We start from the raw sequence: 72,089 nt of genomic DNA, 5'->3' as shown, positions 1-72,089 counted from the left end.
GAGGCGGTTCGAGCTGTAGATGGAACCAATCTGTCATCGGGGCCGATCACACATGAAACGGAGAGAGTTCTACTGACAGGATTAAATGGTCACACCGAACAGATAGCATTCAATCTTATAGACACACCTCAATTTCAGTTAATTCTTGGTCTTCCTTGGTTAACTGAACATAATCCACGCATTGATTGGAGCAAAAGGACTGTAGTTATGGATTCATCATTTTGTAAAGACCATTGCTTTGGCGGGCATCAAGGGCCCAGTGAGGAGTCACCAGTTCAGGGATTGATTCAATTTCCCGCTCAAATTTGTGCCATGGAGACCAAGGAAATTCCAGTGGAGTATCAGGATTTATCAACAGTGTTTGATAAGAAGGAAGCAGAAAAACTCCCTCCCCATCGCCCATATGACTGTAAGATCGAGATTGAACCTGGGGCGGTGTTACCTTGCAGTCGTATATATGCCCTCACAGAGACGGAAAATGCCTTTTTAAAGACCTATTTGGATCAACATCTGGCCAATGGATTTATTCGCCCCTCTCAGTCCCCAGTATCCTCCCCCCTCTTTTTCATCCCAAAAAAGAATGGAGATCTTCGCGCCTGCATTGATTATAGGGCACTGAACCAAGTAACAATAAAGAATCGTTATCCTCTTCCTTTGATCTCAGTATTGTTGGATCAAGTTAAGAATGCCAAAGTGTTTACTAAACTGGATTTGCGAGGGGCATATCATTTGATTCGGGTAGCCCCAGGGGATGAGTGGAAAACGGCTTTTCGAACCCGTTACGGTTTATTTGAATATCAAGTAATGCCCTACGGATTGTGCAACGCCCCTGCCGCTTTCCAGCATTTTGTAAATGACATTTTGGGAGAATATTTGGATCGAGTGGCTGTTGTCTATATTGATGACATCTTAATTTTCTCTGAGAACACGGAAGATCATGTTACTCATGTGAGATCCATTTTAACCAGATTACTTGAAAACCATTTATATGTAAAACTGGAGAAATGTGCCTTCCATGTCAAGAAGATTGAATTTTTAGGATTTGTGCTGTCCCCGGAGGGAGTCAGCATGGATGCGGCAAAAGTCAAGGCAGTGCAAGAATGGCCCCCCCCAAAAAATGTCAAAGAGATCCAAAGTTTCCTTGGATTTTCAAATTTTTACAGAAGATTCATTCCCGACTTTTCCCACAAAGTAACCCCGATCACTAAATTGCTGAAGAAAGGTGTGAAATTCATTTGGAGTGAAGAAGCCGAAGAATCCTTTCAATGTCTAAAGAAATTATTTACTCAGGCTCCAATCTTATTACATCCAAGAACAGAAGATCCATTTTATGTTGAAGCAGATGCATCCGATGTAGCCATTGGGGGAATACTGTCTCAGCGACATCAACATACTGGCCAGTTGCATCCAGTGGCTTATTACTCAAGGAAGTTAACTCCCCCAGAATGTAACTATTCCATCGCTGACAAAGAGTTGCTTGCAGTTAAAGTTGCATTTCTTGAGTGGCGACATTACCTTATGGGGGCAAAACATAAGGTCACAGTGTTCACAGACCATAGAAATTTACAATTTCTCAAGTCCGCTCGCACTTTGTCTGCTCGACAATTGCGTTGGTCTCTGTTTTTTGCGGATTTTGATTTTGTGCTTACCTTTCGGCCAGGTGCCAGCAATGCAAAGGCTGACGCACTATCCAGAATTAATTCGGATTCCCAAGAATCTGAGATGATCCCACAGACAATCATACCAAAGGAGAAGATCATTTCCACCACCAGTAATTCGGATTTTTCAACAGAAATCAAGAAGGTTATGACGAAAGGTGAAATGACTCAATGGGCCCAAGAGCAAGGTGGCAGGGAGATTAGAAATGACCTTCCATATCAAGAAGATCGGCTGTTTCTTCCTACTGAAGAGCTTCGAGAAAAGGCCTTGAAGTCTTGTCATGATGGACTGTTGGCGGGGCATAAAGGAGTTCAAAAGACCATTGACTTAGTGGAGAGAAATTTTTGGTGGCCCAGGATGAAGCCGCAGATACGACAGTTTGTAGCCACTTGTGAGAGATGTTTGAGAGGGAAGACAGACCGAATGGCTCCACAGGGGTTGTTGTTGCCTATGCCTACCCCACCATATCCATGGCATACAGTTTCAATGGATTTAATTGTGGATCTTCCCCCCAGTCAAGGTTATAATACTATCTTAGTAATGGTAGACACCTTCTCCAAAATGGCCCATTTTGTTCCCTTAAAAAAGGTGCCTTCAGCAAGCCAATTGGCTCAGTTATTCTCCCAACACATAGTGAGATTGCATGGAATTCCGAGAGTTCTGGTGACAGACCGTGGCTCTCAGTTTGTTTCGCACTTTTGGAGGGCCTTTACGAAGAGGTTGGGAATTGATGCTCGTTATTCCACCAGTTTCCATCCGGAAACTGATGGCCAAACTGAGAGAGTCAACCAAGAATTAGAACAATACCTTCGACTCTATTTATTAGATCAAAAGGCTGAGTGGTCAGAGTTAGTTTGGGCAGCAGAATTTGCGTACAACAATGCGAAACACTCTTCTACTGGGAATTCCCCTTTCTATTTAAATTATGGCAGACACCCAAGTTTGATAGTGGATAAAGAAGAAGGCCCAGTCCCGGCAGTGGAAGAGTTTGTAAAAGAAGTACAAAATTCCTTGATGCGAGCCAAAGAAAATTTAATCAAGGCAAAGGTTTCTTATAAAAAACAAGCAGACAAAAAGAGGAGAACATGTCCAAAATTCTGTCCTGGCGATAAAGTATGGTTATCCACAAAAAACCTTAGAATCAAAGAAAATCGCAAGTTTCAGCCTAGATTTATTGGCCCCTTTAAAGTAGCCAAGATGCTAAACCCAGTCACAGTTAAGATACACTTACCTTCTTACCTGAAAATACACCCCACATTTCATGTCTCTCTACTAAAAAAGAGTCCACCTAATGTAAGACTTCAATCATCACCCAAGCCAATTTTAGTAGATGCTGTAGAGGAGTTTGAGGTACACAAGATATTAGATTCAATTGTCAGGAAGGGTAAATTGTATTATCTGATTGACTGGAAGAACTTTGGCCCGGAAGAGAGATCTTGGGAGCCATGTGCTAATGTCCATGCCCCAAGACTGATAAGAGAATTCCACAGAAAAAAACCAACAAAACCAAGGTTGGGAGGACGTTTTTTGGTGGGGGGTACTGTCAGAAACCTCTCTACTTGCTGCATCATCAAGTCAAAAAGACATTCTCTTACCCCTTTTCAATTGCTTGTGAGACGATACCCACATTGGAAAAGATTGACTCCTTCCTGGAGAGCCTCTCTTCGCTGTATGATGCGTCAATTGTGTCATGCGGCAATTACGGGATCAGACTTGACCGCTCCCGCTTCCTGTAGAGGTGCGCGGTCTAGTTGTTCTCGCCCAAGACGTTTTTGAATCGATAATGCGCCTGCGCGCTGCTCGCGCGGCGCACTTCAACTGAAGAGAAAATTCGGACAGCAACGTTTTCTTGAAGCGCGTTTCAATTCTGAGGAGAATTGAAAAGAACTTTAGTCGTAGTGGAGAGTTTAACTAGGAAAGTGAGAATAGCTTTTCTTTTGAGTTCCATGTACAAATAATTCTAACCTGAGGAATTTCTTTCACAGAAAAGATTCTAGTCAGGAACTGCAGGTTCATTTTCAGTCACAGAATTTTGGCAGTGAGAGCTGAATACGCCTGGTCCAGGGAACGTCTTCTGTGAAGAGAAGCGTTCCAACTTTCAAGTAAGCGTATGCAGTTCATTTCCTAATTGTGAGCAGGACTGTGTTACTATTTTGGAATGAAAAAACTATTTAAAGACTGAACGTCAAGAAAGACTCTTTCAAGAAAGAAAAAGGATAAAGTCCTATTCTGGAAAAGTGTGCACTCAGGAATTTTAACAGCATTCAGCGAAGGAAATATTTATAGTTTGTTGTTGTCCTAGAGGCTATCTCTCAAGAACATCTTAAGCACTGTGTTCAATTGAGATAAAAGAAGTAATTACCTCTAAGTAGACAGCAACAGTAAACTCCGAATTCTTCCAGTAAGTCAGATGATATAAGTATAAGACAAGAAGCACCTAAAAAATACAATTCAGGCAAAACAGTATAGGGAGGAGCAGTTTTCAGGACTAGCACAGGTAATAAGGCAAAAAGATACATGACAATATTTCCCGCCTAAGGAGTTAGGAGGGTTAACGTATTGTGCTTGCCATTACAGGTTTCCCATTCCAGACGAATAGAAGAGGAACCAGAGTCCTGAAGCAGTCTCTCTTGTTTTGTCTTCCACTTCCCCTTTCCCCCGAGTTGAAGTTATTGGCAGTTGCTCTCACCTGTCATTGGCTTCGGCAGGAGGGAATTGAGGAACGGTCATCTGTTCCTGAGAAGATCGATTTAGTATCTAAGGAATCTGACAGTCTATGCCAGATGTCTCTTGCTGAGACAATGACACACTTCAAAAGAAAATGTGAGGAAGAAAAGGATTTGTACGTGCCCTAGTGCAATCTGGAACCAGCTTACACCAATCCGATGGACCCATTGGGAATCTGTTCCACAAGCGTGCACCAGCATGCAAAACATTACCAAAAGCAACAAAATGTATGACAAACACCTACCAGAGGTGTTCCTTGCAGATATTAAACATATTTCTGAGTTACTCCAAGGTGATGTAAAGATCTCTGTTACCACTGAGGAAACTCCAGAGATGTATGGCGACCCAGCAGTGGCAGTGCTAATCACATTTTGTGATACAAAAAATGGATGGTACAGATGTACCATCACCGCAGATCTAGATGTACTGAAAACATGCAAAGCAGTGTCACTTGGAATGCTGCTGCAGAAATTTCTTACCAAGTTTAACAAAGATTGGAGTGATATTGTTTGTATTTGCAGCAACTCAGGTACGTATATGAAAACGTTATGTGATGACCTGTCAAAAGCAATACCTGAGCTGAAGTGTTTTCCTGTAAGAGATCCTTGCCATTTGCTAGATGGTATGCAGAAAGCATCTTTGCAATCTTCAAGTTAATGAAGAATGATATTGATTTTGTAGTCCATTCTGGTTCACTGTTTCGTTATGTGCGGGAACTAAAACACAAATATTTCTAATTTTGTGTTTTGTGTGGCAACAAAGAAAGAGTCATCCCAACTGTGTCATTTAGTCGGTGGTTCTCAGTCCTAGAGGCCGTGAATGCAATATTATCTATGTGGCGACCGTTTACAGAATTTTTGCTTAGTGATGACGCCAAAGGCAAGAAATGTGAGGATCTTCGGGTGCATATGGATAGTGATGTGATAAAAAGTACACTCTACTGCATTCTTAGATTTTTACAGGAAAACATGACTGCATAGTGGACATAATCAAACAACTAGAGTCTTAAAACACCCTTGTCTACCAGGTGTTCAGCATAATTGGTGTAGATGTGAAACATCTCCTTGAGAGTAGGCTGGGTGACACTTTTAGTGACTATGGCACTGTACATGTTCCCCGTTAGAATGCTTGCCACTTGGTAAGCCAAGAAGTGTTGAAGACCAATTCAGGAAATTTTATTTTACAATGCGTGAGAAATGGCTAGCAAGGATGCATAGAAATGTCCCTTCACTAACAATGCCGTTTGAAGTCAATGAAGCCTCACTGTGGTACTCTGCACAAGTTATAGATCCTTTCCGTAAAGGGGAATTTTCTCCAGACTTTGAAAAGTACAGCTTCATTTTTGACCGCTTTAATACCTCTATGGGCATATGCACCCAGTTCAACGCATATGTTGCAGAACCTGTCCCAGAGAATCTCAACCTTCAGGTGCACCAGTATTGGCGTGGAAAGCTACGTCAGTGGCCAGAGTTGGCAAATTGTGTACTGGCTGTTTTGGCATTGCCAGTCTCAAGTGCCAATGTCGAGAGAGCCTTTTCACAAATAAAAGTTTACATGGGAAGGAAAGAGAGCGCGCATGACCAAAGACTCACTGAAGAAATATTGTATGGTGTACTACAATAAGTTTGACTTGACTAAAAATGTATTTGGACCTCATACACTGTACGTACACTGTCTATATACCATGCCTCAGTGAAGAAAGCAAGCAATAATAAAAGCAAAACATTCCATAAACACTGGCAAAACACAGTTTCTGCTGTTTTTTAATGCCACAAAAATGAGTAACCACTAAAAAGCACTATTTTTTAAGGTATTGAAATCACTGGAAAACACTGAAAAAACACCACCAGAATTTGCTCCCGAAGCTGTTCTGTTTGTTTCAGGGAAATGACGATCAGCGCGCACGTCGCGCTGAAGTCATTTCTTTAAACCAAAACTGAATTGAGCCGGTAGGCTCATTTCAGTTTCACTTTCTATGTGTTCAGGGGGCTATCTCAGCCCTCTGTGCACGTAGAAATTCAGGAGAGGTATTGTTGAGAAGGGGAGAATCTCCAGGAGGGTGCTCCACAGCAGGGATTCACCCACTGGACACCAAGGAGGGTCAACGGCTTTTGCTCCCCCAAATTATTTCTGCCATATTCAGTCTTTCTGTGCCCCCTGGGAGGCAGATAGGGGCAATAGCTTCCAATCTGCCCCCCCTGGGGCAGGGGGGGGGCAGAAAGCACACTAGCCTCAAGGGATTCTCTTTTTTTTGAAAATTTTGGGGTGGGGCTGCCTGGGATGGGCATGTCAATGCCCCCACCACCCCGCCTAATTCCACAGTCTTTCTGCCCTCCTGGGGGGCAGATAGGGGCAATAGCCCACTATCTGGCCCCCAGGGGGCAGAAAGTGCACTAGCCACCAGGGATTTTATTTTTAGCACATTTTGGGGTAGGAGTTGCCTAAGATGGGCATGGCAATGACCCTACAACCCAAAATTCAACAGTCTTTCTGCTCCCCACAGGAGGGAGATGGAGGAAATAGCCCCTGATCTGCCCCCCCGGGAGGGGGGGGGCAGAAAGCACATTAGGCACCAGGGATTGTTTTTGTTTTATAAGTAGAGGTGGGGGCTTCCCAAAATGAGCATGCCAATCAGTGGTGTAACAAGGTCAGGTGGTACCCGGTGCGGAAAATTTCTCGTCACCTCCCCACATTGAAAAAGTGTTGTGAGCCCCCCTCAAATTTTTATTTTAAAAACATATTTTTGCCATTTTGTGACCCCCCTCAGTGATGACACCCAGGGCCGCCCGGATCCACTGCACCACCCTTCCTACACCGCTGATGCCAATGCCCCCACCCCCACCCCCAAAACAATTGTCACAGCACTTCTGCCTCCCCGGGAGGCAGATGGGGGCAATAGCCCCTGATCTGCCCCACCCCCTCCCTGCGTGGTGGCAGAAAGCCCACTAGGCACCAGGGATATGTTTACAGGCATGCCAGTGAGAAGCCACATAAGCAAGGAGCGATCCCTTTTTTTAGGCACACATTTTGACTGTTTCTGTGATACTTTTATTCTAATCTGCACCCAAGCGGGGGCAGAAAACCACTAGAAACCATAGGGAGTTTGTGTGTGTCTGCGTGTACTGACCCTTGGCTGGCATTTTGCTGGCAGTGTGTGTGGACCTGCACTTGGCTAATGGTGTGGGTGAACTTGAGCTTGGTGATGTTGTGTGTAGATTGGTGCTTGCCTAGTGGTGTGCATGGAGGGGAGCTTGGCTGGTGGTGTACGTGGACTGGTACTTGGTTGGCTGTGTGCATGGATGGTGCTTGGCTGCAGGGCTGGACAGGCCATAGTGGGCACCGGGCGTTTCCCCGGTGTGCCGGTAGGGCTGGGGCAGGTATTCTGGCCGTGGTGGGCAGTTTTGTCACTGGGGGCCAATTTTGCAGCAATATCAGGCCCCAGTAACAAAAGCGGGAGCAGAGCTTTTTACCAGCATGCCCACCCCCCCAGGGCCTGTCGAGCAGCAATCTATCAGGGCTGGTTGCTGTTCCCAGTCCGGCCCTACTTGACTGGCGGTGTGTGGGGATGGCGCTTGGCTGGCGGAGTGTGTGGCTGGCACTTGGCTGGCGGTGTGTGTGGATATTGCTTAGCTGACTGTGTGCATGGATAACATTTGGCTGGCGGTGTACGTGGATGGCACTTGGCTGGCAGTGTGCATGGATAGCGCTTGGCTGGTGGTGTGCGTGGATTGTGGTGTGCGTGTACTGACTCTTGGATGGCTGTGTGGCTTGCATGGATCCTGCAGCGTTTTCTTACCCAGAATCCCCTGCAACCCTCAAATTTACTTACAAAGTCACATTTTCCTCACATTTCTGTGTGGCTAAGTTGTAGGATCACCGCGCAGGCACAAATTTCCTACTACCCAGCATTCCCCTTGGTCCCTTGAGAAAAATTATACCTCACTTGTGTGGGTGCCCAAACTAGTGTCAGCCTAAAAACGTAAAAACAAACTGCCCTTTTGGACCAGCTTTGGGCCCCCCTCAATCGCTACACGTTTTTGGCCCTTCAATGTCTTAGGCACTTGGCCCATCCACACAAGTAAGGTATCATTTTTATCGGGAGACTGAGGGGAATGCTGCGTGGTACAAAATCTGTGCCGTGCGGCGACCCACATCTTTCCCACACAGATATTAAAGGAAAATGTGACTTTTTAGCTAAATTTGAGGTTTGCAGCAGATTCTTGGAAGGAAAATCTTGGGGGATCAACGCAAGCCACACCTCCCTGGACTCCCACGGGTGCCTAGTTTTCAGAAAAGTCTGTGTTTTTTAGGTTCCCCTAGAAGTCTGCAAGCCCAGGATCACAAACACAGGTCCCTACCTATTTATCACAAAACAACCTGATTTTTCAAGGGTGTCACCTGTGTTTTTGGTCCCGGGCTCAGCGGCCATCTAAGGAAACCTACCAAACCCAGACATTTTGGAAAACTAGACACCCAGAGGAGTCCAGGGCGGTGTGGCTTGCGTGGATCTCCCAACATTTCCCTACCCAGAATCCCCTGCAAACCTCACATTTAGCTTAAAAAATCTAAATCCCATTTTCCTCACTTTTCTGTGTGGGAAAGTTGTGGGATCACCCGGTTGACACAAATTTCCTACCACCCAGCGTTCCCCCAGGTCTCCTGATAAAAATGGTACCTCACTTGTGTGGATGGGCCAAGTGCCCGCGACAGGCAAGGGCCCAAATCGTACTGTGGAGACTTCAAAATTAACTATCATAAAACAACCTGGTTTTGGAAGGGTGGAGGGTCACCTGGGTATTTGGCCCCGGGCTAAGCAGCCATCTAGGGAAAGCTACCAAACCCACACATTTCTTAAAATTAGACAGCCTGGTGTGTCCAAGGAGGTATGCGTTGCGTGGATCACCCAAAGGTTTTCCTACCCAGAACTCCTGCAAACCTCAAATTTATCTGAAGAAAATCACGTTTCTCAAATTTCCTAGGAGACCTAGATGAACGCTGGGTGGTAGGAAATTTGTGTCAACCCGGTGATCCCACAACTTTCCCACACAGAAATTTGAGAATTATTTTTTTTTCCAGCTAAATTTGAGGTTTGCAGGGGATTCTAGGTAGGAAAACATTAGGGGATCCACGCAAGCCAGTCTTCAAAAATGTATATGTTTGCTAGGTTTCCCTAGGTGCCGGCAGAGCTGGGGTTCAAAATCCACAGCTAGGCACTTTGCAAAAAATGGGACAGTTTTCACTGTAAAAATGTGGTGTGTCCACGTTGCGTTTTGGCCCGTTTTCTGTCACGGGCACTAGGCCTACCCACACACTTGAGGTACCATTTTTATCAGGAGACTTAGGGGAACACAGACTTGTAGAGAAACTGCTATTATATTAACTACTAACTTTCTATGCATTTCTGCCTTCCAAATGTAAGACAGTGTGCAAAAAAGAAGTAACTTTGAAAAATGTCCTATAATTTACATGCTAGTATGGGTACCCAAATAACTACTGCTTCTAAACTTTATATTTTGTTCCCATTTCGGAAATACATGGGTGTACTTGATACCTATTTATCACTCTTTATATTTTACCAAATGAATTGCTATATACCACAATGAAAAACCATTGCGACACAGCTCAGTTATTGCATCTGGGTTCCTCGGGTTCTTGGTGAACCTACAAGTCCTATATATTCCCAAAACCAGATGGGACCAGTGGATGCAACAGTATATTGCTTTAAAAAATCTGTCATACTTAGAAGAAGTTACAGTTGAAAACGTTGGCACAAATGGCTGATTTTTCAACACGTTTTCAATATTTCTTATTTTCAACTGTTAGTTTCTATAAACAAAACCTTGAAGGATCTACACTAATGACCCCTTGCTGAAGTCAGAATTTTGTCTACTTTACAGAAATGTATTGCTTTCCGGGATCTATTATTGCTTTCACACCAATTTCTACCACTAACTGGAAGGAGGTTGAAAGCACAAAAAGTGGCAAAAATAGGCAATGTCCCAGTAAAAGGCCAAAACTGTGTAGAGAATGTTGGTTTTCTGACAAACGTCTACCTGTCCCTGAAAGCTGGGAAGATGGTGATTTCTGTACCACAAACCCTTTGTTGATACTATTTGCAGGGAAATAAAACAGACGCTTTCTTCTGCAGCACTTGATCTCCATTTAAAAAAAATAATAATAATTAGCTGTATTTTGGCTAGTTTCTGAGACTCCTCCAGGGGAATCCACAAACCCTGGGTACCTTTAAATTCCCCATGATTTTGGAAGAAAAGGACCCAAATTTGGCATGGATACTTTATCTGAACAAACGTTACAGGGGTTTAAGTGCTAACTACCCCAAATATCCACAAAAAAGGCTTACCAAAGTTGGGGGGAAAGGCCTAGCAGCGAAAGGGTTAAACCTGTCTCAGGCCTGCCATTGCATCCTGTGCGTGCAGTTTTTAACTGCGATTTCAACCTGCCAAAATAAACCTTTTAAAGTTAGCTAGTTCACTAAAAGGTGTATAAAGACTTAGAACGCACAACTATGTGCCCCACGGTTTCAATATTAAACTATCCTTATTAACATTTTAACAACATATAAAAACTCCTGGAGAAAGTGTTGATAATTCTGTTGTACATAGTATATTCAAAACAGGTTGATGTTAAGCTCTCATCGCAGATACAAATGTTGTTCTCCGCTTGTAGATGGAAGTTGCTGAGATATCATTATTGAAAATTGAAGAGTAGCATATTTGGTGATGTAACCCAATGCATTTAGAGTGCCTTCGTCAGGGGTAACTATGAATCATGAAAAAAGATTGAAGTGAACATGATAAAGGTCAGGTAAAAAGCAGTATTCAGTAAATGCAACAGACTATGGAAGGAAAGAAAAAAAAGAGAAGACTCCGTACAGAAGGAGATGCAAAGTATCACATCCCCGACTATAAACCGTATCGAGATACCGCCAGGGACCGGCTAGAGTGCCCATGTAAAATGTCACCAGTGAACCATGTAATAGCCCTCGGGTCGTGTCACTTACACTTTACATACAAGCGTTCAAATGCCGATCTGAGTGTGAAGCATGTGCATGAAGATAAGCATGTCAAAATCAAATAGCTGACTGTTGTGCCTACAGATGACAGGTGCTCAGTGAAACTACATTACCCAGCATGCACCTCAGTGAGGTGGAGTGTGTGGCAGTGATGACACTCACTAGCAACACCAATACTAGATTTAAAACATCCTTAGAGTTTAAAGTTCCAAACCTGAAATAAGGAGGTAGTGGCTTTCAAGATTATGTGACACGTACAGTGCTATACGCATGTAGTTCTTCAAGGGAGCGTGAAAATCAGCACCTCTAAAAACGACTCGCTTATATTACAGAACACCCAGATCCACATGAATGTGAAAGCCGCTTGGAGTGACAGTCAAGCTCGTGGGTCGGTAATCACTGACAACCAAACAAACACAAAGTCAATCCTCAGTCATACCCGGTATACAAAAAACTACCTCCAAATTAAATACGGAGTATAAGTGCAGCATGTTACCTGGAGAAGGGAACTGCGGGTTTAACCTCGTTCATCAATGCACTGCTGAAGAGTACAGAAACACTGTGTAAACGAGATAAGGATTTAAAGGGCCAGGAAGTGGGTGCTGTGTACATGATGATGAAGGTGGTAAAAAGAACCAGCTCAAGCTGTTAAAAGATTTGAAGTGTTAGGCGGTAGAAAACAAGTGACCATAAACACGTCTATGCTTTTAAACATGAATAAGTGGGAACATGCTATGAACAAATGTACAATAGTCGTATTGTTGGACATCTGAAGGTGGCTTGTTGAAAACAGTACTTTTAAATATGCTTGATGTACCTTAAATCATTCCAATAAGGTAATACAATGGTTGTACAGCACTACAGCCATGACACTTCATTAAATTGGGACCATATTACAAACAATTGCAGTAATTATATCAGTGGGCAAAAAAGAGGGGAGGTATGCTTGCTGCTGGACAAAAATTAAACACTAGCGATGAGTACCACAGTCCTGTAAGAGAGAACTGTAACACAAAAGAAACCAGTATAAGCTGATATGTGAAAATGTTAGATTATATTTGTAGAGCGCCAATCACCATAGGTCTTTACGCGCTAGTAGCGTGGACTGAAGTCCATTGGTCCCAAGTGTAGTGAGCGCGCTGAAGGAGGATTAACCGAATACCTCAGTAAACAGGATGGTTTTAAGCTTTTTTCTGAACGGCTGTAGCATGGGTTCCCTACGCATATTGTCCGAAAGTCTATTCCAGATCTGGGGGATCACGACTGAGAAAGCCCGTCCCCCCAAGGTGGTTCTATTGAAGCGCAGGCAGGCCAGCAAGCTGGCCTCAGCTGACCGGACGTGCCGTCTAGGCACATAGGGCTTCAGGCGATCTGTGATGTATTTTGGCGCCCTTTCATATTTGGCTTTATGCGCAATGCACAGTCCCTTGAACTTGACCCTCTGCTTAATAGGGAGCCAGTGTAACTGTTTTAGAAGGGGTGTGGCATGTGATCTTCTAGGTAATTTAAAAATCATCCTTGCTGCATCATTTAAAACCACCTGGAGTCTCCCCAGGAGTTTTTCAGGGAGTCCTATGTATACTGTGTTGCCATAGTCCAAGCGTGACAGTATTAGGTCCGTCACGACGGTACGCATGGTAGAAAATGACAGCAGAGTATCGAGCTTTCAGAGTTGTCACAGCAAACTTGTACAGCTTCCCACCACCGCTGACACCGGATTGTTTAGAGTAAGTTTGGTGTCTAATTTGATGCCAAGGCTCTTTACAACTGGTACTGGTGTCGGGGTGGTACTGAGCTCTTGGGGCCAGAAAAGATTTGACCTGGGTGAGGCCTCTGTGGTTAGGGCCAGCACCTCTGTCTTATCTGGGTTTACTTTTAGTGAGTTAGAGGTTGTGAGAAGTTGGCCTGGTATATGCTGGTCACTAGTTAAAGTGTCCACCTTGCACCAGTCCAATTCGGCTCTTATGTTAGTAGGTTTAAGACAACCTTTTAAAGAAAGCTATCCTAGTGGTAGCTGTGGAGAGCAGCCTTCAGGCTAAGTCTTTAGAGGAATGTAAAGCAGCTTGTTTTACCTTATAATCTCTTGAATTACTAAATGAAAGGACACCACACCGGTATATATATAAAATATATATGTATGTATTACTAACAACTCTCTGCTAATCTCTTTATGAGATTAGAAGTCAGGAACATATGCACAAATCAATATTTCACAACAAGTTAAGCACAAACATGGCTGGGGCCCTAGGGGCGTACCAGACCATATACTAAAAAATAGACTTAGAGATAACAACTTGAGAAGGGACAAGGCCTGGGGCCTTCGGAAGCGCTGGGGCCTCACTAATCCACCCAAGGCAGGTAAGTAAAGGACCCACGGGAGACGCATACAGTGTGAGAACACAGCCACAGATCCCAATTTACTTCAATGGAGCAAGTCGCGATTGGAAATTTAGAGTTTTAGGATACTTTGGGAGAGTCTACAAGCAAGTCACTTACAGGGTAAATAGTTCTAGAGCCAACACCCCCAGGAGCACCGTAGTGCTGGATTTACCTCACCCAGGAAAGCCGGGTGCATAGGTGTTTTTTGGTGTCGGGTCGCGGCGTCGTTTTCAATGGGAGCCAAAGAAGACTTGCTGCTTGTGAAGACAGGTGAAGTGTCCGGTGGAATCCAAGCCTGGATTCAGAAGAAAGAAGACATGAAAGCAGAGGAGACAGTGTTCAAAGTCACTTGCCAGTGATCTGGGGCAAGGAAGCTGGATGCCCACAGTCGTCGGGTGATTTCAGGTGATCACGGGTGTCTTGACTCTTCAGCCATGAGGTCCAGGAGGCGTCGACGACGACCAGGAGCTGGATTCGGCGTGTCCCACGAATTCTGCAGCTTACTGCAGTGTCGGCGACCAGATTGGAGCCAACAAGCCTCGCCAACAGCAAGTCTCGTGGAAAGTGTAAAAAGTCAGCGGTGCAGACCAGCAAGGTCTGAGGGACTCACCCAGCGAGGGTAAGTCAGGGCAGGCCTGGAGCAACCAGGGGAGCCCTTTGGTTTTGTAGAAAAGTCTTCTGGGGACCCACAAGCCAGCCGGCAAGGGATTGCGAAGACGTCTCGGGAGGTTTCACTCACCAGGAGCCCACGGTCACTCGGGACGAGGTAGGCCTCTGATCTTCGGAGGAAATCCTGCTAGAGGCTTGGACCACACGTGGTCCAATGCACAAGTTCGTAGAACGTCGTGAAGGGGTTGCACTCGAAAATAGTGCCCGGTACCCAGGTATTGCGGTTCCTCGTCACTCGTGGGGTCCACTTGCCTCAGCGTCGCTGGGGACTCACGATGGCCTTGGAGAAGTCAGGAAATCCACTTCCGGGGCTGCAGGGACTTCGGACTCTGGCGGGAAAGTTTGCGACCGTTGATTCAAAGTTTTGGTGCCTGCCAAGCAGGGGAGTCACTCCTTGACTCCAAGGGAGATTCTTCAGTCCAGAGGTAGTGGAATGTCGAAGGTCCAGGATTCTTCTTCAGAGTGTCGTCCAGGGATATCTAGTTTGCAATGGCAAGGGTTCCCTAACTTATACTACAAGGAAGGGAGGGATTAGCTCTATGACCCCTCCTATGGGAGGGTCAGGGGAGTGGGTGGCTAAACCCACTTCCCTTTGTCCAGTTTCGCGCAGGGGCAGGTAGCCCCTGAACCGGTTTGAGCTGGCATATGCACAGAGGAGCCTGCTGCTCCCCGCAGAGCAGGACTTCAAAGCACTCTAGGAGTGCACCCACCCAGCCCCAATACACTGTCTGGGAGGTGACCACACCTTCCTGTGACAAGATACCTATTGTTGGGCCTCCTCCACTGCGAGTTTCGGTCAGCAGCAGGAGAGCAGCCCAGTGTCTGTGACTGGTGGCATCCATTTTGTGATGCCAGGGCTCTTCAGGATTCTACTGTGTTTCCACAGTGGGTACATGTCTATCCCTCTAGAAGGTTGGGATCATACTCCCACACCAGTTACTGGTGTGGGGGTATGATTCCAAAGCATTTGACACCAAACAAGACATGTTTTGATGCCGCCATTCCAAAGTTGTCAAAAAAGGAGGGGTTTAGCCCAAAGGATTAGAGGGTAGGTAGGGCTAGTTATATATAAGAAAAAAAATTACCTATGCCTCTGGTGACTTCAACATTTATTCGTATGAAGTAAGATAAACGAAAATTAATACGTTTATCCAGGCAATGATTTATGCCTTTTATTTATTTTATTTTTTAAATTAATATCTTTGATCACAAAAAGAACACATAATAAACTACACGAAATACCACATTGATATTTACACAATGAAAGTGAACAACGTGAAAAATGTGTTTTGACATACAATTATAAATAAACTCATAATAGTCAAACATTGAAACCATCAAATGCAATGTCACAAAAAACAATCATTATATAAACAATACGAAATGCAAAGTTGTCAAACAAATTGATAGATTGGACAACTAACACCCTTATATTTGGAATCAATCAAATCCCCTAAATATCAGGGACACAAGGGAGTATATTTGTGATATTTAACCAAGAAGTTAGATTCCTTTGTCTGCCTTGTAATATTTAACCAAGGAGTTGAATTCCTTTATCTGCCGACGCGTTTCGAGTGCCGGTTAAATCAATTGCCGCACTCTCATCAGGGCTGGATTAATTTTTCTCACTAACAGACTGATTGTGACAAAAAAGGGAGGGATGAAAAAAAAAAAAAAGAATTTGAATCTTTATTAAAAAAAGGCGCTTCCCAAAGCCCTAATTGTTTTTCTATCTGTACAAGTTGGTGGTCACATACCTGCATTATGCCGGTTGCATGTAACCATCAGCAATGTATAACACACAGTGGTTGCCAAACTGATTTTCAATATTGCGGGGCCAAGACGATTTTTAAACCGCAGATCTTTAATTCTGCAAGAGAAATGTTACACGCACATTCGCGGTGTCTGTTTAAATGAGTTTAAAACGTGACAACTAAGCACAAGTTATTTACTCACTCAAGAAGGGTGGCCAAAAACGTGGTCCCACAGAGGAAGTGTTGTAACAAATAACGATCCTTCACTCTCTTTAAAAGTAGTTCGTGGCTGCAAGAGCAAACAAGTGTAAGAATTTGTAAAAATCGTTTTTTAGCTAAACTCACTTGAATTCAAATGCAAACTCTATTTTGCTCACCTAAAAAGGCTTCAAGCTCAAGATTTCAGGCTCAAGGTTTCAAATGGGATCTGTCTCCATTATTGCTAGCAGCTCGCCGAGCTGATTAGCACATCATGTGATGGTGCATCAATGTCACATGATGCATTTCTGACCAATCACAGGAGGAGATGATCTAATTACATTTGTATTGACTACTGGGAGATGTAGTTTATTGAAGTCATGTGTTTCAATCCAATTACCCAAGGTAACATTTTTTTTTTTTTTCTTCAATATCACAGGTGGGTTATATTTACAAACATATCAATATCGATCCCATTTATGCTTTATTAGAGAGATACAAGTCCAGAATCTGACAACAGCACCATATATTTAATTACAGCTCATGAGTCTTCTAGATTCTGTTTAGCTCACTCATGCAGTTGAGGCCCTGGTTGATGCTATCGAATTTCATAATTAAATATGCCTCTTTCCGCAATAGAGCGGTCTCTATACATGTCGATTTTGAATCAATCCATGCAAGAACTGTCCAACGCAGTTCATTTTCGCTGTGTTCAACAGCTAGAAAGTGTTCTACCATAGGCGCTGTAAGGACTTTTCTCCTAATTCGAGATTTGTGCTGTGTAATTCTCACATTAATCTGTTGGCTTGTCTTTCCAATGTACAATTTATTGCAAGAGCATACCACTGCATAAACAACGTTCCTAGTCTTACAATTTGTGAAATTTTCATGTCTCCATTTTACTTCATTGTGTTCAAATACACTTCCTTCTATAGTAGCAGGGCAGGACACGCAGTTACCACACTTATGGTGCCCACAAAGGGGTTTTAGATTCCACTTGGTAATCAAGTCGCTCTTTGGTTTAGGGATGTAACTGTCTGCTCTTATTATCTGTTGGCCAATGCTGGGATTCTTACGCATGGCGAAAATGGGTTTAGCTAAAGGATGTTCCAAACTTTCAAGCAAATGCCAGTTCCTTAAGATGATTTGTCTAAATTTGTTAGTGTGGGCCCCATATGTTGTAACACATACGAGTTTGTCCATTTCTGTCTTTTCCTTTTTCTGTAACAAATTTTCCCTAGGGGTGAACCTTGCTCTTTTTATGGAATGCTTAAGAAGTTTCTTAGGGTAACCCCTCTTTTCCATTTCCTTACAGAATGACATTGCATGGTCCTCAAACTCTGCCATGTCTGTACAATTTCTCCTGATCCGCAACAGCTGCCCATAGGGGAGGTTCTCCTTTAGGCACTGTGGATGCGAACTTGTATAGTGAAGTGTAGTGTTCCTGTCTGTCTCTTTTTTGTAAAGGCTGGTTGTCAATTTTTGGTTCTGGGGACATACTGCAACATCAAGGAAAGTCATCCTTGTTTTACTGGACTCGATGGAAAATTTGATATCATTATGCCTTGAATTCAACCAGTCAAAAAAATGATTCAACTCAGTCTGGCTCCCCTGCCACAGGAGCCAGACGTCGTCAATATACCTCAGCCATTGATGCATGTTGTTTTTAAATGGATTGTTGTTGTATATGAATCTCTCTTCGTACTGGGCCATATACAGAACCGCTATTTCCGGCGCATATGGACAACCCATAGCAGTACCCTTAATCTGTATAAAAAAATCACCCTCAAACTTAAAATAATTGTTTTGAAGGGATATTTCAGCCAATGTCATGATAATTTCTTATATAGCCATTCCAAAGTTAGCATTTACAGCTAGGTTATAATGCACTTAAGAGTATATGGTTTAACCGCATCCACAAACAGCCACAGAGAATGGACTCTGAGAGCTGCAGAGGGGCCCTGCTCAGGCAGAGGCACCGCCTCTACTATTGATACTAGTAATACTATTAATAGGAATGGATGAGCAGGCGCGCAGCATCAGCGTGCAGCGGGCGCGCCGTGGGCGCTCCGGAGGTGCGGCAGAGGTAAGCCCGTTTGCGCCCGTTCGCGTCCCGGTTGCTCCCGGTGCTATAGTGGCGGTAACTCCGCAACTGGTATATACTCGGGAGGAACTGTGTGCTTTGAACCACCATACAGTTGTAAGTAAACAACCTACCTCGCGGTCACCTATTCAGCCCACTCTTTCTTGTGGCCTACTTAATGTCCGTTCCCTTGTGAAGCATCACACTGAAATCGCTTTGCTAGTCGAGTCCTCCAAATTGGATATATTATTTATAACCGAGACCTGGACTAGAACGGACAGTGGAGCGGAGCTCGGTTGGGCTTGCCCACCGGGCTACTTCATAAGACATATCCCCGAATTTCGGGGAGGGGTGCCGGAGTGGGATTCATTTGTAGGGACACGCTCTCCCTTTCACAGCTCGAAGTAAAGGAAGTAATAGGGTTTGAGCTCATGGGCTTCTCCCTGACGGCTCAGGGTGGTACAGTATTAGCAGGTCTCCTCTGCTATAAACCGCCCTCTGGAACCGCTTCCTCTTTCCAGCAATTTATTGATCTTATCTATGATCTATCTAATTCCCATACTAAGTTCATAGTGCTGGGCGACTTTAATCTACGACCCTCTGGCCCACAAGAACTGGCCTTTAGAGAAATCTGCCAAGCGTGTAGCAATATACAGCTAGAGCAGCTGGTGCAATCACCCACTCACGTGAAGGGGCACATATTGGACTTGGTATTTGCTGACAAGGAGTCGGTCGTAGTTAATAGGGTCATGGATCAATGCTGGACTGACCATGCTCTGGTCCTCATGTCCATTTATTTGCCGGGAGAACTGCGAAGTGAAGATGGTCCGGTTAGGCCTAAATTTGCCAGACAATGGTCTCGCCTGTTAAGGGGGTCAAGTCTACCTATACTATTGCCCACAGCATTCTCTGTGGAGGATACTGTGGAGAAGAGCTATGCTGCCCTTAGTCAGCAAATTTTGACATCATTAGACAAATGGGTCCCCCTAAGGAAGGTGAAAAACAAGCCTTTGAGAGTTAACACCTGGTTCACCAGTGATCTTAGTCAGCAGAAACTTCGCTGTAAACAGGCGGAGCGTGCTTGGAGAAGAGGATATGGGGAATTGGATCGTGCGGCTTATAAGCAGGCCCTGCGGGAGTATAAAGCCCACCTAAGGATGGCCAAGGCGAAATTTTTGGTAGATTCCCTGGCCAAGGCCTCCAATAAATCACAGACCCTTTTCAAACTGGTGAATAATTTGGCTAATCCAGCCTGTGCAGTACCAATTACTGTAGCATCTCAGGAACTGTGCGACTCGTTGGCCTCTACGTTTGAGGAAAAAATTAATTCAATCCTAAATGGCCTCTCGACCTCGGGCCAACCGGCCTCGGCAAGGCTCTCTTCATCTGAACCCCTTTATTTTCCGGGTGCTGAGGGGACTGAGGCTAAAGGGGAGCAACTGCAATTATCCTGCTTTCCCACCCCTTCCTTGGAGGAATTTTAAACATTGGCTAATGGTGTATCCTCGGGCTCCCCTCTTGACCCTCTGCCACATAAGTTCTGGAAGGCGTTCCAGACAGAGCTGCTGCCCCCGTTGTATACCATCTGCTGCCAGTCACTGGCCACAGCTTCGGTTCCAGACAGTTGGAAGTTGGCAATAATAACACCTCTGTTAAAAAAGGCTTCTTTGGACCCGCTATGCCCAGCTAATTATAGGCCTATTTCGTTGTTGCCATTTCCTATAAAAGTTGTAGAGAGGCTGGTCACAAGAACCTTATCCAACTTCCTAGAAACCAACTCATGTCTGGATGCAGTCCAATTTGGATTTAGGCCGGCCCATGGGACTGAGACCGCTCTGATCACCGTGTTGGACGATCTGCGAACGCGTGTCGACATGGGTAAGGCAGCTTTTTTAGTGCTGCTTGACATGTCGGCCGCGTTCGACACGGTGGATCACGCTGTCCTATTGGACCGCCTTCAGAGAGCGGGCGTAGCTGGTCTGGCCTTAAGCTGGTTAAAATCCTACCTCTGTAATAGACAACAAGCAGTGGCATTACCACCTTTTCGTTCAGCCGTACGCCAGGTGAAGCAGGGTGTGCCGCAGGGGTCTGCGATCAGCCCGATCCTTTTAAATCTTTACCTCCGACCCCTAATCAGTTTGATAAAGTCATTCGGCATTTCAGTTATCAACTATGCAGATGACACTCAACTGATCTTTTCCTTTGAGGGTAAGGAGGCGGTGTCGAGGGACACCTTTCACCAGTGCATGTCGGAAACAGCAGAGTGGCTTCGGCTTAACTCGCTCCAATTTAATGGGGCAAAAACCGAGGTGCTCTATTGCTCCTTGGATCGCCCCCCCCGCCCGCTGCCAAAGGATTTCTGGCCGGCTTCTATCTTGGGCACAGTGACAGTCGCCGAGTCGGCTCGTAATTTGGGGGTCATGTTTGAGCCTAGCCTGCAGCTTGATGCCTCTGTTAATAAGACCACAGCAAAGTGTATGGGCTTACTTAGAGCCCTACGTAAAATCTTGCCGTTACTCCCCTTGGGAGCCCGAGCAGAGGTGGTGCGTAGTACTATTCTCAGTAGATTAGACTACTGTAACGCACTGCTTCTGGGGGCTCCCAATACCCTGGTATCTAAGTTGCAGAGGATTCAAAACATGGCAGCCAAACTGGCCCTAGCTCGTTCACGCTCTGCGTCATCATCGGCAGCACTATTCGATCTTCATTGGCTGCCTGTCCAGCAGCGGATTCCTTTCAAGGCCTCATGCCTTGTTTTCAGGGCTGTGCATGGGCTAGGACCTTTGCCGCTGCAAAATCTTTTCTCCTGGTATCAGGCCGCCAGACCTTTAAGATCCTCCTCTGCGTTTTTGATAAAAGTTCCTAAAATCAACAGAGTGAGGATGGGCGGCCGCGCTTTTAGCTTTGCAGCCGCTAAGTTGTGGAATACCCTCCCTCTGTCGCTCAGGAGTAAGCAAGATCTAACCTCCTTTAAAAGAGATTTAAAGACCTATCTCTTTCCAAGAGCAATGTAATGTGTTAGATCTGATGAACTGTTGAAGGTCAAGCGCCAGGATACCCTTGGGGAGGCAGCTGTGCTCAATAAGAACGTAATAATAATAATAATTCACATGGAAACCAAGCACCCTGCCCTCAGGATTGATAGGGCCTGCCGGAGGGGTGACTGATAGATTTATGTGTGTGTGCAGGTAGAGATATAGTGTACCTATATCTCAGTGAGGAGTGCTAACACCACCTCACCCAGGCTGCAGTAGCAGGCCTGTGGTGTCAGATTTAGTCTGCTTCCCAGGGGTGGCATAATACATGCTTCAGCCCCTGGTAGGCCTGTGAAGTACCTATGCCATTGGTACATACGGTACCATATACTAGGGGCTCATAAGGTACCACAGTATCCAATCACTAGTGCATCTAATATGCACTCAAAGTTGTTTAGAGAGAACAGAGAGGCTGGGGCCCTGATTAGCAGGGTCCCAGCCAGACTATAGCCAGAAACCAGTGTAAACATCAGAAAAAAGGTGGGGGCAACGAAAGGTGCAGATCCTACTCTCCTACAGAGGTCATCCAATTCATGGTGAGCCGGAGGATGTTCTGGACGTTGAGCTGTGCTTGGGGATAGTTGTTAACTCGGACAATTAGCTGGGTGTCGTCAGCATAGTTGAACACCTGGCAGTCTAATGTTGCCAGTGCTTCCACTAGCGGCTGGAGATAAATATTGAATAGTAGGGGGGACAGCGCTGAGCCTTGTGGGACCCCCAGCGTAGAACACCCTGCCTGGACCTGCATTCCCCTAGTTGGACTCTTTGAGACCGATTTTCCAGGAATGCGGTAATCCACTGAAGCACCATCCCGGAAACTCCCAGCCGCCGGACACGGGCCAGCAGCTGCGCATAGTCCACTGTGTCAAACATGGCTGAGAGATCCAATTGAATCAGTGCCGAGGGGATCTTCTTGTCAGCTGCCAGCCTCAATTCATCTAGCACTGAGAGCATCACCAACTCAGTGCGGTTATGGGCCCTAAATCCTGCATGTAGTGTGTGTAGCAGCTGGTGTTCTTCTAGGAAGGCCGAGAGAGTTTTGAGCACATGTTGCTCAAGGACTTTCGCCAAGAAAGGTAGCTGGGATATAGGTTTTTTTTCAAATTGCTTAGGTCCGCCCCAGCTTTTTTGGGCAGTGGGATCTCCGTAGCTTCTTTAAATTTTTGAGGTACCTTCCCTGTGGTCAAAGAGAGATTTATTAGGGATAGTACCTCAGACTCTACTGCCGAAATGACCTTTTTAAACACCCGATGTGGGCAGGGATCTTCGGGAGACCCAGATTTTACTTTGGCCACGATGTGGGCTAGGCCGTTTGGATCGAATGTCGGAAAGGATGAGAGTGAAATATCTGGGAGCACTGGTGAGTCCACCACTACTAGAGGACAGGGGGTAATGCAGGTATTGCTTATTTCAATGATAATGTTTTTAACCTTGGTTAAAAAGAAGTCCTGTACCTTTTCGCATTCTGCTTGATTTGCGACCCTCCTTTGTTCTTTTGTACGACTCAATTCCTTGAGTATGTTAAAGGTCTCTCTCTGGACATTTGTCGCTTTATTAATCCTCCCTTCATAGTACTATGATTGTTTTTTTAGGGAGAGGGCTAGGGATGTTTTATACTTTTCCTGGGATTCTAGGTCGTATGATTTTCGCCAATACTACTCGCATTGACGGAGGGCCTGTTTTTCCCCTCTGAGTTCTAGCGTGTACCAGGGGGCACCCTTCATAGTGTTTGTTACCCTTTCCCTTTGCATAGGGGCCACCAGATCGAAGGCTGACCTTAGTCCGGAAGAGAGGGTTTCGTACGCTCGGTCCGGATCCCCGGTCTGAAAACCCACGTGTAGTGTCTTTTTTAGTGCTTCCCCAAACTTGGCGTCCTCTATTTTATGCCAGTTCAGTGCTGCCCTCCAGATTGGAGGGAGGTGTGTCAGGCGGCTGTCCACCGGAAGTTTAAAGCTGATCAGATAGTGATCTGACCAGCTGCACGGTTTGCAATCAGTGTATATCTTGGCTGAGGACGTGGTCCAGATAAGGTCAAGGGTATGTCCCTTCTCGTGGGTGGGGGATATGACAAGTTGCTGCAGCCCTAGCATAGTCATGGTCTCTCCAAACCTGCTAGCTACATGATCCCTGGGTAGTGAATCCCAATGGTAGTTGAAATCCCCTAGTACCAAGATTTGCTGGTATCTGGAGCATAGATCACTGATTACTTCGTGGAACAGATCAATAAAGAGTGGGGTTGGTTGGGGGGATTCTTATCAAAAGACTTCTAATTAAAGAAACTGTAAAACACAAGTCTTCAAATGAAAAACTGTAAAACACTACAGAAAACACACCATCTCTAGTTAGTCATTAAGGCTGTTAGGTAAAAAACTGTCAAAGTGTCTTATCCAAAATGTTTCCCTTTGAGACAAAGCTCTTAGTGTGTTAACTTCAGGGGTCACCATGATGGTTTCCAAAACTGTAAAGCGCAACTGTGCAGTATTGTGATTCTGGTCCAACCAATGTGCAGCCAAACTTGAGTACTTTAATTTCTGGTCACGTTTTTATATTCCATGATATGAACTTTTATTTTTCTCTCTGTTTTCCCTACATACAATAAACCACATGGGAATTTGGTAGCGTATATTACATTCTGTGCATTGCAATCTAATGTGTGTTTCAGTCTGAGCTATTCTCCTATTTTAGGATGGGATACAGCATTTTCCACTATTACTTTGCTGCAATAAATGCAGTTCTGACTTTTTTTCATAACTTTGTGAGTTGTAGTGCTGGCTTGCTTTGCAGATGGCAATATCTCTTTTAGATTTTGGGTACATGAGTGTGCAAAAATGGGTTGGTAACAAAAGAGACCTCTAATACTGGTTCAGATAGAATTACCGCAAATTACTTCATGAGCATAGGCAGGACTCACTCCAAAAGTGCACACTACAATTGTTTCAACTGTTTGGATTCTAGTGTTAAATTACATGAGTGGATTATAAAAATAATTCCAAAATAAAACTTTTGCCAGGCCCAAACCTTCCTTTTTGATGCATAAAGTAAAACCCTAGGGTAGGCCCTAAGCAGCCCAAAAGGCAAGGTGCAATGTATTTACAAAGTTGCACATGTACAATTAAGTTTTACATGTCCTGGCAATGAAATACTCTTAAATGTGTTTTTCATTACTTTAAGGCCCACCGTTCCCATAGGATAACATTGGGTTACCTTATCATTTAAAAAGTGCTAACTTTTGATTAGGAGCAAGTAGAAAATTCACATTTGGTGTTGAAAGAATCGTAATCTTTTTTGTAAACATATGTTTATTGGCATTTATAATAAACAACACGCAAAGGTGAAGACAGTTCGAAATAAAAGCATCATCAAACAGGGCATGACAGTTCAACAATATTCAAGAAGTATACAAGCAATGGTCAACCAAATAAGGCTCCATATACAAACCGTGCAACGCCCAGGCAATTATAACTGCCTAATCCAGATCTTCATTTAAAGCAATGCAAAATGCGGTAAAAAGATAAAAGGGAGGTGTGAAAACGAATATGCGAGGAACTCAAAAGAAAAAAGGGGGGAGAGGGCAACCAAACTAATTCAGGGATCGCTCAGATCAGCTTGTACAGGGAAAACTAAAGCACATACAAATGAAAGGGGTGGAGGGGGGTGGGCAGCCACCCATTGGCCAATGGGAGAGGTCCACGGTGTCAGGTGTAACAAACAGGCTTCGGGGTGAATGAGTGGGCACTCAGCCAACTCGATCCGCAACTCAGGCAGGCCAAGCCACAGTCTAGTAGCCCAGCTGTCAGCTATATTCAGTGTGTGCTCACTTCCCTAGCAGCCCCATCCCCCCTCTGTCAGTCTACCCTGTCTTCAGACTTTCCTGCTGGTTGCTCCCAGGACTCCAATAGTTAAAAACCCTCTTTAATGGAAAAGTCAGATTTTAAGTCACAGTTCTAAAAATACCACTTTTAGAAACTTACACAACATGATATCTAGCTGCCACTTATACTGCTGTTATCGACTTAAACAGACTGGAACAAATTTCATTTGTCCTGGTTATTTAATCAACCAATTATTCCATGCTTTTCATATTTCTTTTTGCCATATGTATCAGAAGCACGGAAAAAACTTTGTTTTTTTTTAATATTGTGTATATTTTGTGCAACAAACACAAAGCATGCCGAAGCAATACGCGAACAAAATAAATCAGAAAACAATACATCACAATGTTAAGCCAATCAATAATTTCATAGCTAAAGCAACCCTCTTCATGATTTATGCGAACAATTTAAGCAGTCTTTTTAAGGTTGCTGTCCATTGGGAACAAACTTTAACGCAGGTAAGGTTTAAGATTACAACTAGTCCCTTAAAGCTGGCCCTATTCTTATAGCGATGTTCCCCAATGGTTGAATATGCCGACGCGTTTCAAGCCCCAATATTATTCTGGGGTTGTCTCCAGGGCTCTGACTGGAAACAATCTAAAAAGGGGTAAATATATTACACTTTTGTAAGTGGTTTCCCACCCCTTCACAGTGTATTCTATTTAATTTTTAATGTTCAGTGGTACCTGTTGGTCTATTCTTTCTACTTGGGATTATAGACAGAGCGCACTTCTTTTCTATCGCTTTTGAATTATAATTGTGTCCTTTGACCATTCGGTCTGGGATCTGAAAGCAACAGTAGAGTACCTTTTAGTCATCTCATAACAGAGCTTTAATGAGAATGCAATCACTGTGAACAAGAGAAACACCTTACTTTGTTTGTCCCAAACCACCTGGAGGTCCGGCTTCTTGTCCTGTTTGAAAGTCTCGTATTTAGATTGAAATCCGCTTCTAATTTACAGGTCTATTTTTGCTCTACGGAAAACAGGAAAACTGTCCTGAGTTAATGACGAATTTGGAATGTTGGTGGTTTTAATGCAGGGAAAAACGGAGGCAGTGAACTTACTTATTAAAGATGTGAGGACATCTGCATTGTGTGCGGTTGATTTCCAGATGAAGTGCTCGCACATACTTCTGGTTTGCCGGTCATTTAAAAGCATGGAATAATTGGTTGAATAAACAACCAGGACCAATGACATTTGGTATTGGTTCCAGTCTGTTTAAGTAGATAACAGCAGTGTAAGTGGCAGCTAGATATCATGTTGCGTTACTTTATGTAGGCCCCATCTAGTTGTCATTACCTTGGCCTACCCCCTTTGACATAATATAACTTTTAGAAAGTTGGAATTTTCTTGTCCTAAGCATTTGGTGCCTGCAACCTTTTCCTCTGTCATATGACTAGGTGTAGTTGCCAGCCAGCCTTTGTGTATTACTCCCAGACAGTATCACAATAGAGGGTCTGGGCGTTGGCAGGATGGCCCATCCTGGCTTAATGGGATAGCACACTTGCATTTCAAATGCACTGGCCCAGAACACTTATTTAGGATTTCACACTAGTTTATTGAGACCACAGACAGTCTGGGGTGCAAGACAAGGAGATAGAAAAGTCCAGACACATCTGTGGGGGGAAACTCTAGAAGCTTCTCCCACTTCAAAGTGGGCACCGGATATAAATATTGGACTCTCAAACCTAACTCTTGGATATACTCCGGGACCTGTACATACTACAGAAGAAGGATGCCCTACAGTATGAGGCCTACCCTGTTTGCTGAGAAGGAAGACTGGACTTGGTCCCTTCATCCCAGGCTGAATGACTGAGGGTCAGTTGACCGACCCTCTCTTCTGAACTACAGGGACACAACTAGCTCCAGAGGCCTCCCTGCCACTGCCCAGCTGACCTGCTGCACTGGACCTTCCAAAGCCTTGCTGGCCTCTGCTAGAGTGAGTTCCTGATTTCCAAGTGGTGCCTCCACAGGTGCTGGGCCTTTGGCTGTCACCAGAGAGGGCTCCTCCTGCCCCAACTGAAGGTCCTATCAAATCCGCTGCGAAGGCCCACAAAACCTTGCTGCACAACTTCAAGCTTCATTGAAACCGACACAGGGTAATGCAAAGTCACAAAGCATCGCCACATAGCTGGCAGCCTCATCAGAATGGATGTTGAACAATACAAAGCCTTGCTGCACAGCTCATCGGAACAGACACAAAGTGATGCAAAGCACCACAGAGCCTTGAGCACAGCTTCATCGGAACCAACACTAGACGACGCAAAGTCTCGCAAAGCAATGCTGCGCAGATCGCGTATCAAGAACCAAGATTGTTCCATAAGGTACAATTCTCAGTGGGCCAATCTTGTTCCTCTGTCCTGCGGTCCATTGCGGTTAGCCTGAACTTGTGACTTTCTACCTGTCCAGTGTGGCAAGATACGCTCAGTTTGCGCCTTGTGCATTTTGGCACTACATTCATCTAAAACTTTAAAACTTCATATTGCCATTTCCAGTGATAAAGCTTTTGCCATTTTAGTACTAAATAATGTATTAAATGTTACTCTCTTTTACTAAATTGGTGTTGATTTTTCTTGTGTTTTACTTTATTACTGTTTGTGTGCTGCATAAATACTTTACACACTGCCTCTAAGTTACGCCCGACTGCTTTTTGCGCCACGCCTATCAGTGGTTTCAGCATTGGTTAATTTAGTGGCTTTTTGTGTTTTACCTTGACAAGGATTGTGGCTGTTGCTTCAGTAGGTTTTCACCCCCCTCAATCAACAAATCAATTTTTCACACGGCCATTTACCACCTCCGTGAAGCGGATTGTAAAACCTCTGTACCTTTTTTTATGAGCAACGGCAAGTTCACTGGGGTATGGGAAATATTGAGGGGGCACAGCTTCTTTAACTTCAGCTGGAGGACAGAAGTATGAGAGCAGAAAGGGGCCAGTCACAGAAGCATCCTGCAGCCTCCACAGTTCCTCTGAGATCTGGAGGTCCGGTATCTCCGGGGTCATTGTTTGAGGGCGCAATAACTTAGGGCTTGCAGACACCAGAGAACTTGTAGTTACCTGGAGATTAACCCGTTGTGGAGATACAGTGCCAGGTACTTTAATGTGTGTATGATGTCAATTTTAAATATTGGACGGGTTAGTGGCAGCTTATGTTTAACGCTCATCTTATATTAGGTACAGGTGTCCTTGGTTGTTATTCATTTAGATTTTGTTGAGAATTCAAAACAATCTTTTCATTTTCGTAGAGATCATTCAAAGTCTTAGAGGTACTACCTCAAAAAGACACTGCCACTGTAACCCTGGTGGGAAGAAATGGTCTTTACTGGAGATACATCTCTGCAAAAAGCAAAGTATGCACATCACATGGTCACCAAGGACCAGGTGAGGTGAGTGCTGGCATTCCTAAACCATGCTTTGAATAAGAAGTAAACAGTATGCTCTTGGAACACCCAAGGAGTAACTAGCAGAGAAGCAGTGGGCATTTCTAGAACAGATTCTAAATCTGTAACAGCCTAATTTCTAGATTGTGTGTCTTTGTTAGTGGTCGAATAGGTACTTCAAAGGTTCCTCTTTGTAGTCTTGGATGACATAACATGTTTCATATAAGGTTCATGTGCTACATCTCTAAACTCTCAGGTGGGCTGTAAGTTCTGTTTTTAGTTCTAGTGTGGGCAAATATAATATCTTTCCAGAAGTCATAAGGGGACTTATACAGCTCACTCATCTAGGGGTGTATACGCAGGGTAGCACTGGCTAGGAATAACCAAATATCTTCGTTGTTTTATTTCATATTTGCCAACTTCTTGTGGCATAGCCATGAATCATTTCATGATTTTTCCCTCTCCAAAACAGCATTCACTGTGATCTTTGCGAAGATGGCCTGTTTTTGTAGTTTCTTGACAACTATTATGTCTATGAGTGCTAAGAAACAAATAAAAAGTATCCTACATTTATTGCATCTGAAATATTTTTCTTTTGCATTTATGATTTCCTGATGACAATTTATTATTAATCACAAACTGCAAATCACTCCATATATATTTCATGTGTATGTGCTTTCCCCTGTGTGCACTCGCTGATGCCCAATAAGGTTACCTCTCAGAAGCTCTACTCACATCCACTGCAAAAGTAGGTTTGTCTCCTTTGTGTGTTTGCTAATGGACCCAGGGGATAATAAGTCCTTACTATATTACTATCTGTGTTGCTTTGCAGAGCAAGGAATGACAAACTTATCCTACATGTTTTACTCTCTCCCACCCTGCGTGCTTGCATTTGCTAATAACATTTTAGTTGTGATGAGGGATAAAAGTATTTTGACATTCACTGCAGATTTATGCTTTTTCTCCTGCATGCTTTCACTGGTGCCCCTTGAGCCGTTCTGAGACAAAAAAGCTATTTTCACATTTACTGCAAGGGCACAGTTTTATTCCTATGTGGTCACTGTTGGAACTTTAATTTTGATAAGTCAAAGATTTGCCACATTCAATGTAATTTATAGTTCATCTCCAGTTTCCATTTGCTGGAGGGTATTTAGCTTCACTGATTCAATAAAGCTCTTTCCACATTCAGTGCTGGTTTTTCTCCTCTATTTTCTCTGATTGATATTTAGATGCGCTGGTTGACTAAAGCTCTTTCCACGTTCACAACTTCTATGTGGTTTTTCTTTTATATGTGTTCGTTGATGGATCTTTAGGGTTCCTGATTGCATAAAGTTCTTTCCACATTCAGTACATGTGTATGGTTTTTCTCCTGTATGTGTTCGCTGATGGATCTTTAGGTTTCCTGAGTGATGAAAGCTCTTTCCACATTCACTGCATGTGAATGGTTTTTCCCCTGTGTGTGTTCGCCAATGTAGCTTTAGATTGGATGCCTTATTAAAATTTCTGCCACATTCACTGCAACTGTACAGATTTTCACCTGTGTGCATTCTTTGGTGGTATTTTAAGGTTGTTGACTGATTAAAGCTCTTACCACATTCACTGCAGCTGTATGGCTTTTCTCCTGAGTGTGTTCGTTGGTGGAAATTTAAGTTTGATGAGGAAGCAAAGCTCTTTCCGCATTCACTACATTCATATGGTTTTTCTCCTGTATGTGTTCGCCGATGGGTCTTTAGGTTTGATGATCGAGTAAAGCTTTTTCCACATTCACTGCATGTGTATGGTTTTTCACCTGTGTGTGTTCGCTGATGTAACTTTAAATTAAATGAGTCATTAAAGCTCCTGGCACATTCGGTGCAACTATACGGTTTTTCACCAGTGTGTATTCTTTGGTGGTAATTTAAGCCATTTGACTGAATAAAGCTTTTTCCACATTCAGTGCAGGTGTATGGTTTTTCACCTGTATGTATTAGTTGATGGGTCTTAAGGTGTGATGAGTGATTAAAGCTCTTTCCACATTCAGTGCAGGTGTATGGTTTTTCTCCTGTATGTATTAGTTGATGGGTCTTTAGGTGCGATGGCTGATTAAAGCTCTTTCCACATTCACTGCAGGTGTATGGTTTTTCTCCAGTATGTACTAGTTGATGGGTCTTTAGCTGTGATGAGTAAATAAAGCTCTTTCCACATTCACTGCAACTGTATGGTTTCTTATCCATGTGTGTTTGTTGGTGCTATTTTAATGTCGATTAGCGAGCAGAGCGCTTTTTGCATTCACCGCGTTTATGTAGTTTTTCTATGGTGTGTGTTCGCTGGTGGCTCATTAAGCCTGATGAATGAGTAAATCTCTGTCCACATTCACCACATTTAAATGTTGGTGCCCTGTGCGTGTTCGCTCTTTCCACATTCACTGCATGGTTATGGATTTTGTGCTGCACGAATTCACTGACGACACTTCAGGTGTGCAATCTCATTAAACCTATTTCTGCAATTACTATTTGTGTCTGGAGTTTCCCAGGTGTGTGTTTGCTCATAGATCTTTAGGTTTGCTGAGTAAATAAAGCTCCTTCCACATTCACTGCATGTGTTTGCATTATCTCCTGTAAGAGTCTTTTAATCACCCTGTAGAACCAAATACTCATCAGAATTCTTTTAACATTCATTAGAACAGAATGTTTTTTGATCGCGTGGTTTGCTGATAACAGTGCAGCACTGATGAGTGATTAAAACCCTTCTTTTAAGCACTGCACAAGTAAGGTTCGTCTTCTCTGTTTGCAAGTGGACTCTTAGTTCTGATGGTTGATGAACACTCTTGCCACATTCACGTTGCATTTAAAAGTCTGCTCTTTTTCAGAGGTTTCTATAGTAGAGCCAAATAGCACTTACGATGGACTAACAACATAGCATGGTTGTTATCAGCCGATGGGTGTTATTTGGTAGTGCCAGTGTTAATGTTGTAACTTTATTTTATTCAGATCCTATGGGGGATCCTCAGCCTCTTGAAATCACTGGATTGTTCCTGATGCTTCTTCATGTAAGAGTTCTCTGCCTCCTACTACATTGTCCTGCTTCTTTTTGCTGTTTGCCATCAGTTCTGGCTCTTCTTAAATATAGGATTAATATCCAGAACTAGGATATTTTCTTCATGATTTTCCCTCTTTTGTATTCATGAATCTGGTTTCTATGGGTGTAAAGAAATTAGTAATCACTTAATGTATGGATTACGCCATAACTACATATATTTTAGTACATGACTTTGTCAATTATGTCTCAGGATCTGTTAATTACTCTGGGCCACAATTCAGTTAATCGTTTTGCTCACTGTGCCACTTGAGAAAGGAACCTTCCTTATGCAAATCAGCATTGTTTTGCTCCAAAAGGAACAGTCCTTTCTGAACTGACAGGCCAGGTTTCCTCCCAATAGGCACAAAAGCAACCCCAGAGAGGTGCAGCTCAAGTCGTATAGCAGCGCAAAACAATTAATAAGTCTCTACTTCAACACACATATATGTTAGCAAAGAATAAGCAGTAAATAAAATGTGTCCAATAAATCAATTTACAACATAAGTGTCTGAACAATAGAATTATTCTTAAGTGAAAAGCCAAAATCAGAGAATTAGTTGGTATCAATTCACGGTTCATGTTATTGGTACATTCATCATTTAAGAAATTGACCAGATATTTCCCGTTTCATCCCAAAGCACTATTAGGGAGACCGATACACTTTACTGTGTTACTAACCGATGTTACTGTGATCATAAAGGGACATAACGGATACACAGCCTTTGAGCATATATTTGATAATGGTGAGTTTATTAGCTTGAAGATAGCACACAAATGGCTTGGGATTCAGGGTGGGCAGTGCTTGGTGTAAATTGCTAGTGCTTACTGGGAGACAACAGTAAACTAAATCGAGGTATTAGATAGATGATTAGATGTTTTAATAGGCACTGTGTGCGGGACTTGATTAAAATACCTAGGAAGTGAAAGATAAGACTCAAACTTTGTGCACATAGCCAAGAACAGCCATACACTGGTGAGACCTCTCATGTACACAGCTCAAAGATGTCACTCAAGAGAGTGTCCCCGAAAAGATTCACATGTTGCATACAAAAATGGGTGCTGAACTAAATGAGGACCTGGGAAGAGGACGCAAAATGTGGCATAATATGCTGCATTTCTTAGATATGTTATGTTATAACATTTTATAAAGCGCAACAGCTGCTCCAGCAAAGAGGCGCCCAGGCGCTGAAAGCAGTGAGGAACAAACGGGGCGCGGTAAAAAAATAAAAGAAAAACAAGGCCTACGACAAAGGAAAGAGGTGTGTTTTAATTGCCTTCCGGCAAGCTAGGTAGTTGTTCAAGCTATGGATCTGTGCAGGTAGAGAGTTCCAGAGTTTTGCCGCCATAGTACGGAAACAGCGTCCCCAAGCGTGTACCCTCCTTACCCGGGGGACCACTACCAGGTTTTGACCCAAAAAACGGAGTTGGCGTGTAGGTACATATGGCAGCAGCAGTTTGGCCAAGATTCCAGGGGTGGCATATTTCAAGATCTTGAAGGCCAAGCAGAGAGCCTTGGACTCAATCCACCTGGCCACAGGCAACCAGTGGAGTCGGCGAATGGCATCCATCACAGGACAGGCTCTAAGGAGACCAAGGAGGGTTCTGGCAGCCGCATTTTGGACTCTGTCTGTTTGACCCTAGATACAGCAAGCTGGCACAATCCAGTCTCGACAGAATCGAGGCCTGGATGATGACTTGCCGTGTTGACGCGTAAAAAACCCCAATAAAGGTCAGAGCCCCCGCAGTAGCCCAAAACATGTCCCTGCCACCTTTTTAGTTTGGACTTGGAAGCTGAGGACCAAGTCCACCCACACCCCCAAATTCTTTACCACCTGCTTGGGGGGGCACCACCGAGGGTTTCGGGCCACCAGTGCTCACTCCAAAGCCCGGGGTCCTTCCCTACCAACAACACCTCAGACTTGCTAGCATTAAGCTGGAGACAGTTGGCAGTCATCCACTCGGCGACAGCCGCAAGATCGCTCCGAAACTTGGGAGCGTGCCGCGTGGGGTCGTCCGAGAGTGCCACTACCAACTGTGTGTCGTGAGCGTAGGAGACCATAGTCAAACCTCTGCTCTTGGCTACCACCGCCAGGGGTTGGACGTACAGGTTAAACAGCAATGGGCTCAAGGAGGAGCCCTGTGGCACCCCTTGTTTGATGGTGTGAATACCTGACATGAAAGGAGGGGCTTGGGGGCTGGCACCTGGAACGTCCTTCCTGCAAGAAAAGAAGAGAGCCAATCTAGAGCAGAGCCCACTATGCCTACCTCCCCCAGAAGTTGCAGCAAGATGGAATGGGAAACCGTATCAAATGCGGCACTTAGGTCCAATAATATCAGTACCGAAGTGTGCCCAGCATCTATTGCTGTCCTTAAATGTTTGGTCACACCCAGGAGCGCTGACTCCGGGCTGTGGCCAGGACGGAAACCATTCTGGGAGGGGTCTAAGATGTTGTTGGTGTTCAGGAAATCTGTTAGTAGGGAGATGATATAGGCCTCAATGATCTTAGATGCCCATGGCAGGAAGGAAATAGGGTGGAAGTTCACTGGCTCAGCTGTGTCCAGGGTGGTTTTTTTGAGCAGAGGTACCACCTTGGCCTGCTTCCATACCCTAGGAACAACCACCATGGCGAGAGACCTATTGATCATCTGGCCCAACGGTGCCAATAGCACAGGTAGAATTTTCCTGAATTAATCGGGCTTGAGAGAGTCATCAGGAGCGGCAGACTGAAGTGAGTGCAGCTGGTCTTGCGAGATCGGAGGAAAGGCTTCCAGGGTGCTGGTAGTGCGGGGACTAGGTGCAGCACTTGGGCCCGCTTGGACCGGCGGGAAAGACCTTTAAATATTTTCCACCTTCCTGACTAAGAAGGTGGCGAGGTCTTCACACTGCTGATCTGACGTGATCAAAGGTGCTGTTGACGACTTTTGGGATTTGAGGTCTGAGTATCGAGAAGATACTCTTCGCCGGGTTGCAACTCTCTAGAATTTTCTGTGCATAAAAAGCTGCCCGTTCTGATTGAATGGCCCTGTGGTAGCTTTTAATGCAGCCCAATAGTTCCCCTTCGAGACTGGGTCAAAGTCCCATCTCCAGATATTTTGCCTTCAAAAACATGACAGAATTTGATTATGTTACTGTCAGTCTTGCTGCAGAGCACCCTTGTAGAGGTTTTGTGTAAATGATTTAGAAATGTTGCATTTTAGGGGTGTTAGACAAGGTTGCATCCTGGCACCGTTCCTTTTCACACTATACACTAATGCATTGGAAGAGGAACTGGTGACCAGGGCGAGGTATCCCCAACAAATTAACAACAAACCGATTGTCTCCCTTCTCTACGCGGATGACGCTGTTTTAATGGCTAGAACCCAGCTTGGGCTACAGAGGGCCCTTGCCACCTATATTGAATTTGTGGATAATCGGGGCCTTAAACTCAATGTAAAGAAAACGTTTGTGATGTCATGTGGGAAGGAGAATACTAAGTGTAGCATGCCAGCTGGGTCTGGAAGGGTAGACTCAACCAAAATGTTCTCCTACCTAGGTGTTTTATTCGAGGACGCAGGATCCTGGGGACCGGCGGTTAAAAGCAGGACCCTTCTTTTTAAAAGGTCGACTGTGGCGGTGATGAATTTTGCTAAAAAAAGTGGGCAAAAGGCCCCCGGGGATCCTCTCAACATTTATCAAGCTAAATGCATTAGCATTGCAATATTTGGGGCGGAAGTTTGTGGTTTTTATGACGTTTCCCCAATCCAGTTAGTAGAAAATGCTTTTTTGAGGGGTTTTTTAGCTGTCCCTCAGAGCACATGCATCTACAATTGCCACAGTGAGTTGGGGATTTTTTACATATCTGACGTAATTAAAATACAACCAATTTTGCTTTGGCATAGAGTCTGGACCTCCCCTAGTTTAGGGTTGAATCGGGATATTCTCAAGGACTCTAGGAGGTTGGATCAGGTTAAAAAAATCCCCTGGCTAAATTATGTAAGGAAATTTTTAATTGACTTGAGTAGACTAGATTTTTATACTAATCCAGAAACTATGTGCTCAATATCTAGGAAAGAGTTTAAAGTTTTATGTTTGACTCCTCTGGAGTCTCTTAGAATTGCTGTGGAAATTAATAAAAGCTCAGTGATCCAGCACCAACTGACGCTGGCCACATTCTGTATTCAACCCTATCTAGTGTGGTGTATTGGTGGGTACGACAGATACGTCCTCACTAGGTTTAGGTTTGATAGCTTCCATCGTCTGGTTACATTTCCAGCTATTAGTGATTGGTCCAGGGACCTTTGCTTTTGTCCTTGTGACAATACAAATGTACAAACAACAATGCATGTGACCTTATTTTGTAGGAAAGAACAAGATGGATCATGCCTTTTCTGAAGAAGGAAGCATGGCGGCAATGTCGCCCGGCCTTTTTATTTCTTCAGTTTCGGGATAATATGTATTGTATAGGTATTGTGACTGGACTTTTGAAAAGCATTGTGAGGAAAAGGAAAAGCACAACTGGTTAGATTTTAATGTTGAAGGTTGTGCAATGGCGGCCCAGAGGTTTTATTTTGATATACATTGTGATGTTACATTTTATCTGATTGACTTGTCTTTTTATTGCTGCTTTTATGATTGTATTAACTGTCTAAAATCAAATAAAGCATTTTCTGAATCTGAAATCAAACCTCTTAACTTTGTAATTCTTACTGTTTTCTATTGCTTTTGTGAATATTACCTACAGTTTAACTGAAACCTGGACAAAATTAGCAGTGCGTTAAGATAACCTTTTGCAGACTACAAAGCACCTGCTTCCTGGTTCATTTAGTGCATTTAAAACCGCAACATTAAAAAAACAACTTTATGAATTATGGCATTTACTTGACGTAATATTTTACACAATGATTCAACTAAAAAGTGAGTTTAATGTCTTTGGGAGGGTCGGTGTGGCGCCATGCTTGGTAAAGGCCAATGCTATGTAGGGCTAGACCCGACAGAGCATAGCATGGTGCTTCAAGGGGGAGATGGGAGCAGGGTTGTGTGCCTGTTTGCAACCCCTGTCCCTGCAGCTGTTTTCCCCGGGACAAATCTGGGGTGAATATGGGCTGTTTGCCTCCAGGCCCGAAATGATTAGATCCAGAGACATCAGGCTATTTGTATTGACTTATCACATTCCCCAGCACACGCTAGTATCAATCAATTCAACCGCTTCCAGTATTTGGTTTGTATCCACTGCTTTATTGTTCCTCTTCTCAATTACTTCTGTTCTCAGCCAACACGTGTTTCGTCACGATTAACACAACTTCTTCAGGGCTGTAATCACAGTGGACCAAAAGGCTGTAATGCCGGTGATAATTCCAAACCGAATGCCAACATTCTCATTGTGTCAGTAATTAATAAATAAGATTCCCAAAATCGACCCTGGACACGATACCAAGAAGCCATCAATCTCATGTTATATACATCACTTGTATCCACCTCTGCAGGTCTCACATCTAGACCAACCGATTCCCAAAACCGTATGTCACAACCACTGTGTAGGTCGGATTTTAAAGATCTTTGACTGTCTCAATGTAGAGTGCTCCCTTCGCGAGTACGCCGAGTGTTGTGATTTGTGTTTAATGTCTTTGAAAGGGTTGGTAGCGCGCCATGCTCAGCAAAGGCTATGTAGGGCTAGACCCGATAGAGCATAGCATGCTACCCATGGTGCTTCAAGGGTGAGGTGGGAACCGGGTTGTGTTCCTGTTTGCAACCCCTGTCCCTGCAGCTATTTTCCCTGGGTTAAATCCGTGGTAAATATGGGCTGTTTGCCTCCAGGCCAGAAATGATTAGATCCAGAGACATCAGGCTATATGTAATGACCCACAGTGATGTCTCTTCACAGTTATTGCTCGCGGAAAATGAATAAGTGTACAAAACAGTGATTGATGGAATGCTTGATTTAATCCCCGCCACTGGTAATTACTCGGGCCACATCCCGATCCATCGTTCTTACATGAGTCAGGTGGGCTGGCCAAGAAGCAGTTAATTCCACCAGAGTGCAGACTTCTACCACTGCACAGGCATGTGGTGTCAGCTTCCAGACTGCTACGTGGGTGTCTCGCCAGATGTCAACTAAGCACTACTGCCTGGATAACCATGTCCTGGTGGAAGGGCATTTTGCCAGATCTGATCTGTAGGATTACCTGGTCTGAGTCATTCCTCAGACCCACCACTTTGTGGAGGTACTATTTTTGTAACTATTTGCAAAGTGCAGAAAAGAAGTATCCGTCAGAATACTTCTGCAGTTAGAGTATTAAGCAGAAAGAGGGTTACCAAAGGTAAGTAACTTTTTCGTAACATCGATCTAAAAAATGGCCAATTCTTTTCACTAACAAATAAATGTACTCTTGTAATCTCAACTGTTTATCCCAAAGCTGACTTTAAGCAAGCTAAAGAGGCACTGTCCTTCATTTGCATAAATTATGGAAACTTATTGAAACTTAGTCTTCCAACATAGTGCATAGCACCCTCAAAAGCAATAATTAATGCAACAAATATAGGTCCTGAAAGAAGCGCCGCCACAATTATTCATATCAAATGTAATGCCCAGCGATCAAATTGCGTAGCCCGAGGACAATAATAGGGGGGGCTCTGGGATGGCGGACACCCTCCACACTGCTCCAAAACTAACTCTGGGAGGAAAAAAAACATCTAAAGATACAACGGAAGCACGGCAAATGGCAGTAAAAAAAAAAAGCATTGTCAAAATCACCCAGCACGGTAGCCAAAAAGGAAGCACCCTTGAATCACTTCCATAAGCAATAACGGCCCCCCCACAGCAATTTACTCTAGATTTCACAAAATCACGCAATGCTAGGCCCCATCAACACAAGGCCACAAAAATGCCAGATAAACAATCATAAGCCGCGGCTACCAGTAGTCAGTCAACTACAGCCCCTAAAAGGAACAAAATACAACAGCTGGGGAGGATATGTCATCGATAGACAACAGACAAAGTGCCCCTCAAGGGCACATTCTGCAGGGAGGCCCTATTCAAGGTAACTTCTTCTACTCCTTTGACAATAATTTAAGCCTACCCCCACAAGGAAAGCATCCTGACAGCCCCCCCCCCCCCAGTTCCTAGTTAACCAAGCTTTATCCGGAGGCCTCACAGAACCCCTGACAATCAAAAAGAAAGAAGATGCTCCCGATATAGGCGACACATGGAGACAACCCACTAACCAGAGGTGTCCAAAAATAACAGAGCCAATGCAAAGAACAACAAGGACACTAACCGACCCAGGACACCAAACATCTCAAGGAAATTTGGGAAGGAATGACTGAACACCAGGACAGCCTCGTGGACTTTGGTCAGAACTCAAGCCAATAGATCTCCCCAAGACCAGCCCAAGGACACATTCAAGATCAAAAGAGCACCCAGTTTCATCCTCTCACAGCTCAAATATCACAAATGGCTTTACACAGTGACCCCTGACCCCACCAGGTAGGTTGCTCCCCCTCCGCACAGCACCGCCTGTGTGTCCCTGCCCCAGATGCCGCTGCTGCTGAGGAAGTTCGAGGCCCTCCACCACCCGCAGGCTACCACCTGCGCCTCATCCCTGGTGGCCAGTGATAGGCCATAGGCTTGTTCATCTTGCGCTCTATTCGTTTATTGTATTGCCTGTATTTCATTGTTGTGTCTGTGACTGCTGTTGTTCTGTCTTCCCCCGCTGCCTGTTCGTGGTCCGTACCCGTTTTCTTCCCTCTGTTCCCCTCGCTGCCCCCGTGTCTCTGCCCGGTTCTTCCTTCTGTACCCCTCGCTGTCCCAGTGTCTCTCAGCCCGGTTTTTCCTTCTGTACCCCTCGCTGCCCCCATGTATCTGCCCGGTTTTTCCTTCTGTACTCTTTGCTGCCCCTGTGTCTCTGCCTGGTTTTTCCTTCTGTACCCTTCGCTGCCCCGTGCCTCGCCGCCCGTTTTTGCTTTCTGTTTCTCAGCTGCCCCTGTATTTCTGTGCCGTCTTTTTGCCTTCTGTGACAATCGTTTCTTCCCTTTTTTTCTATGCCCTTGTTGCCTTCTGTGACACTCGTTTTTTCCCTGTATTTCTGTGCCCTGTTGACTTCTGTGACACTCGTTTTCCCTCGTTTTTGTGCCCTTTTGCCTTCTGTTCCCTTCATCGTCCCTCACCGACCCCGCCGCTGCGTCCCCTGCGGCCCGCCCCGCTGACTGCCCACTGCCCATTCGCCGCCCCCACCTCCCAGCTGCTCTTCCCTCCCACCTCCCCATATATGTCAGCCACTGTGCGGCCCAGCAGCGGACGCGTGCTGCGGGCGCGCGGCAAGCCCGTCTACGCCGCGCCTCTACCGCGCCCAGCGCCAGAACCCCTGGCCCCCGCACCCGCCACAACGACCGCCTCCACTACAACGCCAGCACTGTGCACGCTCTCAACGGACGGACCCACACCTGCTTCAAGGCCGCCCCGAAACGCACACACGGTCCCTTCACCTGCCGGAACTGCAGCTACACTAGCCTCAGAGCGGACGAACCACCCGCCAAGAAAGACCCCAACCACCTCCGATGCATACTACTGGAACACACGCTCCGCACGCAAACACGCCGTCGAGCTCTGGGACCTGCTCAACACAACATCCCCGGACGTCGCCTTTCTGACAGAGACCTGGCTAAACGACTCCTCCGCACCCAACATCGCCATAGCCATCCCAGATGGCTACAAGATCACCCGCAGAGACCGCACCAACGGAGTCAGAGGAGGAATCACCATCGTCCACAAAAACAGCATCAGGGTCGCAACTAGCACCGACGATGCGCTCAGCACCGCCGAACACATGCACTTCCAGATCCACACAGACCCTAACTCCACCCTCCGAGACACCCTCGTCTATCGACCCCCCCGGACCCGGGCTTCAGTTCAGCGACTCCATCGCCGACTTCATCAGCACGCACACCCTGACCTCCACCGACTACATCCTCCTCGGAGACCTGAACGTTCACCTTCAGAACAACAACGACAACAACTCTACAACCCTGATCGATAACCTTGCACACCTCGGACTGTAGCAACTCATCAAAACACCCACCCACTCCACAGGTCACACGCTCGACCCAGTCTTCTCCTCAAGCCCGCACGTCCGTCAGCCACACCACCGAACTCCTCTGGACCGACCCAGCTGCATCCACTTCGCCTTCCAGAAACCCACCACACACCACAGCACCCAACAGATCCCTCCGCCGCTGCTGGAGCAAAATCACTGAAGACCAACTACGTGCAAACCTCGCTCTCAGCCCACCCGCCGAACCCTCCAACACCGACGCTGCTGCCCCCAGCCTCAGATGCTGGATCCAGGACTGCGCCAACACCCTCGCCCCGCTGATGAAACCCCCCCACAGAGACACCAGCAAGAGGGGCAGCTGGTTCACTCCAGAACTCCTTGCCTCCAAGCAAGTCTGCCGGAAACTAGAGAAGGAATGGCACAGTGAACAAACTCCGGACAGCCACGCAGCACACAAGGACGCCATCCGCAACCACCACCACCTCATCAGGGTGGCCAAGAGGACCTTCTTCAAAGACCGCCTCGACAACAACACACACAATAGCAAGGAGCTCTTCAACATCGTGAAGGAACTCTCCAACCCCAGCTCCAACACCAACGGCATCCCGCCGTCGCAAGCCCCGTGCGACTCCCTCGCCACCTTCTTCCACCGCAAAATAGCAGACAACCACGACAGCTTCAACACCCAGACAGCAACACTATAGACCCTCCGCACACCATCAACCACGACCCCCTGCTAGCCTGGGCCAGAGCGAGTGTTGATGACACCATCAAGACCATGAGCACAATCCACTCCGGGTCTCCGTCAGACCCATTCCCGCACCACGTCTTCAACAAAGCAAGCAGCTCCATCGCACCCCACCTACGCAATGTCATCAACCTCTCCCTCGAGACCACAACCTTCCCAGAGAGCTAGAAACATGCCGAGATAAACGCCCTACTCAAAAAACCTAAGGCAGACCCAAGAGACCTCAAGAACTTGTGGCCCATCTCTCTGCTCCCCTTCAAGGTCATCGAGAAAATCGTCAACAGACAGTTAACCCGATACCTCGAAGAAAACAGAATCCTGGACCCTTCCCAGTCAGGGTTCCGCAGCAACCACAGCACAGAGACTGCCCGCATCGCCACCACCGACATCAGGACGCTGCTGGACAATGGTGAGACCGCAGCACTCATCCTCCTAGACCTCTCCGCCGCCTTCGACACCGTCTGCCACCGCACACTACACACACGCCTCCACGCCGGACGGATCCGAGACAAGGCTCTGGAATGGACCACCTCCTTCCTCTCTGGCAGAACCCAGAGCGTCCACCTCCCCCCATTCCGTTCCAGTCCAAGATCATCTGCGGCGTACCCCAGGGATCCTCCCTCAGCCCGACACTGTTCAACATTTACATGGCCCCCACGTCGCCCGACAGCACGACCTCAACATAATCTCCTACGCCGACGACCCTCAACTGATCCTCCCCCTCACCAAGGACCCCATCACCGCCAAAGCCAACCTCCATGAAGGAATGACGGCCGTCGCCGACTGGATGAAGATCAGCCGTCTGAAGCTGAACTCGGACAAGACGGAGGTCCTCATACTCGGCTCCAACCCTTCAGCCTGGGACGACACCTGGTGGCCGACGGCACTGGGGGCAGCCCCGACACCCACCAACCGCGCACGCAACCTGGGAATCATCCTCGACTCAACGCTCTCAATGACCAAGCAAGTCAACGCCGTCTCCTCCTCCTGCTTCAACACCCTCCGCATGCTCGCAAGATCTACAGATGGATCCCGACAGATACAAGAAAGACAGTCACCCAGGCCCTCGTTAGCAGCAGACTCGACTACGGAAACGCCCTCTACGCGGGAGCCCCGACCAAGCTCATCCAACGACTACAACGCATCCAAAACGCCTCGGCACGACTGATCCTCGACGTACCACGACACTGCCACATCACCCCCCACTTGAGAAACCTGCACTGGCTCCCCATCAACAAGAGGATAACCTTCAAGCTCCTCATCCACGCACACAAAGCACTCCACAAGACCGGCCCAGCCTACCTCAACAGACGGCTCTCCTTCTACATCCCCAACCGCCAGCTACGCTACGCCGACCTCTCACTCGCCACCGTCCCACGCATCCGAAGAACAACCACCGGCGGGAGATCCTTCTACCACCTCGCCGCCAAGACATGGAACACCCTCCCACTGAGCCTACGACAGACCCAAGACCTGCTGACCTTCAGGAGGATACTCAGACCTGGCTGTTCGATCAGTAGCGCCCCCCCAGCGCCTTGAGACCCTCAAGGGTATGTAGTGCGCTTTACAAGTGATTGATTGATTGATTGATTGACACTGACCTATGGTCAAGCAACTATAACGAAGGAAACGGCCAAACATCAGGAATGAAAATGACCCCACTGTATACCTCTAAAGGTAAAATGGACATTCTAAACAGGGCAAATGTTCTAAAACTTGCAAAACACATCGAACTACTAGCCCACATCACTAGCAGGGACATCATCAGGATACAGCTCAACCGCCTGGCCTCAGACACAGGGAGGGAGCAGACAACCACAGCATGGCGAGACGCCAGTACAGCAGAAATGGTATATAAAGAAAAGGGGCAATTTGCAGAATGGGGCATCGCCATTCAGATGACCGACAAAGAAAGTACCCCTTCATTCTACAAACACCCCCAAAACCAAAAACACCTCCACTGCATGCATCCTGAAAGGGACCAGCCATTGGGACTCATATAGAACACAAGACCATGAACATCGGGTGTAGGCTGGATGGGCAGAACGGAGGAAGGCAAGTAATTACCACCACCACCACATGCAGTGTAACCGCTTGCCACCCCCCATCCCCTTATACAGATTACTGGTGCTGGCTCGCCTCCAACCCAGGGTTCTCCCACCTCAATAGCAGGGAAGGTAGAAAACACTCCTTCAACATTATGACGCAGTTATCTACAAGACCTTTCAATGTTTGGCTACAATTACTTTTCTTGAGAGTGTGGATGTCATCTGTGTGCAGGAAACGTGGGCACTAACACCAACTCCTCTACCAGGATAAGCGTAATATCATAAACCTGCCTTAAAAAAAGGTATTCGGGGGGCCCTCGGGGGCATTTCTATATATATATCAAACATTCTCTAAAGTTGAGCTTTATAGCATTAAAACACCTACGATGTGCTTTTAGCTGGTATCATAAAAGGCTAAAAAGGAATCACTAATAGTACACCATGCTTCCTTAGAAGTCATCTTTCTCGGAGATTTTAACATGTACCGACAGGACGAATGGATCGTTCAGGGCAGGGTCAGCGGTGACACGGTAAGACTCAACACCCTCCTCCAGACCCACAACCTAGAATCAACACAATCTATATAAAACACAGGCCAAACCCCGGTTACTTTACCCACCCACATTCAACAACCAAACAACTATTGGTTACATCTCTCTGAGCCAGCATGTAGGCAAAGCCATGCTAAAATACGCATGCTCCCAAGGGACGAAAGCAATCACGCAGCCCTGCTGGTCAGCCTAGAGGTTACATCTAGACAGAGATGCATCCTCTCCCCCATCGAGAAATTAAATGGGGAGGAACATTATGAACATCTGCAGAGAAAAGAATGAACACAAATGACCACCAAGAATTTCGTCACATGGAACTCCACCTGGGAAGGTTGGCCACCAGCAACGAATAAACTAGTCACCATAGAGGCCTGGGAAAAGCTAGCACAAAATCTGGTTACGCTGCTCGGAGGAAACAGGCCAGGACTAAAAGCAAAAATGGTACATCATACACTTGGCACAGTTCCGGAGATTAGACAAAGCGCATTGCTGTTAAAAACCAAACAAAGGGTACATAGAAAAAATAAAAAGTGAATCCCCAAAAAGGGAACTTAACGAAGCAGCAAGGCAACAGAAACAACTCATTTGGAAACTGAAATGCAAAGCACACGATGAGAAATGAATAAAAATTTGAGCTGCTGGCACCCAGCAAATCCCAACAATTCTGGCAATACTTAAATAATATAACTTATGAGGAGTCTAATAGAAGAAACGCGGTCCCAGCTGAGACATGGGTTGCACATGTGAAGTTATTCGAAATTAGAACCAGGAAAATATCGGCCCAAACAAATATAATCCGTGGAGAACATCAAAAGAAACAGCAACTAAGGTATGCTGGCCCAAGCGAAGCAGTAGTGTGCATCGTTCTAATAAAGATCAGAAGGGATGGAGCCTCGGGCCCAAATGGCCTTCCAGGTTCCCTATTTAGAAAGGAGACATGTTTTTGGGCTGCAACCCTCACACCATTGTGAGCCGAATGCAGGCTTCTAGAAGAAATGCCAGACTCGTGGAGAGGCTATTTTCTACAGCCTATATTTAAGAAAGGGGCAAAGACTGACCCGAAAAACTATTGCATGATTTCCCTATTGGACATCGAGGGAAAGCTTATCCCAGCACCATCTTGCTAGAACTAGCTAATTGGGCATACAACAATGGTCTTCAACCATTCTACCAGACAGGCTTTCGCACAGGGGGCTCGACAGTTGATAACATCATTGCTCTTTCGTAACTAGCGCATCAAGCAATCTTTTGTGCTCCCCCACAGTTTTTGCCTGCTTTGCCAACTACTCGGCAGCTTTCGATGGGGTAGTCCATAACATCCTCTGTCAGAAATTGGAGGGGGGGAACATTTGCCCGAAGTTACTGAGCGCCATTAGGTCACTATACTCCAGCAGCTGGGTATGGATCAAACTGCTAGGGGAGTCTGCCACCAAAAAAATAGCTACAGTCCGAGGGCTAAAGCAGGGTGTGTGTTGGCTCCACTACTATTCAATCTATACACTGCAGATCTGGGGCCAGGTGCTAATGGAGCCTCACTTGTTACATAAACTTTGCAAACAAAAAAATCCATCTGCTGCAATACGCTGATGGCCTAGTCCTCGTAGATCACACCTTCAAAAAGCACTTAACTTAAATACAGTCTTCAGAACGAGTTAGACGCAAGCAAATCCAAAATAGTGATCTTTGGAAGTTACCCAAAAAAATAGCTCTCGAATGGCGGCTGGCCCACTTAGCCTGGACTGTGTAAAACCAAACGCTACAACTACCTGGGTGCGTGGCTGTGTGAATCAGGCTGACCCTTGCTCCATCTACAAAAAATGAGGATGAAAGGGAAGATGGTGACGTACACCCTTTGCAAACTAAACGCTGCCCTTAACAGCCCTACAACCACGGCAATACTAAGAGTGATACGGGCCAAACTGCTACCATCGGTCACCCACGCGCAGCAGGCATTCCCCAGCATGCTAGTAATGGCCTGGAGAAACACTCTGATCCGTCTAGAATTCGATCTTATTCAACAAAAGCTGGGCGTGCTGGCTTCTTTGGCAAAATATTTTTTCTTGGCAATTGCGGCTCCAGACAATTCCATGAAGGCTCTCATAAAAATCATATCTAGCAGCCCAAACAACCCCTGGTCTGCAAATCTCATGGCAGTAGTAGAATCCCTGCAACTGGTTACGGAGAACTGGGACCCAAACATTATCGACTACACAACTGTCAAAACATAAATAAAAAAACAACTGCGCCTTCTGTCCCATTCTCTAGCCCTTGAATCCCTCCTGGGAAGTAACCTTCATGAAATCATCAAATTGCCACAAATGTCCTCTGGAACAAAACACCACCTTAACCAGGCCGTGGGGAGATTGGCCCTTTATCAGATCTTAGCTGCAAGACTGCACACATTCCCCCTAAAAGAACTGCACCCAACCTGGAATCCGCTATGGATGCTCCACGGAGTGCAGACTATGCAAATATAAAAGGGAATCACTGGTACACTTACTCTTATGCTGCACGGCACTGCGACAGATCCACTGAATTCATCTTATGCCTATTTTTCCCCAACAGGGCACTCACACAGCAAAAGAAGCCGCACGGCAGCTCTATACCTTGGATATTGTCAAAGACATGGCCAATTTCGGTAAATTTGTACAACACACACGCTCCCTTTAGAAAGGCAGAATGGTCCAGCAGGGAGCAAATAAGACCCAGAGGGCCCGCTCTATCAAGGGTTTTCTCTCCTGACACAAGCAGCACACCACCCACAAGATCCCTGTCAGTATGGCACCTCTGCACCCATATATCCTATGCATGGCCAAACATTTGGGGAATGTAGGAGAAAAAAGCACCGGTATTTTACTGAAGAACTCCATACAACAATAGCTAACTTATAGCACCACTTTACTGAAGAACCTCAAACAACAATAGCTAACTGCTCTGAAAATGGCCCAGAATCAATGCGCTCCGCTCTAACTTTGCCAGAAGAATCCTTGTCAAAGAATCCTATTCTTTCTCTATGCATGGCAGAAAAGTCACTAGGTACGTGGTGACAAACAAGCACTGGCACTTTAACTCCAAACAATGGCTCTGTTTAGGCTCCGCCACAAGAAACTTGGCCAGGAATCAACATGCTCAGCTGCAACTTTGCCATAAGGAACTTGGTCAAGAACCATTGCAACAAGCTTCAAGTGGTGGACAATTGTATAAAGACCTCTTGCACGTGATAATGAATTAAAAAAAATATTTTTATTTTTTCCTTTATTTTCCGGTTTGTGATGGATGCTCTTTTGTAATGATTTTAAGTAATCACACAAAAAATTATTCATTCATTCATTATTGGTCCTAAAAAATGCAAAATTAACACATCTTTTTTCTGACACAGCCTATTCCTTTATGATAAGAAGTTTCTTTACTGACAGATAGAACATCATCCAGTACACAATGTATTGCCTCATATCTGTACATGAGCCCTTATTTATATCTGAAGAAGAATCACCCAGTACACCATGTATGATATCCACCCCTACACTTTTACCTAACTTGCAAAGTGCGTAGCGATCCTGCGGTGCTGAGCCCTCACCTTACATCCCTGTACGGATGCTAGGTTGAGTCCTGGTGATTTGCTCATTATGAAAAGCAATAATGAAAAGTACTACTATCTACTACAACTAAGGTCAAGGCTTGACTTCTTTGGGATCGTTTAGCCCCTCAGATTGAAGGAGCACAGTCTCGAATACAAGTTTCCTGGAGAGATGACATCAGCATAGGGAGAAACTTGGCGGCAGCGATAATTTGTAGAAGGGATTGAGTGTCAAGCGGTGTGAAGGATACACATTTTTGCATCTTTTTCAGTATGTTGAAAGGGTAGGTTATTACAAGGGTCGCCTATTGCAAGAATGGTGAACAGTGATAGAGCCTTCTCCGAAAAGATGCTGCTAATGCTAGTGTCAGTCGAACCTGAACTTGAATTTTCCGCTTATGTTTTGGATGGGTCCCATATTTAACAGTTTACTTGAGCGTACTTGGTTGAGTTGTGATTTTATCGATTTATTTTTAAGTAATTTGCATGGGTGAGGGTAACAAGGTTTTATGAATCTTGCTTTGAGTTTTTATCATTTGCAAGGCTTCTCTGGTTTTGAGGTCCCTCTACGTTTCCTCGTTCAAGTACCTGGTAGCAGAGAGTTTATTCATGATGGCTATTGGCACTATGGGGACAACAGGTCTACAGTGTTGAATATGATTTGGTTGTAATTTATGAGATCTTGAGTGAAGTGAGGAGTAGTTAAGGATGCCGCTGAAGCTTGGAAAATATGCCAACACTTTGTTTGCTTGTTGTTGTGTTCAGTGTTGTCTGAAATGAAGAACCAGTTATTAAAAGAGATTTTTTAAGTTTTCTTCCAGTTTTTCAGCCACGCTGATACCATTAATAGTCATCAATAGCAATTGCTTCATGAATGTGTTTGGTGCTAGAGAGAAGATATCATTGAATAAAGTAATCAATAGATTCAATGCTAATTTCTTGTTTCTACTTTAGCAATGAGACAGATGATTAACATGAGAGCGGGACTTGCCTGAGTTCGTTCGCATCTCCGGCAGGTGGAATTTCTGTACTCCAAGCCTGGGGATCTGCAAAAGTGGCCAGTGTTTTATAGAATTATCGTGTGTTGTGTACAGATTGTTTCAAACTTAGTTACATGTTCAGGTCTTCTTATATTGCGCTCTTGTCCGCGCTCTCTTTTTTTTCCTGAAGGGTAGATAATTTAACCACTGCTAATACATTTGTTCAGTTTTGATTCTGAAGAGTGTAATATTTATTTAGCGCTTACTACTTCTATGTGGGGCTCTGAAGCACTTGCCAGATGGGTAGCACACTACACAGTGTAAGGTGTGTGGTAGGGAGTGCGCTGTTTTTGTTTTGATCCTGTGTGGGACGTTTTCTGAGTCATACGCGAGGACCACTGAGCTGCAGTTATCGTGTATTAGGATACAGCGCTTAGTAGTGTGATTCATGAACTAGTGTGAGCGATGGGCACGCAGTTTATTGTTTTCAGTAAGCTGGTAGCTTTAGGTCATCTCTGCAGACCTCGTTATGGTATTTGTTCTGCTCATTCAACATATAGGTGGTTACTGCACTGGGTTGCCCATTCTGAGATATTTGTATAAAGTTCTTGGTCCTGTGCAGGCATAGGTTAAAGGGAGAAATGGTGGAGAGCTCTGCTGGGATGGACTTTGTAAATATCAGCCCATATCGGTTTGTGACATGTGCAGTGGTTGACTAAATTAAAATCCTCCGCTGGCCAGCAGCATGTGGAAGATCTCTTCAGGTATTCAATTCCTGTTCAGTTGGTGATTGGTAGCTTGTTGCTGTGGACTTGTACAGTACTGGGTGATGGGCACACACCTTAGAAGTCTTGTCTAATGTGAATGTAAGAGTGTCAAGCAGTAAAGGAGAATTATTATACAGCCTGTAGGAACTACAATTGACTGCCCATTCGCTGTGTAGGTGGATCAGTGAATTTAAATCAATGTTGATATTGTGGTGCTGTATGTGTTACTAGTGCCCTTCAAAAGCCTGAATAACTGAGCATTGTCTGAGATAGTTCCTTTTTAGGTAGTGAGTGAATAGTTTGGTTGTACAGTACCGAAGGGAGCAAAGTAATTGCTATGAGAAAACTGGTCAGTTAAATTCTACAGGGCATCCAAGACAGCAACGTGATGCATTTACTTTGGAAGTTAATTTCCGAGTTATTCCTGAAGTTGTTACGTAGAGTCATTGGGTTTTACACCAAATTTAAAAACGTGTGAGAACAAGACAAGCACGCTTTTTAAATACCTAGCAGGTGATAACAAGACCAAAGCCTCAAGCTAAAAAATTTTTTGAGGAAATCAAATTCTGCAGAGACCCAATGTGGAGTTTCCAAGTTGTGAGCACTCACACAACAGTATGCGTCTCTGTTGTGAATAAGGATGCCGGGGAAACCAAAACCACACAGTCTTCTAGTGATTTTGAATGTGTTCCAGGACATTATTATTTTTGTATTTTATTTTTTGAGCAAATTGTCGTAGTTGTTCCCAAATATCGCAAACATAATGACATCGCACTGAATATGTATAAAATCTGAGGAATTAAGTTCATCTTTATATTGTTAATCATTGGTCAGAAATCGAGAGGATTCTTGTTCATAAGGCACTATCTAAATCTATCTCTCTTTTCAATACTGATGAGCTTTCTGTTATCAACTTTTTGGGTAGAATAATATCCAGGTGTTTGGCTGCTTTTTCTTCCCGCTTAAAGGGAAGGTATTTGTAATAAGACATATTAACCAAATTTAGACATAGGCATAAGCTTATTTAGACATAGGCATAAGCTTATTTATATCACTCTTCTCTTAACCTTGAGTACCTGCCATTAGTTGAATAGGTTTTTATTTTTTTACAAAAAAATCATGAATATACTGTGTCCAACTTCCCCATAAAAGCAGCCACATTTAGATGCCAACTAGACATTTTCAGCATCACAACATGCATTTTCTCTTTTTATTGATTGGTCAGTTATTGTCAGGTTCTGTCGTGAGCTAGGAGATATACCTAGAGACTGGGTTGAGTTAGGAGCTATGCTTAGAGGCTGGGTTGAGTTAGGAGCTATGCGTAGAGATGGGGATGAGTTAGTAGCTATGCTTAGAGGCTGGGTTGAGTTAGGAGCTATGCTTCGAGGCTGGGTTGAGTTAGGAGCTATGCTTAGAGGCTGGGTTGAGTTAGGAGCTATGCGTAGAGGTGGGGTTGAGTTCGTAGCTATGCTTAGAGGCTAGGTTGTGTTAGAAGCTATGCTTAGAGACTAGGTTGAGTTTGGAGCTATGCTAAGAAAATGGGTTGAGTTGGGAGCTATGCTTGAGGACCACTTCAGGGTCCTTATTGTTAAAATTTTAATTTTGTGTCTAAAACGTCATTGGCGCAGCTCCTGGTTCATTCAAAATAAGAATGTGTCCCAAAGTTTTTGGCCAATTAAGTGACCCAAATAAACAACAGTTATCTCAGCAGTTACATTATATTGTTCGCATAAAGCTCTTCACTGAGCAAGAAACAGAGAGGGGCGCTATTGTCCATATGAATCGGAATCCTCAATCTCACTGCAGCCTGTTAACTCTCATTTTTATTAAGAGCTTATAAGGGTAGTGTAAAACACATCATGCCCCCGGAAAGATCTAGTGTGATATGGGTATAGGGTCATTTTCCTAAATAAGGTTGGTGTTATCTTTTCCACCAATTGCTGATGGGTCTCTACCTTCCTATCGCCGTGCATGGAGAGGTCTCCTTTTCTCTCATCTGACCCACATATATTAGAGCGGCTAGGTGTTCTTGGGGTCCGGGACAAGGATTCCTCCAGTGATGTGGTGTCCTCATAGCATGTCTATGGTCTAGGTCATTTTAAATAGTGGTGGGGGGGACAGAGCTCCTTTTCTGCCCCTTGTATGGTGGATGCTCTGACTAGCAATCCTAGTGATTGCAGTTAGTTTCCCCTAGTGGTATTAGCTAGTAAGCTATTTTCTCTCCTATAATCGGTCACCCTACTAGGACATTTGGGTTAAACCAGAAGAGTATTAGGCACACATTATGAGTGATGTCATTTATTTTCCGGGCGCCAAAAACAACAAGGTGATGGATAGAATATTTAAATTAATCTCAGCCATGGGCAATCGCTCAGGCCGGGATGCTACCCGAGCGATTGCCAGTGGTTAGTTAAATTGCAAGCATTCCTCTCATCTTCTTGTGTGTGTAAGTCCTGAGTTGACCCGCTGGATAACCTTATAGCACTAGCAGTGAAGAGTGGGTTCTTATGCAAGGAATGAGGCAACAGCTTCGACTTGGAACATAGACTGTGGGTTGAAATTGAAGTGGCCGCCAGCAGTTGCAGACATGTCTTCAGATTTGGCAGTTTCATCCTCATGGCGGAGTCATCCTTGGAGGTGTATCTTCGGCAATTACAGCCTCTGGGACAATCAGCACTTCCATCTTTGGCAATGAAAAAAGCTTCAATTCCTGAAATCACAGCACCAGTTTCTCAAGCCCATGATTGCCCAACAAAAAAGTGGTACTTGGTTTTGAAAAGTGTTAATGCAACTCACAAAGTAATTGCTGAGACAGAACGAGAGGATCCCTTTACAGTATGGTTGGCTACTGGCTTCGTTCTGTGATAGGGTAGTGCCCCTCCTTGCGACACCTACAGCACGTAATCACTTCGGGCTTGAGGAAACTTCCTTGGACTACTTTATGCCTTTGTACCCGACTAGAAACCTATTTGCATTTTTGTCTGCGTCTTCCCTTGGACCCTTGTAAATTATTGTGTCCTTTACCCTCTGGTTTGGAATCTATAGAGAGTTCCTCTGCCTTTATTAGTTACTTAGACCTATGCTGCTCCAGCCGAAAAGAGAAAGCGCACTCTCACATTAGTTGCTTTATCACCATCAACTCATTCTAAACAAGCAGCACATATCTAAGTTTCAAACGCAACACCTTCAGTTTTCTTTGAACCTTTGAGATACTGAGTTGGCTTCTGACCAAACTGTCTAATTAGAAATTCTTTCATCCACTTGCAATTCATTTGATTAGATCCATGCAATAGCCCCATGAGTGTCACTTGCTCTATGGGCAAGTTACTCGTTCAAGTATCTCCCCTAGACACATCACTCAAAGCCTGCACTCAACAAGTGATCTCAAAACACACAAACTATTCCAAAAATTCCTGGCCTTCTACATACATGTGCACACGCTCTTTTGGACCCTTGGAAGGCACTCCTGCAGAGGTGGACTAAGAATCACCTATCCCACATGTAATGGTCCCTGTTGCCAACTGGAGCTCTTTATTCTCTAAGGCTATCCTGTCTCTCTCCAATTCATTTTCTCTTTCCCTTCTTCTTTCTCATCTGGCCCATTTACCCCGTCTCTTCAATCTCCTTTCCTCTTATTCCTAGTGTGCTAATCTCAATGGCTCCCTCGCAAACTCCCTGTCCTTCTCCTATCCCTCAGCCTTAGCTTTCTGGAGCACCAGCAGCACGTTTAGAGTCTCAGTCAGAATTTGCCTACCCAAGGGAACAACTCCTGCAGTTGGAAACAATGATATCTTTGAAGTTGAGGGTGGAAAGGGTTCCATCTCAATGAGTTCCCAGTACAAGGACAATAAATGTGAGATCCGATCTGAAGATACCCGAATCCTGCACAACTAAAGACAATATTTGGGGTTTTACAGGTATGTTAGAGGGTTTGTACTGTATGTGGTAGAATAACTAATGTTTTTTTAGCCTGCAGTTTTTTCAAAATCTTCTGCAGGGAAGTTTTATTCCAAGTCACAGGAATAACATAGATAGTGACAGGACACTTAATTCTCTTATTCACCAACAGTGGGAAGAATCAGATTATGCCGACAGTCATTTACAGAATGGTAATACCTGGTTCTTGCAGATTGGTCATTTGAAGACCTAGCGTCTTCTGAATCCTCAAGAATTGATTGATATTCTGTATTTTAATGTTAATTCGCGTCTTTACATTTTGCCTCTCAGACGTGATTTACCTTAGCAATATGACACATACTACCCCGATACTGAATTGTTTACCACTGTACCACCAAAATGTGAAGAAGGTTTTAAAAAATGATAGTGCTATGAAAGAAAGAACAGCCTTTCTAAATAGTACAACCGTGTGAAACTTTCAGTTTTTATTTTTTGCATGTAATATTTTAATATTGATGGTGCAAGTCATCTTATGAGAGTGACATGCCATAAACTGAATTATTTTTGCCTTTACACCGCAAAAGTACGGTTCAAGACGCAGCGTTAGAGACATCACTTAAAGGATAAATGGCTCATTTTTATTGCATGCATGTAGATCATCATTGTTTGCAGACATTCCACCTTTAAAGTCAAAATATAAGATTTATTAATTTACCTATAGATTTTATAGAGCTCAATCAAATTACGTAGAAAGTGTGTCCCGGTGCTAGAGAAGATACTGCTAAAAAGGGTAAGACTCGGAAACATAAGTAATGGATGCTGTTGTGCAAAACAAGTTTTAATATGTTTATTGTTTAACAAACATTGGTAAAGAATCGAAAAGATGAGGTCAGGAGATTCCAATTCTTTGCAGCAATAAAAAAAATTGCTGCCAAATACAGCGACCGATCCAATGAACGGTCACAAGCGAGAGATCGAATGAACAGACAGATCACTAGGGTTGGTAAAGTTTAAGTCATTTGCTAAGGTATTCAGAGTCAGTAAGATGGAAAGACTTGTGTGGAAAGCACATAATGTTGAAAAGAGAACAACTGGTTCAATCAATCAATCATGGAATTTATATCGCGCACTACTCACCCGGAAGGGTCTCAAGGCGCTTGGGGGAGGGGGTCTGCTACTGCTCGAACCGCCTGGTCTTGAGCTGTTTGAGGCGAGGTGGTCCTGGGTCAGCCGCAGGTGGACGGGCAGGGAGTTCCATGTCTTAGCCGCCAGGTAGGAGAAGGATCTTCCTCCGGCGGTGGCTCTCTGGATGCGAGGGACGACGGCGAGGGCGAGGTTCGCGGATCGTAGCTGTCGGGTGGGCGTGTAGAAGGTCAGGCGGTCGTTGAGGTACCTTGGGCCCAGGTCGTGGAGGGATTTGTGTGCGTGGGTGAGGAGTCTGAACGTGATCCTCTTGTTGACAGGGAGCCAGTGCAGGTCTCTCAGGTGGCTCGAGATGTGGCTGCGTCGGGGGGCGTCCAGGATGAGACGGGCGGAGGCGTTCTGGATACGCTGAAGTCTTTTCTGAAGCTTGGCTGTTGTACCGGCGTAGAGGGTGTTTCCGTAGTCTAGTCTGCTGGTGACGAGGGCCTGGGTGACAGTCTTCCTGGTCTCGGTCGGGATCCATCTGAAGATCTTGCGGAGCATGCGGAGGTTGTGGAAGCAAGATGAGGAGACGGCGTTGACTTGTCTGGTCATCGATAGGGAGGAGTCCAGGATAACGCCCAAGTTGCGTGCGTGGTCCGTTGGCTTGGGTGCGGTGCCCAGGGCCGGGGGCCACCAGGAGTTGTCCCATGCGGAGGGCGACGGTCCCAGGATGAGGACTTCTGTCTTGTCCGTGTTCAACTTCAGGCGGCTGATGTTCATCCATTCGGCGACATCTTTCATCCCTTCGTGTAGGTCGGCTTTGGCGGTGTCGGGGTCTCTGGTGAGGGAGAGAATCAGCTGGGTGTCATCGGCGTAGGAAATGATGCTGAGGTTGTGTTGGCGTGCGATGGCAGCGAGGGGTTTCATGTAGATATTGAAGAGAGTAGGGCTGAGCGACGATCCTTGCGGGACGCCGCAGATGACTTCGGTGGCCTCAGAGCGGAACGGAGGGAGGCGTACTCTCTGTGTTCTGCCGGAGAGGTATGAGATGATGGTTATAGTGAGCCAAGAAAGGTCCTTCAAATGTTGAGAAATATGACAGTAATTTCAGAATGAGTTTGCCGAGCTCCCCGGAAAAATCGGCTCCGCGAGCTGCCACAGCAAGTTATGACCTGCGGAGAAAAGGCAAAGGCACCCTCGACACAATTGTCCACGCAGCGGTCGGTTTAAGAACTAGCTCATGATCCCAGCAACCGCGGACATGCAGATGGAGGGGGGTAGGCCCTGAGTGAGAGAAGCAGCCGGGGGCTTGAGTTTTGTCACGCCATCGGCACGTATAGAAGACCGGGAGTTTTCTAAATTGAGACCCCTGGCGGCCAGAACGGCAACGGCCCATAGCTGCACAGATCTCAACCTGGCTCGATGAGACGACAACCACGAAAACAAGTAAGACGGCGGTAGGATGCACGAGAGGCCCTGTACAAAGCGTCAGGGAAGGGCAAAGGAGTACAGGGAGACGAGCCGGAAGATTGAAAGGCCTGCTTTGAAGCAGGGCCGGGTTGCACTCAGCGGGACGCTCCTTTACCCCCTTTTTCTCTTTTGACATACTGGGCATGTACGCAATGTAATAACCGAGGTCAGCTCCAGTCCAGCATCAGAGCTAGCACAAAGGAAAATTAATTCCTGCAATTACTCATTGGTGAGGAGGAGGCAATAGGGCGCATATCCTGGCCTGGAGGAGTACACAGATAATAGTAGGCAACCAGTTCATCGTTGATTGCGACATAGGAGGGGTTGCACCACCCAGGAGGCCATGGAACGTTATTTCACACCTGTCAACCAGGGACAAGGTGTAGCATTGCCAGCCCCTGGTGCTTAGGCACCTTTCTTTGGTTAATAAGTCTTAGTATAGTTAACAAGGGATGTTCATGGGGTTACAAGGGGTTTGGGATTTCCCCTGTGGCAATGGCGAGGGGACGGGTGGTGGGTGGGGGTAGTCTAGGGGGATGATTTGTTCAGGTTTGCTTTCTTTTCCCAGGCACAAGCTCATATTGCACAATCTCAATACCGGTTCACAAAGTAGATTAATCTTGCAGTTGTCTCATGGTAGTCGACACCAGCGTTGCTGGAAATATCCACATTATGTCCTGGAATGTACGAGGGCTCAACGACACAAGCAAGCAAGTACTGCACTATTACAGCACCACCAGGTGGATATAGCGTTTCTACAAGAGACACACCTAGCCCCACATGCGTCCCTGGACTTTGCCGCCAGTTGGGGCTCTAATCGTTATTTCACAGGTTATAGCTCCTATGCGAGGGGAGTCTCGATCTTAATACATAAGCGCCTAACCTTCAAAACAGTTGAAGTGTATAATGATCAGGCGGGCCGATATTTGATAGTAAACGGTGGCTCCTGGGGAACACAATACTAATGGTTAATGTTTAATGTTTATTCACCCAATGTGGATGACCCGGACGTCTTTGTAGAGATCCACTCCCACTTGGACAAGATGGGGGCGGATCATATTTGCTTAGGGGGAGACTTAAATATTCTGCTCAATCCCAGAGTGGATAGTACAGCCACAACATCAGATACGAAACCAAGGGCCAGGCATACACTAGCTAGTTTGATGGTCATATGTCAGTTATCAGACGCATGGCGCCACATCCATCAAGATACACCTGCATATACACACACTATTCCGTTCCTCGCTATACTTGGACCCTATTGGTTATTGTCCCCTAGTGCAACTACATGGCTAGGTGAGATCACACATTTGCCACACACCCTATCAAATCATGCCCCCGTTATGCTTGGGCTACAGGTCCTGGGAGCGAGTGGGATGGCACGCCAGTGGAGGTTCCCTGAAATGGCCCTTCGAGACCCGGTCTTCGAAGCGGAGTAAGTTTAGTGATAGAGGAATATTTTGAGACCAACACAGGCACGGTGATGTCCAAGGCCACGCTATGGGAGGCGTTTAATGCATATGCACAAGGGGTCTGCATCTCCAAAGGCGCTGGGATGCTCAAGGATTTAAGACGCACGTTGTCCAGGCTCGAAACACAGCTGGAGGCAGCGGACGCAGACCAAGTGACAGCACAGACTGCTTCTGGTCTGAGGTGCAGGGCCATGCTACAAGCTGAATTCCACGAAGCAGCAGAGCGAGAAACCCATTTCCTGGGGAAATATGCGACAGGCAGGAGATATGGGGAGGGTGTGCGTCCAGGGCGCACATTGGCCAGGCTTATTCAGCCTAACCAGGGACCGACATACATTACAGGTCTCTTAGGAGACGATGGGGTACCTATCTCAGACTGTGAGGGCATCAAAGCTAGGGTATTGTCATATTACAAGGACCCCTACACCACCAAAGTCTCCCCGGACACAGCAGCCAGTACTGCCTACCTGGACGAGGTGGCTATGGTCTGGCTAGAAGACTCACATAGGGAGTTTCTGGCTGAGCCCTTTACAGTAGACGACGTAGTCCAAGCAATAGAGGACACGAACGTCTCGAAAGCGCCAGGTTTAGATGGGTTCTCGAAATGTTTTTATAAAGCATTTAAGAAAGAAATTGCCCCACATCTCATCGATGTATATTAGGAAGCGATTGAGACAGGCGTTTTCCCACAGACAATGCGGGAAGCAGTGATCATGCTTCTCCCTAAGGAAGGGAAGGGCCCATTATAATGCGGCTCTTACAGGCCCCTTTCGTTACTGAATTTTGATTAGAAAATTCTAGCCAAAATGCTAGCTACTAGACTTTCTCTGATAGTTGATCAAATGATATCCAGGCGGGCTTCATCCCACGTAGATCCACTCCATTGAATCTGCGGACCCTATTTGCAACACTCCATAGGATGAACCCCTTGCTCCCAGCCGCGGCAGTCCTACTGGACGCAGAAAAGGTCTTTGACACATTGGAGTGGCCTTTCCTCCCTGCCACTCTGATCCGGTTAGGGATGCCCCCAGGTTCATATTGATGATATCTCTGCTTTACACACGCCCGTTGGCCTGTGTGAGACTGAATGGGTCACTAACAGCCTCCTTTACCCCATCGAGAGGGACCCGTCAGGGGTGTCCCCTTTACCCGCTACTATTTAAATAGCAATGGACCCACTCGTACGCAACATACAAGATAATCACTCCCAAAGGGGACTAAAATTCAAAACTGGTCCTTTATTGATCACATTTAGGCTGTCCGGAATTCGGTTTAAACCGAATCTAAACGATACTACCCTACCGGATGAAAATCAGCGCACTCGGTTTAAACCGAGTGTCACTGATTTTCATTGCTGTTGCACCACTTGGCCACTTGATGGAGCTAGGGAGCAAATGTTGCCATTCTATTGCAATTTCGCGAGAATCTCCCCAATTGTAACCACGTATATCAATGAGGAAAAAAACGCTTTCTGTTCATTTAGATTAAAATGAGCCCTTGTTAAACACTACCGGAAGGTGGGCTTGTGCCAGGCGCGCACCACCCATTGGACTCAAAGGCCCCCCCGTCGCACATACAGCCGCACCCGGGCACTCCACAGGTCTTTAAAAGACCATTTGCAAGTTAATGAGGCCTCGCTGTTATTTCACCCCTTAAGAGCCCCTGCAGCTCTTAAGCCCCCCCCCCCCCCCCCCCCCCCCACCGAATGTGTGGACGGACTGACAGACTTTGGATGAAGGGTGTGCAGATGGAAGGACGGACGGGGACAGATCCGATAGAGGTTCATGCGCGGAGCGCCTACCTGCAGAGGTCCCTGCTGCCCTCAGGGTCTGGAGGAATGCATGAGGTGCGGCGGTCACTCCCACCAACGGTGCCCGCCTCCGGGGCAGGGGTCCCTCCATGCGGCGGAGCAGAAGCGCCTGGAGTGTGGGAGGAGGGGCACGGGCAGAGAGAGGGGGCGTGTGAGGCACCAGCCTCCCCCAAACACGCTCTGCTGTCCAAGATGTTTTCGTTAATCTGCAGAAGATTCAAAAGTGGATGTTCAACAATATACTCATATAAAATCCAGATAAAACAGGCTACCTCCAAATGTTAGCAAGATTCCAGAACAAACAAACAAGCGCTTTCTGGACTAACTTATGAGAGTTGGTTTCCTATCATAGCCTGTAAGGTGAAACCTTTCGGAATTTTGCTCAACTTACATCTTTTCACGAGCGACCGTGGTGAAAATAAACAGCGTCTATAGCCCGAGCTACCCTGTTTGTAATAAAAGAACTGAAACCCTTTCTTCAACCCTGACTTCAGATTCATAGCCCAATCAGGACTTCTCTCTGAAATCTCTTATGCCAATTCTATCCTTGGAGGTATACCTACATCTTATATAATACCCATTAAAGCCGCTTTCCACTCTACAGCCAGACTTCTATCTGCAACAACAAATGAATCGCTTCAGTACTAAAAGACTGGCAATAGGTTCTGTTGACGTCGTGGTGTGCCAGTGAGAAGTGCTTGGAACTACCTGCAGTGTAACGTGCTAATTCTTCCAGCAATAGTCAGAATGGCGATGCAGGAGGTCTAGAAGAGGTGAAAAAACAACTAAGCCTCATTAACTAGCGAATGGTCTGTGAAGTACTGGGAGCGGGGGCGGGGGGGGCGGCGGCTGTGTGTGTGCCCGAAGCTAATTCAGCCCGGGCTGACGGGGGAGGGGGGGGGGGTGTATGCACTGACCGTAACCTGCCAGGCCAGTTCAAACTCTTGCATCCCTCTCTTTCTCTGCCTGCCATTGCGCTCCATGCTTCTGAAAGGCGATAAAAAACACGTGCAGTTGCTTTCAAATGTCCGATCCTGCAGCAGCACACTTCCAAAGTCCATCCATGACAGAAACCCGACTGAAGGCCCCATTCTCCCGAGTATTTTTTTTTTTTTTAAATCTCCCACTTTGCTTTTCTGAAATGCTGGCATGTATGTTATTGTACCCTGCAGATGGGAAACCTATGACGTAGCATCAGTGCGGGCCTCTGGTGTGGTCATCAGAGCTCCAAGTGAGGCTGCCAGGGCTGGGCTCTGGATGAAGCCTGCATAACCCATGGAAGGCCGCGGGTGATGCTTCAGTAGTTTGCGCAACAAAAAGGGACCCCAGGTTTCTAGCAGCACTGAGAAGTGTGTGTGTGGGTGGGTGGAGCGGCGCCCTGCTCCTCAGGCCGCCAGATTGGTATTTACAACTATGGCTTACAAGATTCAGCCCCCCCCCGAAATTTTTTCTTACCCACCCCCCCCCCTGAAATTTGGCTCTAGTTGCACCTCTGCTGTGCAAAGTTAGATTTAACCATAACTACAGAGGCGCCAGTAAAGCCTCTAAATAGTATGTGTTTTGTGTGCGTGCGTTTTTATCAATAACATCTCCATGTAAATTAATTACATAGTGGTTGCAGCTTTTCTGTTGTAAAGGTTAGAACATGTAATCCGTAGGAAAAGTATTTTGGGTTTTGCAAAAAAACCTTTTTGTTTTTCCCCCCTTCTTAGAGCCCCTGCATCTCCATTCTGCCGTTTCCTGGAAGAATCCCCCCCCCCCGAAATTTGACTGTAGTTGCGCAACTGTGTCATTTAGTCGGTGGTTCTCAGTCCTAGAGGCCGTGAATGCAATTTTATCTATGTGGCGACCGTTTACTGATTTTTTGCTTAGTGATGATGCAAAAGGCAAGAAATGTGAGGATCTTCGGGTGCATATTGATAGCGATGTAAAAAAAAGTACATTGTACTGCATTCTTAGATTCCTACAGGAAAACATGACTGCTGTAGTGGACATAATCCAAAAACTAGAGTCAGAAAACACCCTGGTCTACCAAGTGTTCAGCATAATTGGTGTAGATGTCAAACATCTCCTCGAGAGTAGGCTAGGCAACACTTTTAGTGACTTTGGCACTGCAACATGTTCCCTGTTAGAATGCTTGCCACTTGGTAAGCAGAGAAGTGTTGAGGACCAATTCAGGAAATTTTATTTCACAATGCATGAGAAATGGCTAGCTATGATGCATAGAAATGTCCCTTCACCAACCATGGCGTTTGAAGCCAATGAAGCCTCACTTTGGTACTCTGCGCAAGTGTTAGATCCCTTCCGTAAAGGGGAATTTTCTCCAGATTTTGCGAAGTACAGCTTCATTTTTGACCGCTTTAACACTCGGAGGGCATATGCACCCAGTTCAACGCATATGTCGCAGAACCTGGCCCAGAGAATGTCAACCTTGAGGTGCACCAGTACTGGCATGGAAAGCTACGTCAGTGGCCAGAGTTGGCAAATTGTGTACTGTCTGTTTTGGCGTTGCCAGTCTCAAGTGCCAATGTCGAGAGGGCCTTTTCCCAAATAAAAGTGTACATGGGTAGGAAAGAGAGAGCGCGAATGACCAAAGATTCACTGAAAAAATATTGTATGGTGTACTACAATAAATTTGACTTGTAAAAATGTATTTTAACCTCATATACACTGTACATAGACTGTCTATATTCCATGCACCAATTAAGAAAGCAAACAATAATAAAATCAAAGCGTCCCATAAACACCGGTAAAACACCGTTTCAGTTGTTTTTTTTGGGGCGAAAATGAGTAACCAGTGAAAAGCACTGTTTTTTTGAGGTTTTGAAATCACTGGAAAACACTGAAAAAACACCACCAGAATTCACCAAAAATAGAAACTGAAAACAGGAAAGCCTAATCACATTATATGCCGACGACATCATCATATATGTGAGGCGCCCAGATGAAAATCTAGGTCCGATTCTTTGAGATGTCACCCGCTATAGCGCCCTTTCAGGCTTGCACATTAATTGGAACAAATCCAAGGTTTTGCCCCTGACTGACTCCTACAATGACCGGCTCATGGAGTAACCTTTTAAGTGGTGTGATGACTCCGTCAAATACTTGGGTATACACATCGACAGAGATGAGACGCAAATTATCCAGCTTAATTATGGCCCTGCTATGGAGAAATTGAAAGACAAGATAGAGCGGTGGTTGAAATTACCACAGACTATGGCTGGGAGAATTGCCCTGATTAAAATGGTTGCTCTCCCGCAGTTCTTATATCTCTTCCATAACATATCAATACCTCTAAATAAGAGATTTTACAGTAATACGGTTGGTATGGGGGGTGGGGAGACAACCCAGGGTTAGCTGGGATTTCCTGACACAACTTTACAAGAGAGGGTTGTTTGGAATCCCCAATTTCCGGGTCTACTACTTGGTTGCCCAATGCAGCTTTTTAAGGCACTGGTTCCACGCCGAATCCCGGGTACCTTACCTTCGGCCGAGAGCTGACCTTTCCCATCCCCTTCCCCTGTCGGCTCTGCTGCTGGTGGGCATAGCCAGAGACCCGCAAGACCTTCAGACGTTATCTACAACTACCTGGGCCTGGAAGCAGCTGACTGGGACGACCGTGGCACAGCTTCTTTATTCTTCGTCCCTCCCATTACCAGGGAACCTCTGGGTGCATATTACTCTGGGCGAGGGTGGTGCAACGCACCATATCTAAGTGCAATTTGGTCGCATTTGGAGATATATCCCGGATGGCCACATTTACTCCCAGGTGGAGGACGCTCGATTTAGAGGAGCCACTTTCATGGACCAGTTCACACTCGGCAGGTTGCAGAAGGCCCTTAGGTCGCTGATCCCCAGTTATCCCATAGAACCACCAGATTTCCCCCCACTGACCTTACTTATTACAGATACAGGAGGAGAACACTTAATGTCCAGAATGTACAAGGCTGCAGTTGCGCTACTCCCGGCCTGTGATACTAAGACGTGACAGGCATGGGAACAGGATTTGGGGCAACCCATTACGGACACTCATTGGCACTACTGCTACGAACAAACACGTAAGGTCTACTTCAACCGTAAACATAAAATATTACATTTAAAATTTTTACAGCAGTCATATGTTACACCGGGCAGAGTACATCGCATGGACCCTGCACGCCCCCACAATTGCCCTCGATGCAACACCCCGATGGCAGACTTTGCACATATGACGTGGACCTGCAGTAGGGTGGCCCAGTGCTGGACACGGGTGTTTGACAAATTAACACGCATGGTATACATACCCATCCCCCCCACTCCCCTAATGGCACTGCTTGGATATGTTAAGGACCTCCCCAAGCCCACCCAACGCTTCTGCGCACTAGCGTTGTTGTTAGCGAAGAGGGAAGTATATCCACAAAGGGGGAGCAAACACTCACCAACGTTGAAGTGTTGGCTGTTTAGTATGTCCTATTGTAATACAAATAGTGACATGTATGCCCAATTGCAGGCACCTAGGTCAAGACCACTAGATATATGGCAACCATATAAATCCTACTTACTAGCGCAAACATCTGCAAGTTCACAAACAGATCAGGTCCCACAGGTAGAAACCCCCACAGAAGGACGAGAGGAGATCTGTTAATGAACCGTGATCATGGGGTATGGCGCTTGATGAGGGCTCCTTCTAGGGATCAGGACAACAAAAGTCGCATACTGTATTAGTCACCATGTTTGTACATATCGACGATGTAAGGTTTGTTTTGTGAAAACCAAATAAAGCTTTAAAAAAACTGTCACAAAATAGAGATTGGATAAACAGACAGATCTCTTGGGTTGGTAAAGTTTAATGTCATTTGCAAAGGTATTCAGAGTCCGTAAGATCGCAAGCCTTGTGTGGAAAGCACAAGTGTTCTAAGGAGAATACCTGTTTATAGTGAGCCAATAAAGGTCCTTCAAATATTGAGAAATATGACAGTTAGTTATTTGAGAATGAGTCTTGCTGCTGAGTTTTGAATCAATTGGAGTTTGTGAATTGGGTAGTCTGCCATGCCACAGTAACGGATGCTGCAGTAGTCTAGATGTCTTGTTAATGGTCCGTAGTTAACAGATTTCTAAACTGAAACAGGTACCCAGATAAACGTTTTCTGCAGCATTCTAAGGATAGAGAAGTAGCTTACTGTAACTTTATTAACTTGAGTGGTCAGGGAAGGATTTACATCAAGTACGACTCTGCGTTTTCTAGCCAAGAACATGGGGGAGGGACATGACTAAAAACCAGCAGAACGCTAGATTGGGGACCAGCTGGAAGAATATTTACCGTACAGAAGGACCTCAGTCTTGCCATCATTTAGTTTCAAGCAACTGTTTTCGATTCATGGCACAATGCAAGACAAGCAAGATTGAAAGCTGACTTAGATGACAGAAGAGTTGTCAATAGAGGACACAATAATTTGTGTGCTGTCCGTGTAGGAGATTAGATCAAAACCAAATAATCTAACTAAATCAGGAAGGAGACAAGTAAATATTGAAAAATGGTGGGAAACCCACATGGCATAGGCATTTCTGAAGAACGAAAAGGTGGGAATGAGATAGCTTGGTATTTGGAGGACAAGAAGGAAGTCAGGCAGTTTAAAGCTGCTAAGTAAATGCACAGTTAAACATATGTCAGAGACGGACGAATTGAGATACTCTAAAGCAGCGGAAAGGTCAAGCAGGATGACAGCGGCGGGGGCACTATGGTCAAAAACGATGCAACGGTCAGCTCCGTTGCTGTGTTAAAGCATTTTTGCATCAATCATTATAGGGGGCCACATTTAAAAGAAGTATGAGCCTGAAAATCTCCTCGAATACTGCAGCTTGTTGTTGCTGGAGGTTGGGTTGTGAGTGTAGTTCGCTGTTTTCCAAGGTGCGATTGCATTTGTACGGTTTCGGTTTTCCTCAATGTTTAGGAATCTCAGCAGGTAATAACTTCTTAGCTAGTCCCCTCTCTTCCCTCCAAACCCCTGTTTCTGAGGCCCTCCTTATTACTACCCTTACCTCAATCCCCTTCTCCCTTTTCTACACAGCTTCTCCTCCCAGGGCACCCAGATAAAGGGTGGAGAGAGTAAGAGTGCCTTTCATAGACCTTCTTAGAGCCTGGAAAGGGTCAGGGACAGAACCCCGAGCTTTTTGACCCCATACCGTTCTCTTTTCATGAACCCTGGCATAGCTCATTTGTCTGTTACTTGAATGCATCACACAGAATCACTGATCCACGCAGTTTCCTAGTTTTCTTAACGTCACAGGTGGACAGATTGTGCTTTCAACACTTCTGGGTGGCACACTCAGACTCACTCATACAGGACCGGTGGTTGTCAATTTCTTGGGCCTAGCCAGTGCCTGGTGACCTCTGGCTCTCTCTTCGCCTTTTGGCACCTCCTTAGTAAGATGGAGTGTAAAGCACAGTGTAATAATGAATTAAATGAAATGAAATGAAAGAAAGAGGCATGTATAGAGCGCATAGCTACCCGAAGGCCTCCCAGCGCTAAGAACCCATCAACAGAGGGCAGACTGATTAAACAGTAGGGAATAGATGCGTCTTCAAGAGTCTCCGAAAGGGAAGATATTGCTCTTCCAGACGGATGATTCTGGGAGGGTGTTCCAAGCTCTGGAGGCAACATAGGAAAAACAACGGCCTCCACTTCTGGACTTAAAAATTCTAGGAACCTTGGCCAGGCGTTTATTTCCGGAGCGAAGGAGCCTTTTGGGACAGTATGGAGAAACTATCCTACGAAGAATTAATGGGCCCTTAGCAGCCATGATTTTGTGAGTAACACAGAGGGCCTTGAATTTGATCCTCTCTGCAATAGGAAGCCAATGCCAGCTGTCTAATTGCTCCTCTCGCTGATTCTCTCCGCGGAATTTGCAGGAGGATTCTTGCCGCACAATTCTGGACCTTCTGAAGTATGCTTATTGTTGATTGAGGGACTCCCAGATAAAGGGCATTAGCATAATCCAGACGTGACAGAATTAATGCTTGGAGAAGCAGTTTTTTTGCCTTAAACGAAAGGAGAGGCAGAATTTTCCGCGCTGTTTTCAGTATCCCGAAACAGCACCCAGCTACCTTTTTGGCCTGTATCTTCATGTCAAGTTTGGCATCCAACCAAACTCCTAGGCTCTTGATGTGATTTCTAGGAGTAGGGGTGTTACCCATGCAACTCGGCCATTCCTTCTGTCAACCCAGCAAAAGTTCTACTGCAACGTAACGTGGTTCAAGGTGCAACGTGGAAATAAGAGGAACTCGTGCAATATCACGTCGTACACACTACAATCGAGATGATAATCTAAGGGAGAGAAGAGGTTGGACGGGAAGAGAGTACATGTCAATTGGGGGAGTGGAGAGGAAAGGTTAGACATAAGTGAGGAGAGGCTGCACAGGAGAGGTGGGGAGAGGAGGAGAGGAGAGGCTGCACAGGAGATGTGGGCGGGGAGAGGCTGCACGGGAGAGGAGGGAAGGGGATGCACAGGAGGGGAGGGAAGGAGAGGCTGCAATTGAGAGGTGGGGAAGGGGAGAGGATGAACAGGAGAGGTGGGAGAGGCTGCACAGGAGAGGTGGGAGGGGGAGAGGCTGCACAGGAGAGGTGGGAGGGGGAGAGGCTGCACAGGAGAGGGGGGAGGCTGCACAGGAGAGAGGGGGGAGGCTGCACTGGAGAGAGGGGGGAGGCTGCACTGGAGAGGTGGGGAAGGGGGGAGGCTGCACTGGAGAGGTGGGGAAGGGGGGGCTGGAGAGGAGGGAAGGGGAGAGGATGTACAGGAGAGGCTGCAGAAGAGAGGTGGGGAGAGGAGAGGAGGAGATGCTGCACTAGTGAGGTAGGAGGGGGAGAGGTCATAGCTTGAAGTGGGGGAGTGGAAAGTTAAGGTTGTCCAGAAGCGGGGAGGTGGACAGGAAGACTCCTACCTGCGCAGACACCTGCTCAGAGCCCTCTCTCCCACGGCCTGGGACGGTGAAGATGACAATCCGAGGCCGGGGTGATGTCTGGGGTCAGAGGGTGAAGATCACCGCACCGACCGAGGATCCTTTCACCCCAACAGCTGCTGGAGCCGGAGGAAGAGGCCGGAAGTGTCTGCATACACTGGTGGTGCTGTCTCTGCCCCCACTGACCCGGAAGAGGAAATCACATGCCTTCTGGTCTGAGACTGATTGATAGAGAGAATGGACTAAACTAAACGAGAGAGAGAGAGAGACAGCGGCTTAAGAAGTGACAAATAAACTGCAGTAAACCAAAAAAGAGAAACAAACAACAACTTGAAAGTATATTTTTTCGTGTCGAGTTTTTCATCGTCTCTCAACACTCATCTGTGCATGGCAGTGGAAAAGATCTCACTAGAACGAGGCAGTTACACTGCATGGAAAATACACTTCAGCATCAAATGCTGCTGTTTATTTCAGCAGGAGCATGCATTTCATTGTAATGCAGCATTTATATAGATTAGCGGACAGTTTTTTAGTTTTACTATGTGGTATTTCCATATATTTTCACTGCGTATGTGCATAGCTGCCAATTTTTCATATGGCTTATCATGCAGACATGCCAATAGACCCGATTTTTCAAGCCAAACATTGTTTTCCTTTTACCTATCTCCAGCCTGAAATTGTATCTTCTTCAATAGAAGTCAATGGAGAAATTATATTCTCCCTGTTTCTATTTCAAAATCTTTAATGGGTTCAATGCAGTTACGAGTGACACTGAACTGCCATGATGAGCAAAACAGCAATAGGTTTTAAGCCAGTGAACAGGAGTCCATGACCAACTGCCTACACCACGAACATCTTTGGTCAACTCACAGAGAGCTGAACAAAACCTTGTGTAGAGCTGGTGGTGGAAGGTGGATGCAATATAAAAAAGAACATCAGAAATGTGCCCCCATTATAAAGCATTTTAAACCAAAATAAAAAATAAATTTGCCCCCAGTGCAGTTGCCAAAGGGTACGAAGGTGTAACAGGTCAGGGTGTGGGCTGACGTTTTGAGCTCGATGGTAGACCTGCTGGGTCTAATGCGCCCCGTTTTATTGTTGATTTCCATGATTTTAAAGCAGAACTTGCCTGTAACAAGGATAATTGCACGCACTCTCGCATGCCTTTCTGAGACATGGAGAGGGCAGGCAGAACCAAAAGGGTGCCACCTCCTACTTCAAAGTTCAAACACTCCAGTAGTGCCCTTGGCAATTCCCTTCCCTCTGCCCCCTTCTCCTGCATGGAAAAATTTACTAAAGTGACACTGGCAGGTAAACTAGAACACATCCAGATGCAACATGCACGCTTGTAACTAGATGGCTAACATCAAACAAGCATTTCCAATGCAATATGTCTCGCATTTACGAGAGTTTAAGCAATTGTCAATTACAATGGCAATAGCTTATACTCTTGTAAATGCAAGACCTATTTCACATCAAAGATGCAGCCGCCATTGTCCGGGGCTAATTGAAAGTGAGACTGGGCATGGCGAGGAAAGCACATAGTACCTTCAGTAGGCGAAACTCATTAAAGAAAATAGTGCTAACAGATTAAATAAGACATACAGTGTCACAGCAGAAGTAAAAGGGCCAGTCGCCATGGGAGGTGACAAATGCAGACAAGGAGGGACTAACAACCCTAATAATGACTCGGAAGCCAGAATTTATGAAGGACAATGACACAAGCCAATTAAAAATTATGGGCGGGGAGTGGGCGGGGCTTCAAAGCCATATTCCACTACTGCTTACCTCGCCCCCCACCTTCAACACGGTCTCCCACCACACACTCACCAATCGCCTACGCCAGACTGGTATAACAGACAACACACTCAGATGGAAGGCATCCATTCTCACATGATGCACCCAGAAAGTCCAAGTACAACATTTGTGGCATTCCTCAAGGCTCATCCAAACACTCCTTCAACGTCTCCATGACACCACTAGCAAACACCGTCAGATCACACAACATCCACATCATTTCCTACACCGACGAAACACAGCGTGTTCTATCACTCTCTGCTGACCCCACCTCAATGTCTAACTTCCACAACTGCATGAAGAACGTTTCAGCATGGATGAAGGATAACTGCCTAAAGTTTAATATGGACAAGATGGAAGTTCTCATCTTCAGCAAACACATCACCCTCTCCTGGTGGCCATTGGAACTCGGACCCACCCCCACGTCCAAAGACCACGCCCGTAACCTCAGCATCATTCTAGACAGCAAACTCTCCATGAAACGTCAGGTCAGCGCAGTCTCCTCAGCATGCTTTCACACACTCCGCAAATTTTTCAAGTGGCTCATCCCCAGCAGACTGAAGTATGGCAACGCACTCTATCCAAGCAACACCACCAAACTCATGGAAAGACTCCAGACGATCCAGAATGCAGCTGCCAAACTGATCCTTAACCTGCCCAAGAGAACCTACATAACCCAGCACCTGAAAGACCTCCACAGGCTCCTGGTCCAGAAGAGATGCCACTTCAAGCTCCTACCTCATGCCTACAAAGCCCTCCATGACCTAGGACCCACCTACTTGAACCTTCATCTGCACTTCCACCATCTCCCCAGGAACCTCCACTCCACACTCCTCACCCCCACACAGATCCCTCGTATATGCTGCTGCAGCACCAGATAACGATCCTTCTCCTTTCTCACCGCCAACAAATGGAACACCCTCCCCCTCCATGTCCGCACTCACCCTCGCTGACCGACTTCTGGAAGGGGCTTAAGACTTCGCACTTCAAATGAGACCTACAGCAAGTGTCTGGATACCTTCACCGGTAGCAAATCACGCTTTACAAATAATGATTCACTGATTGTCAAGTCAGGTTCCATTTTAGATATAGTCTCCATTTTAGCTAGCCTGTCAAGTTTGTTTGCCTTAGGCCCAGAATCCATCCTAGATAATGGAGATTGCCATCTTAGACCATACAGACTCCCATCTTTGGCAATAGAGGCTGTCATTTTTCCTCAAATAATGCAGAATCATCAACATGTCTGCCTTTGACACAGATGTCAAATCTGCCTATCTCTCCAAGATCTGTGAAGTGACAAGTCATTCAGATATAGACATCAACAAAACCCTTAATGCGACATCAGCCTGGGATAGGTGCCTTTACAGGTCACATAAGAACACATACAGACATATAGCCAAAGTTGTGTAGTCTGAATTGAAGTCCTTTCACCTAATATGTCCATAAGAAAATGTCTGGGATGCACATCTTAATGCACATAATCTATGTCAGATATTCCTCAACTTGTCAGAAATTCCAATCTCTGCTACAGAAACTTTGTTAGGAGAGAAAGTTCACCCAGGTCGAAGACGCAGATGGGCATAGCACCAGATTCCATCTCAAATAAAGAAGACTCACCGAGGCTCTGCAAAGCATTCCATTCTGCTTCCACAAACTGGTGAGAGGATTGTGTTCTCTCGTAGACACAATCTCCTATCTCTTGGCCCTGTGCTCAAATTGCCGATAAGCTATTTCAAATTAACAATAAACCCTGTTGTCTGGGTATGTGCGTGGCTGCTTTTTATTATCTTCTGTAATGTTACCAGTATTTTGTGAACTAGATGAAGGAATTTTAAAAGAACTATTTTAAAATAAGTTTGTTGAAATACATGTTCATTTGCAGTGATCTGGAGTGTGTAAATCATTAATGAATGATTGTTTTGATTACCACTGCTCCCTGTTAGTAACCCAAAAGCATAGATACCACCTCATTGATATATTGGGCAGGATTATGTGGAGTTACAAAAACTTATCATTCACATTCAGCGCTGGTGTATTATTATGTCATCCATGGGTGTGTAAACAAACTTTGTAGAGCAGCACCAGAGACTCAGTTTAGGCATTATTTGGCGCCCAAGGTGGGGCATTCGGATTTGATGGACTTTTTAGTAGTTTCTGATTGCACACACAAAAGACCAGTCTTACGCTTAAACATTGATGTACGGACCATTCAGCTTAATATTGGTGTTATTTTCTACTAGTTAAATAGGGAGCACTATTTAATATAGCTTTGTTGAGTGCTAGACTGATAACGCGTTATTCCCAATTTGAGTTCTGAGTATGAATTTCATTTTTATTGTTTCTGTTTGATAACATGGTGCAAATATCTTCTATTGCGATAGGAGTTATTTCAGGGCACACACACATATCTCTTTGCTAGATGTGTTCCTTACAGGAAGAGACAGTAAATGCACATATATTTTTGAATTATTTGTAAATGCATTTTCTCTTGCAAATATTTTCACTTATGCATTGAGTTTTGGAGTTTGATGATATAGTTTCCAACACTTGGAGCTTTTAAACATACAGACCTACACAGTTTGTAGTTATTCTATAACAACTTAGCCAATAGGTCATACAAATGGCTTTTAAAGGATTAGTTCCTCCTAGACCTGCAAAAAATGTGCAAACATGCAGGACATGTAAGTATCCATAAATAGCACTTCGGGCTAGCTCAACAGAAGGACCAGCATTTCACTAGAATCTTGAAAAACATCTGTTGGTAAATTTAACTAAATCATATACAGACTGAAGTGGGCATATCACTGGAAATTAAAGCAGTATTCTGGCTGCATTTATCTGATGTTTGTAACATATTTCCCAACATTATGTTTTGCAGAGGTTGACCGGGCACTCCAGTCCTTATAAAGAGATGCACCACAAAGTAAGGATGAAATAATATTGTCATTTTATCCTCCTTAGTACTTGAAGAACTCAGGGAAAACTATTCAAGCAAGTAGGTGTTTGAAATGACCTCCAGCCATGTAAAGAAATAAAGC

General features: G+C 45.5%; 1 protein-coding gene across 1 annotated transcript; it reads right to left on the bottom strand.

The window, feature by feature from the left end:
* Positions 1-24,824: 24,824 nt before the first annotated feature.
* LOC146799902 (uncharacterized) lies at positions 24,825-67,443 on the bottom strand. The gene is made up of 2 exons (XM_085620831.1): positions 67,237-67,443; positions 24,825-31,964 (listed from the first exon to the last, which is right to left on the bottom strand). The coding sequence occupies exon 2, from the start codon at positions 31,000-31,002 to the stop codon at positions 29,995-29,997; it is 1,008 nt and encodes a 335-aa protein (XP_085476957.1). The 5' UTR covers positions 31,003-31,964; positions 67,237-67,443; the 3' UTR covers positions 24,825-29,994.
* Between the last annotated feature and the right edge of the window lie 4,646 nt (positions 67,444-72,089).

Source organism: Triturus cristatus, chromosome 8 (assembly GCF_964204655.1).
Source record: "Triturus cristatus chromosome 8, aTriCri1.1, whole genome shotgun sequence".
Lineage (NCBI taxonomy): Eukaryota > Metazoa > Chordata > Amphibia > Caudata > Salamandridae > Triturus > Triturus cristatus.
Note: the sequence above shows the minus strand (reverse complement) of the source record. Positions and strands in the feature narration are given on the sequence as shown.

Coding starts and splice junctions, on each gene's coding strand:
- LOC146799902 (XM_085620831.1), bottom strand. CDS start 31,002: ATGGATAAGAAACCATACAGTTGCAGTGAATGTGGAAAGAGCTTTATT.